General features: G+C 37.2%; 1 protein-coding gene across 3 annotated transcripts; it reads right to left on the bottom strand.

Moving 5' to 3' along the window:
* Positions 1-490: 490 nt before the first annotated feature.
* clip2 (CAP-GLY domain containing linker protein 2) lies at positions 491-55,974 on the bottom strand. 3 transcript variants are annotated; one of them, XM_022679171.2, is made up of 18 exons: positions 55,504-55,974; positions 52,806-53,003; positions 38,256-38,791; positions 23,968-24,092; positions 22,540-22,753; positions 20,614-20,811; positions 19,028-19,131; positions 18,833-18,893; positions 16,545-16,649; positions 9,919-10,392; positions 8,922-9,383; positions 8,704-8,761; positions 8,495-8,578; positions 8,207-8,363; positions 6,061-6,220; positions 4,349-4,537; positions 2,855-2,914; positions 491-1,827 (listed from the first exon to the last, which is right to left on the bottom strand). In XM_022679171.2, the coding sequence occupies exons 2-18, from the start codon at positions 52,918-52,920 to the stop codon at positions 1,816-1,818; spliced, it is 3,114 nt and encodes a 1,037-aa protein (XP_022534892.2). In that variant the 5' UTR covers positions 52,921-53,003; positions 55,504-55,974; the 3' UTR covers positions 491-1,815. The 3 variants fall into 3 exon arrangements, with proteins under 3 accessions (XP_022534892.2, XP_022534901.2, XP_022534907.2); XM_022679180.2 differs by lacking the exon at positions 16,545-16,649 and adding an exon at positions 12,703-12,753 and having other exon boundaries at positions 55,504-55,973; XM_022679186.2 differs by lacking the exon at positions 16,545-16,649 and having other exon boundaries at positions 55,504-55,972.
* Positions 55,975-59,920: the final 3,946 nt, after the last annotated feature.

Below are 59,920 nucleotides of genomic sequence, written 5' to 3'. Positions count from 1 at the left end.
GAAGAAATGAATACGCAGATTAATTTTGAAACACTTTGTGATGTCGCTACACAGCCTCAATAAGCAATTACATAAGTGTGACCAACAGGCTACTAAGGAGTCTTCATAAGACAGTCATACCAAGGACCCGTCCTAAATTGATTGCACCCTAGGTAGGATGCATTTCTCAACCTCTATGTCATACAAGGATGTCCTAAGTGAAAGATCCTTCGTATACAGTGCAGAAATTATTGTGTTGTATTGCAGAATGACGATTCCCTGGGCAATCAGTGCTTTGCGAGGTTTATGTGGCATTATGTTTTTTTCAATGGCAAGCAAGTAGTAAAAAGGTACCCAGTTTCAGTCAAGTCAGGTAGTGTAGTTACCTATTAATTCACTTACTTTTGGCCCTATGTTTATATATTTTATGCATGTGAAAATGACATGAACATCTTAATCAAGACTCAAGAAAAAGTGTAGTTGTAGAAAATAAGACAGCACAAGCAGATCGTTGTTTTATTCATGTTTAATGATTGAGTCTCAGGAACCATTACAGCTAGAGTCAAGAAAGTAAACCGCTTCCTAACGGATAAAAGACCATCTGAGTCCAACAACAACTTGAAGCTTCATTTGCAAAACTTGGGGCCAGCCCTATCTTTTTCTCGCTGATAAGAAATTCCTCAGTTTTTCTTAATTTTACATGGAAAGAAAGTCTGCTTGAAAGCCACAATTGTCCTAATTGTAATTGGGCATGTGAACAGATTTAATGTTCTTAAATCCTGAACAGAATCAAATTGAGCTGCTGACATTCGGAAGACGACAAATGTTTCAAAAAGGCCTTTAAATGTATTTTTTTTGTACGTGAAGTGATCAGAAGTGTGAATTAAGACTTTTTGGTTGGGATTTGTAGCTGTTGCTGTTGTTGTTGAATAAGATGAAATAAGTTTGAAGGCTAAATTGACATCACATCTGGGCAGTGGACAGTGGATAGTATACTGTAACTTTATGTATGAATACTCTGCAATAATATGACACTACTACTGGAGTTCAAATTTCTGACTTTGACTTTGATGTTTGTCTTCTCTACATTAACTTTACGGCATTTGTCTGGACCGCTTCAGCAGTGTGGTTTGGCATTCCTACTAACGTTATGGTGCATCTTTACTGGTTGGTTTATTGGGAATGACACTGGTAGGTGGCTGAACACTGTGGCACGTGGACAGTGCATAAAAAGGATCAATGTAAAAAGAAGCTCCAGTAGAATCCAACACCATGTCTTGACAGTCTTATGGGAAAAGCATCAAGCCCTAGGCTCTGAAGGCAAAAATCAAGGATAGGTCAGTCTATTCGCAATAGCATAAAAGGCAAATAAATTAAACAAGTACAAATCCAGGCCAATGTTTAATTGTGATCAGTTACATTCAACCGATCGTTTCACCCTTTCCTTCCCTAACATTTGCTCCAACTTGAGCATTTGGACCAACTCTCTCTTTTACTTCCCTCGGGTCAGATGTCATATTGTCTATGTGGGAGGTAGTCTACAGGATGGGTCAGTGGTCCGAGGCTACAACCATAATTGTAATGTACCGCTTCAGTCATATCTCTTTATTTGTTTTAAATAACATCTTGCATCATTGTACATATACTTTGCTAAATGGTTTTCATTCTTTTTTTTATCGAGATTGAGTCGTTTGTTTTGGTGTTAACTGTGAAAAGAAAGCAATGATGTCCAGTGAGGCGATAGTCCGATGTCTAAGCATCAGACTGGTTCCTCCTTTTTGTTGTGTACCTCCGTTTTTCCTAAATGATCAAGCACTGCCTCGGCGTCCATCATCATCAGTGCTGTTCCTGGAAAGGAGATTGAATCGGATGTTATGAGCAGGCTAGATTCATAAAACGCAACAGCAGAGAACATTTAAAAATGTTACAGATTGTTACAGATTATATACACTAACATAGCAAAAGTCTTTAAACAGCAGTCTGGAAATTGATCATGACGTTTCACCTCAGGAAATACCCACTTGTGTATGAGTTATCTTTCACAAGTCTGTATAATCTTGTGTTAATCTCATGCTCATAGCAACTCATAAATAATCATGAGTGAGTCCTAATAGTGGGTGCTAATCCAAAGTGTTACGTGTTTACCAGGAATACATCATAGAAGGCAATACCACCCACAGTGAACAGCGCAGTGGGTGGTAAGAATTGTCTATGTGACCAGACAAGCTACTCCATATTCATTGACATGCATATCCTGCACGTCAGTACAATGTTTTAGCTTCCATGGGATATGATATAACTCCTACATAGTATGTCAAAAAGAACTGAATGTAACTTACAGTAGTGCCATTTTGATCAGTTTGGATAAAACATTGTGTTAAAATGTAAGATATGTTTTGTTCAGTTGTTTGTTGGGTGTAATTTTACAAGAACTGGCCATTCTTATTCATGAGCTTATTTACATTATGTTTGAGCGCCAGTTACTGAGCTCACATGAAAAATGTGTCAGTAAATACAGAGTGGTGTCCTGAGACTACCACTGCAACTTGTAATTAGGGCTACTGTGGCATCCCTGTGCTGTAAACTTAGCATTAACCACCCAGTTTTCTGAATCTGACCCAAAGTATGCATAAATAACAAATCGCACTTGAGACATCAATATAATCTAAAGATATAAAGGCATATTCACAACTTAAAATGCAGGATTTTGATTCATTATTCATCACCATATATTATACAGTAGCTACTATGAAACTAATATGCAAGTTATGTAATTATGTCATATTTAGATTTAAGGAGTATATCATATGGTGGATGCCCACTTATCAATGAAATAAACAGACACAGGATGAATAGTTTTATTATGAGTATCAACCTCTTCTGTGAAGGTAGCATCTTGGTGGATTCCATTTGCAGAGTTTGCACCACTGTGTGCCTGTGGGCCAAAAGTAAAACGAAAGCAATTAAACATGGAATGAGTTAGATGATCAGAAGCTGTTATTTTTAATATGGGAGGTAAATTAGGTTACACTAACTGCTACTGCTGATACATACACTTACTTTACTACTAGATGTCAAAATCAGACAAAAACAACTTCTCAGTCTGAAGAAGTCTGGATAGCTCTTTGAAATTAGAATTTTTCAAAAATGCCAATTTTAAATTTCACATTAAATTATACATTTGTATTTGTACGGACATGGTGAGTCTAAAGTCACACGATACCCTTGTGGATAGCTTGTGCCGTAGTGGGTGATTATGTTTTGTGTTTGTATCAAATGTTGCTAATCGAACTGTAAATGGCCACAGCATCTAAGCTTTTAGGTGTCTGGTCATCTTGTTTTGGTTAAAATGTTGCTAATCGGATCATAAACTGCCAAAACAAGGTGTTTGGTGTTGAATCCCATTGGTTAAGCGTTTCTTATTGGATCATAAACGGCCATATAAACATAGGTGTTTGGTGTTGAATCGCATCGGTTAAGTGTCTCTGATTGGACCATAAATGGCCACATAAACATAGATGTCAGGTGTTGAATCGCATCGGTTAAGTGTCTCTGATTGGACCATAAACGGCCACATAAACATAGATGTCAGGTGTTGAATCGCATTGGTTAAGTGTCACTGATTGGATCATAAACGGCCACATAAACATAGATGTCAGGTGTTGAATCGCAACGGTTAAGTGTCACTGATTGGATCATAAACAGCCAGAGAAATGTAGGTGTTTGGTGTTGAATCGCATCGGTTAAGTGTTTCTAATTGGATAATAAATGGCACCAGGAACCTAGCTGTTAGGCATTAGATAATGGTTGGGATAAATGTTGCTGATCAAATCATAAATGGCCACAGCAGCCTAGTTGTTAGGTGGAGGAGATTACTAGTGTTGTGTAGTTAATAGTATGTGAGTGGGAGGGTAGAGAGTAACCCCAGATGATAAGTGCAGTATTTACCATCTTCCTGTACTATGTTACTTATTTCAGAAACTAAATATGGCGGCTTTCAAGATGGCAGCCATGTTCTAGACACAGCCTAACACCTCAGCCATCACTTGCTGGGGTATTCAGATGTTATTTTCTATTTCGTTTCTGAAATAAAAGGGTGTTCTGCGACTTTTAATTCACTCATTAGAAGAGGACATGTTTTATCATGATTATTATTTACATTTAGGTTCTCGCTGTTTTTGTAATTGTTGCATATGCAAAAAAGTAAAAATGTTAAAAGTACAGACCTGACAAACACATAATACAATTTTCTTGATTTAATTTGTAATGTAACTACTTAATTATGCAATTATATTATTACATTCTACTAACTGGACCCTAGAAAGAGTTATATCATGCCAAATAGCAAATGGGCTATTTGAGGCTGTACCTGGCTCTTATCAGGACGCATGCACATGGCCTGCACCAGCTGGTCCACCTCCTGGTTGTGTTCCAGCGCGGTCCTCAGGGCCTCCTCAGTGCTCAAAAGCCTGTGCCTAAGGCGTGTAACCTCTGTGTCAGTGGTGGATGGCTCCATCATGGAGTAGCGGCGGTGGTCTGGAGATGACTTCTCACGCCCCTAAAGACAAATAAAAAAAGGAAACAAAGCATTGTCTAATGAGGTAATGAATATTAATAGTGACAGCATTCTCAATCCAGATGCCCAATCCAAACAGAAGAAAAGCCTAAAAAAAGAATTAAAAATACTACACAGATATTACTACACTTTCAGCAGACTTCAGTAGCCCAATTAACATAACCAAATCCTCTCTAAACTGCCAAAAAATCCAACATTTTTAGCTTAGAATATATCTTCAATATCAATGATGATCCACTGGCATGTAACAGGGAGAATAATATCTGAAAATACACTGTCATTGTTACTACCATCTTGGCACACTTAAGCTGAAGAAGACAGGATAATACTGAGTAATATTTGTGTAAAATCCTGTAACATTACTCGTAAATGCTTTTTTTTTACTTTCAGTAATAGTATCTGTATGTTTCAGATTGTCCAGAAATACATGTGTAAAACATGTCCTTAAACAATGATTAAATCACACTTTCTAACTGTAGGGGGATTACCAAAAGCAAGAAATATCACTTTTTGTATGCAATAAAGAAACCAGATCATTATATAACATTAGCCACAAGTTGTCCTAACTCGAATTTGTGTTTCTGCTCCTTTATTTTTAAGTTTTGTCAATAATACTTTTTATTATAATAATATCAGGTTGAGTAAATAATCAGTATCTGATGTTGCTTAATAGAAGTTTAATTTTGTTTCTTTCCTGGCAATTGCTGACTGTTTAGTTCACTTAGGCTACGTTCACATTACCAGGCTGAAGTGACTTAAATCAGATTTATTTGCCCAATGTGGCTCAAATCTGATTTTTTTTCATGGCTGTGTGAACGTGCCAAATCCGTTTTTCTTTTTTTTTTTCTTTTTTTAAATCAGATACAAGCCACTTCCATCTGTGGTCTTAAATCTGGGTTTATGAATGTGAACGTTCAAATCGGAATTTATGAGTCTTTTTGTTTTTACACATGCACTACTTGCTTCTCTCTCGTACCCACACATCTCTTGGTGCAGCTGTGCAGCTATAGCTGCAAAAACAGCAAAAGCAAACCGCCTGGCCTTTTTTTCACCTCCTTGATCTGAACATGTACTTCAGACCAGCTGTTTGATCTCCACTTAAGCAAAAGATGCTCCACATATGAGCTGCTAACTCATCCATTTCCCTTTATAAAGCTCTGAGTCGTCTCTCAAATATGATGTTTTTTTGCTGTTACTGAAGAAGGTGACGTCTAAACATGTATCAATGTGCACGACAGACATTTCAGGGACAGATTTGTTCACATTACACACAGATCACTTACATTTGTGAATGTAAACCGTCAAGATAGCCAAATCTGATCTAACCAAAATTTGGATTTGAGCAATGTGGCTTGTAATGTGAATGCAGCCATAGGTTAAATATTTCTATATAACATTTGACAATGAAGTGCTAAGCATTATCGGAATTTGCACTTATGATTTCCTATGGCTGTGACTATGGCTACCTGAATCAAAATTAGAGTGCCAAAGACCATCTGGCTTACCAGCAGCAGCAGTTTCTCCCTCAGGGTCTTAATGTCATCCTGAAGCTTCTGCTCCTTCATCTTCCACTCAGCCTTGTGCACCTCGCGGCTCAGGTCCCGGTCGACGCCTGGGGAATGACGTGGTGACTCCAGCAGCAAAACTCGCAGCTCATTCAGGCTCCTAACACACACATCCATTGACATTACATTCATGTTACATAGCAAATTTCTTTGCTTTCATGATTTCATCATTAAAGGTCAATATTAGGGTTTTCCAGTGGGCCAATCAAAGATTTTTGCAGCTAGCGAGTCCCATGAATTCACCAACATGAATAATCGCGTGTGGATGGTATTCTGAGTCAGGACATGGCATTGATCTGAGAGGTTAAATAACACTTAAGGTGGAGTTTTAATCAGACTGATTGTTCTCATTATCTCAATTGGCTCTTAAGTGAATTAAATAGTGAAAGGAGGACCATTCATGGCTGTACTACGGGAAAAAGGAGGCAACGCCTCGCAGATTTCCGCTGGCTGTGATGAAGCAGAGGTTGGGCAGTCCGTTGGGACCTCTGGGAAAGTGTGTCTATGTATGTAATAGAGAAATGGGCTTTGTTTTGTTGTACTTCATAAAACAAGAGCACAAACAAGCAACTTAATTCAACCTCCAGATGGCTTGTGTTGATACCTTCACCTTAAGGGTTTAAACACATACAGGAAGTTCACACCTTAAAAAAAAAACATGCCTTTCATTTTAATTATTAACTCAGAAACTATTTAGTGTTGAGATCTGCACTAAATTGCGTTTTTACCAGAGAAAACCGGGTATATCCAGAAAACAAAATTTTCACTAGTCTATGTTCAATTTAAGAAGATAGAACAAACTTTTGAATTTTCACAGCATTAACTAGCATGTACATCCTCTTGACCAATCATAATTCAGCTCACAAATAATGCAGTTGGATGCACCACCAATGACTGAAATAAACTTTGGGATGGCTCTAATATCTCTCTCAATTACAGCCAAGGGCCAGACATTTGAAGATCATCACAGAACTGGCTAAGGGTCATTTAGCATACAGTGACATACACATTTATTACTGGCATAGCACCATGTGCACATGCAGGAATCTCATGGAGCCTATCAGTTTAATGAGATGAGATCTGCTGCTTTTTTAATATAAATAAGACCTTGGGGAAACGATTTAATGATTCTAGATACTAGATTACATTTCTTTCCTCCCCACACAATGCAGGCTTCTGATAAAGACATACATCTGGATCTACAAAATTCTGCCTGCGCTGAAAAAAATTACATATATGTGTATACACTGTTAGACCGAGGTTTAAAAAAGAGGTAGAAAAAGTCTTAGAAGGTTAAAATACCTCTAATGTTGGATGCATGATATGTTTCATGCTAGGATGCTACACCATGATGGATTAATCTGAAGGTGGTGTAAAGTTAGGATTGATAATGATGATGGGTACATACTAGGGGTGGGCAATATTATATCATATACAATATATCATGACACAGAAATATCATGATATTAAAAATCCATATCGTGATAATAGGGATGGTTTGTGTTAAAAATAGTCTATTATTTACTGTGAAGCTTTAGGTTTATTTATTGTATAACTGTTTTAGTTTACAGTTTATATGCATGAAAATATTCTGCAATATTTTTTTCTGCATTATATTATTTTATGCTATATTATTTATTTTGCCACATTATGATTATACTGTTATACTATTATACTATATTCCTGAAATTAATGAATTATTTTAGTTTTCCTATATTGCCAAGTATATCGTTATCGCAAAAATACCCTGAAATATTGTGATATTATTTTAGAGCCATATCGCCCACCCCTAGTACATACATATGCTCAATAAAGCAAAAGTGGGACATACCACTAAATAGTAATAAATTCAAAATGTAATGTTAAGAATTTCATAATTCTACTTTTTTACCCTAAATTGTTTTGTTGATATTATTTGCATAATTTAAAACAATTAAGACAATTTTAATATTAAGATATTAATCAAAGTATTGTTAAGCTAAACATGTATTTATAATTCTATTTTTTCCCACAATAACTGATTTTATGTCACAGTAAATCCTGATGAAATCAATTTGGGAGGTTAGAGATGTACTCTGGTTCATACCTCTCTTTCTTTAGGAGCTCCTGGCTAATGAGCACCAGCTGGCCTGATGCATCATGGGATTTTTTGGTCATGGTCTCCAACTCCGCCTCCAGACGTGCCTTTTCCCTGAGGAGTGCATCCGCCTTCTTCTCCCCCAAGCGCACCTTCCCCTCCAAGGCTACAGGAACACCGCCATGAGAGGATTGTGGAAGACATAAGGACTACCATTATCCTTTTGTTACCATTATGTATACGTATATAATACTGTGTAGCACTTTTATGACGATGTAACAAAGGATATTGAACTACCTGATATCTGTGTTTTGAGGTCATCTACTTGTGTTGTAAGAGTGGACACTTCTTTTTCCCTTTTTGTCAGTTTCTCCAAAGTATCTATAAAGACAGAAGAACACATCCTTATAACATTCTGTGGTCCTTTATAAAATGTTTTCCTGTTTATCATGTCATTTTCACTTCTTATTAATTATGTAAAATTGAGTGTTATTTTACTGACTGACCTTCCATAGTTTGCTTTAACGTAATCTTCTCTTCAGAGCTGTCATTATTTTCAATCATCTGCAAAAAGGCATATATTGTCGTTAGTTTAAATACAGTTTTTCATTTGTATTAAAGTATTAAAGAAATAACTGGTTCAAAATGTCTCCTTTAAACTGTAAACCTCTGATGAATGATACAATTTTGACAGCAATACTTTAAAAAATGATTTATAACTCACGTTAGCATCCTGTGTGGTGTGGCCGTCCTCCATGGCCTGCAGACGGTTCTCGCTGACCCTCAGCTTCTCCTTCAGCGTGAGGATCTCAACCCTGCTCTGAGCTTCTGCGCTCTGTAGAGCCTCATAGTCTGCCATTTTCTTCTCTGTCAGTTCCAGCTGCTCTCTGAGGCGCTGTGTGCTCCTCCCCTGCTCCACCTGAACCCGCTCCATCTCCGCCACCCTCAGCTCAGCCTTCTGCAGCTTGTCGGCAGCATCTTTGACCTCCAGTGCGTGCTGGGTGTTCCTGGTCTCGGCCTGGACCCTGGCGTTTTCCTCGCTCTCCTCAAGCTGCTCCCGAAGCTCCTGGAGCCTGGTCCGAAGATCTTCACGTTCCTTGGTCACCACCGCCACCTCAATCTCATGCTTCGCTTTCAGGTTTTCTACCTCCAGCTGCTGCTCCATCCTCAAGCTCTCCCAGGGTATCTAGGTACATTTTAAGGGTTTTAGAAACATTTGAAGATGCAAGTTATTCTCAATTTTTTTATCTAAGATTGATCATGTTTATTTGGGGGCGGTGGCTCTTGAAAAAAGTAAGAGACCACTTAAACATTATGAGTGTCTTTGATGTTATCAAATTGAAAACCTCAGGAATATATTTAAGAGAAAGCTGAAATGCTTGAATTTCTGTACCAGGAGTAGCATAAAGTTACCCAAAAAGTGTGTAAGACTGGTGGAGGAGAACAAGCCAAGATGTATGAAAACCGTGACTGCAAACCAGGGTTATTCCACCAAATATTGACTTCTGAACTCCTGACACTTAAATTTGAATATGAACGTATTTTTTTTGCATTATTTGCGGTCTAAAAGCTCTGCATCTTTTTTGTTATTTTAGCCATTTGTTAAAAAAAAAAAAAAAAATAAATATATATATATATATATATATATATATATATATATATGTGTGTGTGTGCCTGATTTTAAATACACTAAATATATTATCATAATGATGACCCCTTACCTCAGGCACATCTCCTTTTTCGCCTTCTGAGGCTCCACGGTTGCTGGTCAGCGAGGCTTTGAGCTCCTCCAGAGCACGCTGGTGGTCTCCCACCAAGGCGTCCAGCCTCGTCTTCCAGCTGTCCATCATCTCCATGTTCTCGCGCGTGGCCTGCTGGAGTCTCTGCCGCAGGTCCGATATCTCCTGGCTCTGCCGCTCCTGTGAGGTCCTGAGGCGCTCTGCTTCCTGGCGGCTGGCGCTCAGCATGGCCTCGTACCTCTCCCGCAGCTGGCTGCTCTCCTCACGGTGCTCCCGGCCGGCCGACAGGAGCTGCTCCCTCAGGGCGAGAGCTTCCGAGCTCAGAGTCTCTGCACCATCGGGCCCAGAGGACGAGGCTCTCTGCAGCCGCACCTGCAGTTCCTCCACCTCTGCCTTGCGCAGAGTCAGTTCTTCCTCCAGCTGCATCACCCTGCTCTTCTCCTCCACTGTCGTTTGCTGAAGGATGAAAAATATTTTTTTAATTTAAGATGTAAAACTGCAGGATGTGCCCAAGCCTTTGGTGATCCTGATCTTTAAGGGGCTGCACTTAAGGAACCTGAACATTTCTACATTAAAAGTAGGGGTGCACCAGAATGCCAGTGTAAATTTTGTATCGAATATGACAAATGGTAATTTACACCAAGTTATGTTTAATATTATTACTAATAAAAGACCATTTTTGTGAAAAGTAAATGTGCTATTCGTGCAGTAATCCATATATGAATGACAGTAAGTGTTTTTAGGTTAAAGGCTTAAGATGTTAGCAAAACAAAAAATATTAAAAAAAAAAAACCTCAATTACTGAATGCTAAATATTAGTGCTACCTGATTTATATTTAATATAAATTGTATAAAGGAGTTTTAAAATGACTACAGTACATGGAGCAAAATTAATGAAGTAAACAATTTTAACAAGATCCCATTCACACCTGATCACTTTATGTGACTGGAGTATCATGGTTATATCTGGATAAGACTAAGCCACATAAAATGCAAGTCTTTACGCATCGAAAATGTATTTAAAACAGATGTAAATCCAATTGCTCAAATTATTTTATTATAAACATTTGAGCATATATAGCAGTGTAAACACATCCATCTCTCCAAAGAAATGGAGGGGTCCAGCCGTCTAAAGTGCTGTCACTATGATCGGGAGATTGCTGGTTCAAATTCAGGTTATGCAGTTTGCCATCAGCTGCCAGAGCCCCAAACAAGCACAACTGGCCTTGTTCTTTCTGGGTGGGTAGATGGCTCTCTTTCCCTATATCACTCCAAAGGGTGATGTTGATCAGCACACAGTGTTTGTGAGCTGATGTATGGGAACCGAGTCGCTGCGTTTTCCTCCAAATGCGCTGTGATGCTACTCGGTAATGCTGCATCGGTGGCTGACTTCACATGTATCGGAGGACGCATGTGCTAGTCTTCACCCTTCTGGTGTTGAGGTATCACTAGTGATAAGGGGATATACAGCTGACTAGCAACTAAATGGGTGAGACAATTCGCCTAGATAAATTGGGAATAAAATGGGAAAAATTTGAATACATTTATATAAAAAACAACCTAAACTCCCAATACAGCTGAAACTCTTCTCCAATAGTATTCATAATAAAGAATCCAATTTCAGTTTAATTCAGTCCAGCTAACCAGAGATGCATCTGACTAACAACTGTAAATCTATGTGGCTAAAATCTTATCAAGATACAGTTCAGATACTAGTCACAAGAAATGACCAGGTGTAAAAGAGACTTAATATATATTGTGATGCAATGAATTATCTAAAAATGTTTTTTAAAAATCATGTACATTGTTTATCACATTATACAGTGAATAGGACATACTTTCAGACATAGCTGGGTTTTATGACATCACTTATATCACTTATAGCACCCATAATTCATAAACCTGTAATAATTAAATATAATATTTGTATTTGACAATGTAAAATGTTCAACAGAGCAGCCCACTAAAGCAGGAGAACCTCTGGCTATCTCTAATGCATTAGAGAGCAATGGGCCTCGCATGTAATAGCATGTGCAACGCTCGACTGCTGATATTTTTCAGCCAAGTTAAAGCCCATTTGGCCCTACCCGAGGGTCAAAAGCAAGAAAGGAGATGAACCCAAGCAAGCCATTCTGTGCACTGTGTTATAGATATGTGTTATAGAAGCAGCCAAGCAAATGCAAGATGAAAGAAGCCCATGGAAAATTCAAAGCACACACACACAAGCACATGGTGGTTATTAGAGGATCTACAAACTGTTAAAAAAGAAACTACTTAGATATTTATGCTCCATCCCTGAGTGCGTATTTTATAACAGATGTTGCTAGGCTGAATATTCTTTTCAGAATATTAAATAATCCATTTAAAAATGATTGAGGTGTTCTGTTAAGATTCTTCAAACTAGCAACAACAGCAATAAAAGTACAAACATGTGGACGGACCATAAATAGGTCAATTTAAGGATGCCAGTTCTGACAGAGGAAATCTTAAGTATTTGTTAGTTTTAGTCACAAAGGCAAGTCAGTCATAAATTACATTTCTTCACTATGCTTCTCAGTAAATCACTGATCTTACGTGCTGTTAATAAACAGCACAGGAGGCATTCAAATAATTCAATCCCAAGAGAAAAGAGAGAGTGAGAGAGAGATAGAGAGATCACACCACTCTTTTTTAGTGTTCACTGCTGATTTAGGAAGATGCTTTGAAAAGCTCAAGACTACTAAAGAATACACAGAGAATTAGCAGGCGACTCCGTTTTTGTTTCACCTTGATACTCTTACCCAACCTCATGGGTGTTGGCTGACGTGGCCTTCTGCCCTGTTAATAAATAGCAAAGCTTGGATTGGAAATTTAGGTCAAAGCACCTGATACTGCCCTAGCTTTACAACAGCTCAGTAAATATGTCAGTTAAACTCACTTTTACACTGGATACAAAATGTGTGAAAAAAGAAAGATTGTGACAGTTGGGGGTGGGATTAATCTGAACGTTAAGATTAACTGAAGTAATTGTATAGAACAAAACACAGGAGTAGTGTTAAATCAGTATCATTGTTAGAATTTGTCATCGACTGCCTTCTAGTATCTTTCAAATCAATATCCTTTCTGCTTTTTCACTTTTAAATCAGTATCATGTATAGTAAATTGTCACTGATTGCTTTTGCAAAAACAGAAACGTAAAAGAAAAGTAAAACAACAAAAAATGAGAGGGGAATTCTACTAACTTTCCAAAATATCTGTAGAATTTAATTAGTGAGATGTAAACAGCCATTAAGGCTAATTTGATATAAAACTCTAAGCAGTGGTAGTGACAGGAACCAGGATTGTCTACAACTCAACACAGTCTTTTAATTTGTTATGCTGACTTAATGTAATGTTGATTATGGTAAAGAAAATGGTAAATGCATTTTGCCTAGCAATAATATGCATTTAACTCTTTGCTATAAATAATAATTAAACAAGTATCAGATAATAATACTTTCAATCTAACAGCTTCAGGCCAAATCTTCACTCTATATTACTAGATTTGTAACCTCTCCTTTATTAATATTCAGTGAGGTATCTTTTAGAGGTGTTAGCTTATGTTCACATTGCAATTCTCATTAATCTCATTAAGCTATTTTCAGAAAGACTCTTAAAATCTAGTCTGATTGTTCTCATGTCACATGCTCATATATTAGATACATCTCCAATTAAGAACCACAAATCTGATGAATTGATTAGAATTAAAAAATGATCTGTGTAAAACAACTGGATTTGAGACCTAGCTTTAAACTTAAATATAAACCAGGAAAAGTGACACATTCTATTTGTTTAATCAGTTGGTCAGTTTTCAAACAACTGAACACTTGAGCTTCTGCTTGGCTGGAATGAAAATTTGCCGCCACACCAGCTCTTTACAAGATCTGACAACCCTGCAATAGGTCTTTCTAGAATTCCACATTTCATAACAAACCACTCTGAATGACTTTATATCTTAATGACTATTTTATACACACATTGAGAAAAACTGGTGTAATTTTCCTCAAGTGTAATTACACAAGAGAAAACTGTAGAAGAGAAAGTGATAATTTTTCATTGAGTTCAAATTAAAATCCATGAAGAAACCAAGAACCTGCTGTTTAATTAAAAGGTGCTTCTCACGAAGATTGCTCAAACGCTCCCCAACCTCTCATAAGAGCCTCAGCTGATACAGAAAGAAAAAAGAGTAAAGAAGAGAGAAAGACGTACAGCACAGTGAATGAGAGGGTAACAGCAAACCCTGAATGGCAGCAATGGACCTGCATGGATTGCCAAGGGTCAAAGGTCTCCAACACTCCAACACTGATGTCTTTGCTACTGATGCTATTATTGAGCACAGCTGTGCACCAATCTAATTATGCCTCCTCTCAAATGCAAAATTAGGTTACTGCAGCAGGTTGGAGACGGAGCCTGTGCTACTTTATATCTTCACACATTTAATAGACTCGTGGGGCGCGGAAAAGCTCAATAGCCTTAGGCTGAATCGCATTATACTGGCAAAGAGTCAGGCTTAAATTTAGAGACATTTATCTTAAAGGAATATTCCAGGATTTCCCAGACTAATCTCTGTCTGCTGCACGTGTTTCATCCCATCCATAACCACACACAAGCACTTTCACTGCTTTTTCCGTACTCAGGAAAATGCTGACTCAGAATACAACAAAAGCCATTGAACAGCTGCTAACTATGAATTTTGTTACCTTCACAGTTCAGGTTCCACACTATTAAAAAGGGTATTGTAATGGCTCTTAATGAAATGCGGTGGTTTTATATGAAAAACCTAAAAAATGTAGGGATTTTTCAAAGATTCACATCTTAGCTTCTTCTTACTCTCATAACTACATAGTTTACATGTTTTAAACTAATTACTTGTGCTGTCTAGCGATTAAAAACATGCTCTGGAAATAATTATTTAAAATGAGTCACATTTATCACTTTAAAATAAGAAATAATTTAACCTGTACAATTCAAATTAATTTTAGCTGAGGAGCAAATGAAAAACTGGCTTAAACTTAAAAGCTCCCTGTAACAAACATTAATCAGTAACAGATGCCGTAAATACTGTGTATCTCTTACAACCCTATATCAATTTTGTATAGTTTAATTGACTTTTATTTGTCTAAAATTGTATTCATATATTAATTATTATATAACATTACGTTTTGTTAATTAAATTATTGAAGATTCTAGAATTTGCACATGCCAGAGTTCATTTTCAGGAGATTCTAGAATCCTCAAATACATCATGTCGACATGAACGACATTTTTTCTTATATAGCTGAAATGCTTTGCTCAGGAATAAGAAAATATACCATCCCTGCATACAATTTTTTTGCAGAATTTAAATGTTTGTCGAAGGTTTGATCAAACGTATACGTAGTAAAGTCCAAATAAAATAAAATACTAGTAGTTGATTTTTTTTTTACTGTTTAATATGTAATCTGGATTATGGCTGTAGTTCACTTGAGTTTTTAGTTTTTTACCTCAGAACACTGGAATACAGCTACCAGCTCAATGCTATTTAACAGTCAAACTAAGCAGTAATGATCGGAGTGTGTTTGATCCGTCTGATTTCTGAGCTTCACTAATGTTTGATATCAGAATAGATATCGGAACTTTGGTGACAAGTCAATAAGCACCAAGGAAGGTGATTAATCAGCATTGTTTTTTCTGTGATTAATTAATAATAAAAAAAATTGTTAATTTGACAGCCCTAGTAATTACTGAAAGATGCATTTTATTATTACTTTTTATTTTAATCTTACTTATTCTTTGTTTAAACATTGACATAAGTATTAAGCTGACCGTTTAAAGAGATTAAAATGTTCTTTTGATTTTCTTATAGACTGTTCTTTTAGGAACAATTTAAAAATGATTATGTATGTATGTATAGATAGGTATACACTATGTGGCCATAAATATTGGGACATCAGTTTATTAATTGATTCTTTAGAAATCAAGAGTATTTACTTTATTACTTTCTATACTGAATTGTTGTGGATTTGATTGTATTAAATGCCAAGAACGTTAGTAAACTCAGGATGTTTGATTTCTCTGTAGGATTTCTGTACCATCAAATAGAGTCAAACATTTTATTGACTCAAATATTTTTACTGACTTTTTTATTTTTATTTTATTAAACCAATGAATAGTTGTCCAAAAGTGTTCTATAAAATGTGAATTTTTTTTATATGTATATTAGTTTTGTTTCTGTTTTCTGTTCTGTCTCTTGTCTAATTGCACACTGAAATTATGATCTGTGGCTTTCAACAAATACACAGACAGAGGTTAAAAAGGGCTAGCCTATTCCTTTCAGGTACAACTTTCTCAGCCAGAAACTGAACCTCCTACCAAATAAAGACAGAAAATAAAACCTTTAGTCAGATGTTGAATTATGGAGACCTTAACGTGCTCAGTGTGAAGAAAGCTCAAGCAAGGCTGGTGCATCGCAGCACGGGACAGCCAGTCTCTGAGAGACGCAGACAGCAAGGAAGGGAAAAAAAGCAAAGACACAGAAAAGAAGAAAAGGTGGGGGGCGGGAGTAAATATGGCTACAGGCAGAGAGATGTCTACTCTCACTACACGTTTACCATCTTCTCCTCTAACTCTTTCTGAAGCTTCTCTGCTTTGGACTTTTCCAAACGCAGATTCCGCTCGAGCTGCCGAATACGGGCATGCTCCAGCTTTGTCTGAGTCTACGGAGAAAGAGAAAGAAGGGGGAAGAAAGAAGAAAGAGGAAGAAGAGGTCAAGAGAGATTAAAGAGAGATAGGGAAAGGGAAATAAAAAAAGGGAAGACAGAAAACAGGAAAGAGAGAAAGAGACATACAAGCACAAACAGCTTTAATATTACAAAAAAGGTTGTTGTTAAATAAATGGTGTTTCTCTTAATAAAGGTCAAAGAAGAAGAAACTAAGAGGATGAAAAGAAGAAAGACGTAGTTGAGAAGATTGTCACACTTTTTTTCAAACAAGACGTAATTTGTCTGAAGATTGTTTCTATAGTTTTGCATTAGAACTCTCTGCCCGTTACCACAGCTAGGAGAGAATGGAGAATTATACTCCACTAGTTGTTGCCTTAAATATTGCCTTATATCTACATTTTGTGTGGCAAAATTTAAAAGAATGATAAAATTATTAATTACTGACCCTGGATATAGTCAGTCAGCCTAAACTTGTTCCCTTTTTTAAGTGTATAAGTAGATGCTGTGTTAATGTTGCTGAAAAGACACTGCACTCAATAACATAAATAATTTCATCTTATACCTAATACACATTCAAAATCTTTATTTATCAGCTACAAAAACTATGAAAAGCTGTGTAAACAATTTTAATTAAAAAACACTTTAGCAGACCATATTTAAATCTGCAAGCTAAAATTGGGACTAGAATATCATTCAAGAAACTCTCCACTTTTAAACTGCACAGAATGATACCACATAATGTGCTCAGGTTAAAGTGGTTCCAGTGACTTAAAATCATTTAGCTATTAGTTTATATTAGACTGAAGTAGGTCATACTACTGTGTTGTGAACCACAAAGAGATTTGTCAATGTAATACTAAAAGAAATTATGCATTTTAAGTTGACCTAGAGATATTGGTAACACTTTACTTGGATGGTCCATTTTATGGCCTTGTTGATGCTCAACTGACATTCAACTAACACTAAATTGAATGTCCATTACATTTAACTTAACCCTATGTTGAATGTTAATAATTCAAAATAGAACCTAACCGTACACCTAACCCTAACATTAACCCTTAATCAACCATAAAATCTAACCCTACACCTAACCCTTACCCTAACCTTAACCTAAGCTTAAAATCTAAACCTAAACACAATCCTACAATATTAAGATAAGCGTTTTGATTAGAGTTGAATGTAGGGTTATATTCAATAGAGAATCAATTACTTTCACCTTTTAGTTCATTTGCATTTAATAGACATGTAGTTGAATGTTAGTTGAATGTCAGTTGAGCATCAAAGAGGCCATCAAATGGACCATCCAAGTATAGTGTTACCGAGATATTTATGAGTATGTATTTGTGGAGGTGAGATTGAACCAGTATTTGTTGGCAACATTAGCCTTAAATCTTTTATTAAAAATAAAAGCAGAAGACTTTAGATTTCATATCTGTCTTTTATAACTTAGAAACAAAAATATTTCACAAGATTTACACCAGCAGTGTCTAGGTACGTGAGATCCTTGATATTTCTGATTTAACACAACTGGCTCTAATTTTTAGATGCCCATGAAACCATTAGATTAGAGTCTGGGCTACACTCTGTTAGATGTTATATCTCCAGTACTGGATATTACTAGAATATTTCTAGAATTTCCCCTCGGGGATCAATAAAGTATCTATCTATCTATCTCTATCTACTGTTTTAGGGAACAAGCATCTATCATACACTTGCATTATATCAAAATTATGGTGTTAAGTAACCAAAGTTTGAGTCAGGTATTATGTTTAATGGTGGCAATAAGCTTCCGTTACTTGTTAAGTACATTAGCCCTGTAGCTCCAATGCAAAACTAATAGAAACAAATTTCAGACAACAAAAATGTCTTATTTGATGGACTAAATTTGTGGTAAAGGGAAACTAAAATGTCTAAATCTGATATTTCCTCTTGTTCCCTGTTTGCTATCCTGGTCCTCTCTCCGCAGACACAGCATTCATGTGGAAAAAACAAACGAACAAACAAACCAACAAATTTACAGGACATTTATGTTCACCTTCTATTTAAAACAGACATGGTGTATTAGTACTGTAGTACATTTAGTACAATTTAGTACAGTGTAAGGTGTTCCTAAAGCATCCTTCAGTGAACAGTGACCTGTAAGCATGTCTCATTAGTTCTGCAGTTAAATATGGTACCTCCAGGTCTCCTTTGGTGATGGACTCCTCCTCCACTCTGAACTGAAGGTCCTCCACTTTTCTGTCATAACACAAAACAACCACTAGGAGTCAGGAAAACCATCTCAATCTGAGAACAAAGCACTGCTCAAAAACACAATCAACCCAATACCAGCAATAGAAACTGTCAATGCAGCAGATTTGGTTTAGATTTACCTTTTCTCTTCTTCAAGCTGATTGGCCAGTTCCATTTTGTCTCTTTGTGCTGTAGCCAATAGGGTTCGAACTTGTTGCAGGTTGCTGTCTGCCTCTGTTGCATACTAAACAAGATATAAATGAGGGCATTTGTAAATGTCTGAGCGAAAAGCTTCTGTTAGTCCAAATATTGCATTTACTGTAGCAGTCTGGACACATCAAGTGGTTTAGTTTTTTTTATGTCTTCACGTTTTTAATAGCTCATAATTTAGCTTATAATAGCTGTTGATACCTTTATTTTTCCTAAATGATGCAATTTTAGTGGGTTTGTCATCCTGACTGACTGATTTTGAGAGTTTCAGGAACGTTTACCATCAACACATTACTTGTTATTTAAGTATTTATGCCACTTATCATACCATATACGTCCCCCTCCCCCTTACCCAAGGTGTAAAAATACAGATAACTCTTTAAACTAAACTAAACTAAACTAAACTCTCGCGACCGGCATCAAATAAATTGTGTGAGATACACAAAAGTCTAAACATGGAGAGGTTTTCTTTTTTCATCATAGTAAAAATATTTAAACTGTACATAAAATTAAAACTATACGTAACATTTAGAATCTCTTCTAACAGATTTTTACAGCCTTTACCAGACTGAATACTTAAATCTAATTCCTGTGATTTTTGGCCCATTTTGAGCTTATTTTTCACCTGTGTAACAATTTTTGGAATTTGTAATCATCTGTTGTGCATCATGTAGTATATATGAGATAACTCGAAGCGACCTTTTGTTTTTACCTTTCGGTACTCTGTAGTACAGAGACATTTCGGATAGAGCCTTTTTGATATCGAATTTCGATACCTTGCCCTATTCGTCGTACATTTTGAGCTGGAGCTGAGATTTACCTGCTTTATTATATACCGAGGTGCTAAAAAATTTGAGTGGCATAATATTTGCAAAAAGCAGGCTATATATTTCAAATAAGTTCTACATGAAGGCTAGAAATTTTAATTATTAAATGTATCAACTCTGGCATGAAAGCCCTGCATTTAGCTGTCTGTTGCTGTACAGAGATAAACAAATCTGTAATAAAAAAAAATTATAAATATATTCTGGAATGTACAAGTTAAGCAAAATCATGATTACACACAGAACTGATATGTCAAAACATTATGTGATGACAGATCTATTGCATTCCATAGGAATGTTTAAGCTATATTAGCCTACTGCACAAAACATTGAGCTGTATTACATTTCTTGTATTTGTAAATCCAGTGTATTTAGTCTCAAGTTCTCTTTTTTCTATAAATCTATACATTTAAACACCAGCATTCACTTATAAGACTGTAAAACACATTGAGTACAAGTATAGCTCCAAAGTACTAATAATTCAGCTTTAATCTAAAGGCTAATCATTTAGCTGCTAGTAGGTTACTGTGTAGGATCACTCAGTACCATTACTCAAAAGCCCCATGTGCTATGACATAGCAAGCTATGATGTAATGCTGCAATAGATAGTGCTGGTATGCAGGACAGAGACTTCTCTGTGTGTGTGTGTGTGTGTGTGTGTGTGTGTGTGTGTATGTGTGTGTGAGACAGACCTGCAGGTGCTCGGCCTTCAGTGCATTCAGCTCTTTTTCCACCTCGCAGATGTGGCTGGTTGCCTTGGCAACCTCAGCACGCTCCAGGTCTCTTTCTGCCAAGAGCTGCTCGATATGCTGCTGTTTCTCCTTTAGTGCCTCCTGCAGGGCTGTGGTGCCCGAAATCTTCCGTGCGTACCGTGACGATGTCTCGGTCAACTACACAAAACAAAATTCATGTTACAACAGACCTGGGGCCTCATGTACTAAAGGTACGTACGCACAAAAACATTGTGAACGCCATATTTCACGCTCACGGTCAAATGTACTAAATTTGACTTGAACGTGAGAAAGTGCGTTCCCCCCTGGCACTTTCGTTTCGGGCGTAGCATGTTTTTTTGTACGTATGTATTGTGTTTTGTCATTTGGCGATACTTAGAGGAGATGCATTGAAGTTACAACTATTAAGATATCCTTTATGCACACATTGTAGTAAGCCATTATTGGGTAAAATAAAGTAAATTAATCAGACAATTTCATTGGCTTACTGAAATAATCGTTCAACGTGTTTCCACTTAGCCTACATCATATAAACATGCATAAAAGTTTGCGCTGGAGTTGTTGGAGATGGCAGCGTTGGCATTATTGGAAAATATTGCTAATGGCCGAATTTACTGAGAACGCATTTTCTGTGACCATTATGTTTTTTTGGCCCATGATGATGACTGACTTATAAGTCATTTTAGATTTCCAAGAGCATAAGAGGATACGATTACAAGCTGAGTGCGTGACGGGTGGCTTCTTGGTAAGCAACTCATTTAAAGCATTTAAATGAAAGCATTTGTTATCCATCTTAGAATAATACATTTAAAACATGGGTAATTATTAGTTATTACGCTGCGCGTCTTGCGACACTTTTCTTTCTTGACTTGCATATTATACTCTAGCATATTATTATTGTTATTATTACCATTATTAGTATTATTATTATAACGTTATACTCTGCGTAATTGAGCGAGGAGTCGTGGCAGGTGTGTTGTTTTCGTGCACTTGCGCTTGATTTCAATTTGATTGCGATGTACTAAGAGAAAGTACGTGGGATTCTGCCTACGCACGGTTTGATAAATTCAGATTTTTTTGTGCGTACAAAACTCTTCAGGTCTGAGCGTACGGAACATTTTAGTAGGAAGTCCACGCAAGTCTTAGTACATGAGGCCCCTGATTACATCCTGAAATAATTTACATATCACTTATCATATCAAATTTTCCATATAAACTGATGTATGATGGTTACTGCCTACCAATACTGTTCTCTCATGTTTGTCAGACTAAATCTGCACTTCTGCCCCTCACACAATTAAGTGTGGCAAAGAGTCGACTAAGTCAATCAATCGTGAATGACATCACAAAAAAACTGTCACATAAAGCTGGCATAATGTTTCTCTTGAGAAGAGGCTCTCAACACAAAGTTCTACAGAAAATACTCATTTAACGTAAAACTTTGTTTTGGGAATTTAGAGACCTCTTTAATGAGAAAGTGTAATTGCAACAAGCATGCAGAAATACCTGTGTATTGGTTTTCTTTCAGAGCAGAGCACTTAGCTAGTTTTTGTAAGTCGAGCTTTCCTTTAGTTTGTCAGCTCTCTAATTAATGCATTTCTTGTGTAAATGAGTAAATGACTATTCTACAGTATTCTGATATCCGTAAACAATCAGTGAACAATGTATATAAGCAGTAGTGCCCTCATCTGATTCAAATATACAATTAAATATAAATATTAAATTATTAAATAATTATATAAATAATTATATAAGAAACTGATACTGAAGAATTGCATCCTTAATGTGTATTTTCTAGAAACAACTAAAGTTAAAATGAGTGTCATTTTTATCTATAAAAAAAAAAACGCATGATCAGCATCATCATCTCTTTCCCTCTTTTCTCACCAGACCAGTACGGCTGGGTCTGCCCCCGACGCTGGAGGCCACGGAGCTGACTGAACTAATGGACGAGCTGCTGGGGCTGTGGGCCAGTGAAGATACACCCATGGCCATGCGCTTGCTCTTCTTGGCCTTGGCCGGGCTGGTGGAGGGGAAGCCGATGCGGATCACTTTGTGGATGGGGGCAAACAGGCCGAACTTAGGTGGACACTGGAAATATCTGAAATGAGACAGAAGCCAAAACACATGTAAGAAGTGTAATACTAGCTACTGATGAGGGACATACATTATATGAACAGGTAATTCACTGTTTATAATCATGATATTTGTTTATGAGCCTTTAGAGGGTTTTTAGTATGGGAAAAAGATGCAGAGCTTTTAGACCTCAAGACCTCTAGTTTTATTCTTAATACTTATTTTATTTAATTGATATAAATCACAATGAACAAACTGTGCATCAGTTTAGTCAGGGTTAGACTCAATCATTTGTCAGGCTTTTATAACGAGACTATAACGACATCGCAGTCATCTTATATCAATTTTTCCTTTCTAATGATGAAGAAACAGACCTTGGCCAAGGACGAAAGTTAATGTAAAGTAAATAGAAAGAACAAAGGATGAAAAATTACATACAGTACTGTGCAAAAGTTTTAGGCACCTGGGGAAATTTTAGTGAAGAATAAGTGACTTATCTGTGAAGTAAGTTTTTATTATCTCAGTAAAACACTAGCATTACAAAAAATACAAACAGCAAATTTACAAAAAGCAGAACTTTTACAGCCCTGTTTTCCTTAAAACATCTCCTAATCTCTCCTCATCTAAGTTTAATAGAGTTATTTCTAGTTCTCATCATATCAACAACTGGTTTGGTAAATTGGTAAACGTGGTAAATCAGGTGAGCTGCTGACAGAACTGAACATATACACATGATGGCTGGGGGCATCCAGGAGAAATCTGGAACTACACTTTGTTCTTCAGCTTGGCTCACAGGATGTAATATACTTAGTTAAAAATGAGGATTCCTTCTTACGTTTTACTGTATGTATGTTTATTTGCATCTGGTCAAATCATATGTGGTACTTTTTTCAGGTTAAAACACTCATATTGCTGAGATAAATGGATTAGTGTCATTTGCTTTGGTGCCTAAAACTTTTGCACAGTACTGTATATACACATCCAAATATCACACATCCTAGGGCTCTCTCTCATAATGGCAGTTTCTAAGTGTATTTTCTGCTACATGCTCTTTTCTAGTGTAGATTTTTAAAAGAAATGGCAACTATTTTTTTTTTCTCAAAAAGAATCTACATGGCGTTTGGTTAGTGTCTAGTTGTAAAGTGGATATCATTGTGACAGTTCTAAAGCAGACCCCTCCCTTCTGGAGGCAGCAGTGATGCAGTGTATGACGTAAAAAGAAAGCATTTATTGAAAGACCTGGTTCCAGCCACAGCTCCATCGTTTTTCCCCAGCGGCTCGTCCAGCTCCACACCGCACCACTCGCCTTTGGCAAAGTCAGTCTCGCCTACATAGCGCACCACACCTGTCTTAGTGCCGCCCACCTGAGAAGAGAACAAAGCAGGATGGGAGGTCAGGGACTGTATGAGGCAAACCAGTAAAGACAGGTACAAGAAAAGATGCAATATAAAAGTCTAGACTTTACAACAGGAAGCAGAATAAGAAACAGAGCAAATATCAGGAATAGGTCAAAAGTTGAATAATACTGCTATGTCTGCATGTATCTGCTGTACTGAACTGTAAGTCAGGATGATTTAACAAAAAAGGCTTATGCATTACAAACACATCATTTAAGAACAAATAATTATAAATGAACACTGACATTTTAAAAGACTATTGGCTCTTTAGTTCTTAATATTTTTGCAACACATGCAATTGTTCAGTGCTTGATAGTCAATATATGCTCAAGAATAAAGCAACACAATGTAGTAATGCTGCAATAACATCTTCTTGATATTATATCATATTTTATTAAGCTACAAAATAAGTATAGAGTACACACCCTGGGAGTGGGCGATATGGCCCTAAAATATAAAAACATTGAATTAAACCTTTTTTTCCAAGAATACACTACTGCAACAAAATGAAAAATAATGATATGATATGATATGATATGATATGATATGTTATGATATGATATGATATGATATATGATATGATATGATATGATATGATATGTTATGGCACAACCTAACTAAGATATTTAAAAATACAAGAATTTTATGAGATTTGTAACAAAAATCAATGATCCAGAATGTCATGATACTAATAAGGCACTCTAAATACTATAAATTCACTGAGCCATCATAATAATGTGATAAAATAATTTAAACACAGCACTTGACTTAAATATATCTTGATTATTAGCTTTTCTTTAATAGCTGTTCTTTTAGTATAAACTACTGTATATTTACAGTGAAATTTACAACAATCTGGATAATACAGGCCTATTTTGCAGATACTAAACATAAGCAATGTACAGCTCTGGAAAAAATTAAAAGACCACTTCAGTTTCTGAACCAAATAAAAATATTGTAATTTAAAGCATTTATTTGCAGAAAATGAGAAATGGCTAAAACAACAAAAAAGATGCAGAGCTATCAGACCTCAAATAATGCAAAGAAAACAAGTTCATATTCATAAAGTTTTAAGATTTCAGAAATCAATATTTGGTGGAATAACCCTGGTTTTAATCACAGTTCCCAGTCTTAAACACTGCTTTTGGGCAAATTTATGCCACTACTGGTGCAAAAATTCAAGCAGGTTAGCTTGGTTTGATGGCTTGTGATCATCCATCTTACTTATCCTTCCTATATTTTAGAGGTTTTTTTAATTTGGTAAAATTCTCTTATTTTTTTTTTTTCCAGAGCTGTATTTGTGTGGTTATGATGGACACTGTTAACCTACAATGCAATGTGAAACAGAAAGGGAGAAGTTAATTATGTTTGGAACAATATTAGAAAAAATGGCAGATATTGATACAAGTGCACGGGAGAAAGTGGCTTGAGAACTTGCTTGTGCTCAGTCATCAATTTCTGTTGATAATAAACAGGTAAGTATGTTGATATTTTGTGTGTACTAACTTGCAAATCTTCAATATAAAGATTACTATACAGTGCGGCATTATTGTAGTGTACAATATGGAATTGGGATGCAGCCATAAACTAATAAAACAAAGAGTGACATTTTACTTGACTCTGTTCACAAACTCAAGGACATTAAAGCAAGTAAAGCAAAGTTCACCGTGATTAATGGTGCTCGGACGGGCTAGCAGCAGCCCTTCTCCTGAGAGAGAACGTAAGCACGCGTCAAACTCCGAGAGGGAATTCAGACTGGCATCAGTGTGTCTGAGGAAAGCCTGCGAGTTGGCACAGACTCACAGCTGAGACCTAATTGGGCATGACTAGAGTGTCCGATCTGTCCTATATCCATCCGCCATTCACTGAGCAAAAAACAGGTCACACACTACTGCCACATCCCACACACTCAGTTCAGCCTAGGATATGCTCTCTCCATCACACACATACACAAAGGCACACACAAAGGCCACCTTGAAGCAGTTCTACGGCTCTGGTTCCAAGCAGATCACATGAATGGCTTCACTGCTAAATTATGCATCACATCAAACCCAGGAATGTGCACCGGATAACAATTCCAATCTCAGTAAACGTGGAGTAAAGAGCCGCAGTCTGAGAGCCACAGTGACCTCCCCTAAAGCAAGCTGTGTATATAAGCTTACTTTCAAAATCAAATCAATAAACACTTGCATTACAAGCCCTGGATTTTTTTGCGATTACATCATACTACTAAAACAGTGGCAATAGACCCATGTTTTATCATACTGTAATTTAATTTAAATAACAATCATTGTATTCAGTGGGAAAGTAGTTTTGGGGAATCTGTGGCTACTGATGCATTTTGACAGCGATCATATGTATCGAGATAAATATTGTTTTTTTTAAATTACATAATAGTTGTGCCATATTTTTGATGTTTTCCTCTTGACGCCTTAAATCCATTTTTCATCCATCTAATTTAATAAATTCCGTTTAATTTATTCTGTAGCTACATGAAAACCAATTTAAGCTTGTCATTCTTTTTGGATTATACACTTGACTTGGCTATGTTCACACTGCAGTAAAAAAGCCCAAATTGTGACCCAAATCCAATGTTTTCATCCAATCTGATGTATTATTATTATTGCTCTTCTCTTTGCGTTTATTACGTTACTTTCCTTAATGTAACATAAATTTGGCATGAAAACTGTTCAGACTGAGTTACATTGCCAAAAAAATAAATTAAATTTATAATATCACATATTAAATCTGTGTAATATAGAAGATCGGCTGTGGGTCACTTTTACCTGTTGTGTGAATGTAGCCTTAGTTTGATAATTTTCAGATTTTCTAGATACTTTAAAAAATAGATACTTTTTTAAATCTAGATACTTTTAAAATTTTCTTCCCTCTTTTTTTATATTTTCATCCACAAAGAGATTAAATGATTGCATGAACAAGCTAGCCCTGCGTGATGTGATAGTACCTCATAAAGAGAGACATCAACACACCACAAAGAAGGAAGCGAACAACTAATTCCACTTTACTACCTATGTAGTGCACCATAAAAGTCACAAATTACAGTTATAAATCTGTTTTAGAACATTATTTACAGTATTTATTCATATGTTAAAATTTAAAATATAGTGTTATCTACATTAGATGTTGTACTTTTATGTTGTTCACTATTAATGGAATCAGGAGTATATGGAATGTCAGGAAGTATGCATGCGTGTTCATAAATCTTTTTTCCCTGCTTACACAACAACACTGAAAACTTCAAATAATCCACTTTCCGTGACCAAAAATGGCCAAAACCTCAAAAAATAAAAAATAAAAAATAAAGCATCTAAAGTCAGGAAACAGTCAATTACAAGCCCTGCTGTATGTGTCTGCCCTTATGCTCTTCATGCTTGTTGTACAAACTCCCCTCTTGATCTACCCATGGGAGGTATAAACTAAACTGAGAATGATCAAAATAAGAAACAGCACCAGGCCAAGGTGGGAATCCTCAGAGAAAGCTTAGAAACCGTGCTTTTGGACTCAGCATGTCTCTTTGTGATATCTTAAATGCATTCTTTTAAGAGCAGCAAGATGGAACACATGTTATTGCTCTTACAAAATCTCTGTCTCCTACAGTTGATCACGACCTGCTGATAGCACAGGAGATTAAAGCTAATTTATAAATACATGACATTCCACATGTCACAGGGCAGGAGCTAGTATCATGTCCCGGGACTTTTGCCCTGCCCCAGCAACTTTATGTTGCTGCTACTTTCCTACTGCCCTTTATATTTTGTGTATTCATCTTAAAATCTGTTTTATTCTATTTTATTTTATTTGATTTTATTTCATATTTATATTATTTTAACAATTGCCTAGATTCTGAGTGGTCCAGCGGTCTAAAGCGCTGCCACTGTGATCAGGAGATCGCTGGTTCAAATCTCATTCATGTAGCTTGCCATCAGCTGCAGGAGCCCTGAGAGAGCACAATTGGCCTTGCTCTTTCTGAGTGGGTAGATGGCGCTCTCTCCCCACATCACTCCAAAGGGAGATTTTGCTCAGCACTAGGTGTCTGAGAGCTGATTTATCGGAACAGATACTAGCCAGACACCACCAAAAACGATCATTACCACCCAATATGTTGTCCACTATGGGTAGCAATGCATTCTATGACGTATTCCCTGTATATAAATAATAATATGAATAGAAGAATGTTAATTGCCCACAAAATGTCAAAAATGTAATGTACCATTCATCTGGCACCTACTATTGCCATGGGCAAACCACAGCTCAGTATCAGAACAGTTTCTCTAACTGGCTGAGCTAACTGGAAGGATTGCCTGAGGTATAATACTGGGATCTCTTAATGTTTTCTTGTCCTCATAAATGCTGCGCCCACTGCTAATGAAGGTGACCTAAATCTCATCCCTGTGTGAAATACAACACTAAATAGTGCTTATTAATGCACACTGCAGGGGGTCAACTTTTTATTTAACTGGTATTAAATGCATCCAAATGCACCTTCTTCTATGTTTCTTTATCTGTCCAGTCAACACTATTGGGGTGCATGGAATTTGTATACAATTGGAACACCACACAACCACAGCTGCTACAAAAGCCAAAAACAGCCAAATTACAATTAATTTAGGCTGAACTGACTACCTTTTCCAGTACAACAAGATATTAACTGTATTTACAATCTCAAATCAGAAAAGGCCAGGACAGTACAGAAATTGGAAAAAATATATATATAAAATAAATATAATTCTCTTTTGACTTTATTTAATTGCATACAGTATGAACCCAATACATTTAATGTTGCACCCGTTCAACTTTATTTCATTTATCGATATACAGCTCTGGAAAAAAATAAGACTACTTAAACATGATGAGTTTCTTTGATTTTACCAAATTGAAAACCTCTGGAATATAATCAAGAGGAAGATGGATGATCACAAGCCACCAAACCAAGCTGAACCGCTTGAATTTTTGCACCAGGGGTGGCTTAAAGTTATCCAAAAGCAGTGTGTAAGACTGGTGGAGGAGAACAAGCCAAGATGCAAGAAGACTGTGATTAAAAACCAGGGTTATTCCACCAAATATTGATTTTCTTAAAACTTGTTTTCTTTGCATTATTTGAGGTCTGAAAGCTCTGAAAGATCTTTTTTGTTATTTCAGCTATTTCTCATTTTATGCAAATAAATGCTCTAAATGACAATATTTTTATTTGCAATTTGGGAGAAATGTTGTTCGTAGTTTATAGAATAAACACCACCATACCATGATCCAGACTCTTTTTTGGACTTTTTTCATCTTTGACCCAGCGCACTTTTAGTATGACTTTCAGTATTTATTTATTAATTGTGCAAAAGAGCAATGAGAGTGTGCAACAAAAATCAGAAAATCTTTTCAGCAACAATTTACCACACCTTGGAAGCACTGCTCTAAAATAAACCTAATTTTTCCCATACAACGCTCGCACGCCAGTAGATAATGTGTTACTTTTTAAAAGTGGTGAATCAGTGCCACGGCCTTGCCCAGGAAACAAAGGCATTTTGTCTGGTCTGCACTGAGCGGGAGCTCAGGCCACAGTTCTGCAGCTTTCAGTGTCATATCCCCCAGCCAAAGGCTCAGACAGAAGAGCTTTTGTATGAATCTTACAGCAAACCTTCACACAGTATCTGACACTCAAGTGCTCTGAACACTACTTATATACCTTTATCTAAAGATAAACGAGCACATCTTTTCTCCTGTTTCTACACCCACTTTGCTTCTACTGAAGCAGTGGAAAAAGGATTATCGTTGTGCGAAAAAAAGGGAATTTGTGCGACTCCTCATTTTTCTGTGAGACAGGAAGCAGATGAGACAGCTTTATTCCACATGTGGCAGTAGTGTTTCGCAGTTTAAACGAAAAGATAGATAAAGAGTCTTTTTCCATTTCAGATGCAGACAAAGCTGAGCGATACAGAAGAAAATCTCTAACATCACAAATCAAGGCCTTTTTTTTACAACACATGGTATTTAATGAAAAACAAGGTTGGATGCTATGTGTTCATTAAAAATATATATTAATAAATTATACATTATAATATCTAGAAAACTATTCTTTTAGATAGCCCATTTGTTTCTTACTGCAGTAATTGTGTTTTTAATGGTAAAAAGACAATGCAACATTTCCTCTAGATCATCTCATCCTACTCTAAAAGCACTTAATGTTCTTAATGGTCAGATAAATAGCTTTACATTTTTGTTTAACTTCTTTAGCACCAGTGATGTGTTTTCTCTGTGGAACCAGTAAGATTTTAGTTAAGAACTTAGAGACCAGCCTCCCTGACCCAGCTGCTGAAAAACTCCCCCACAGCATGATGATGCCACCCCCATGCTTTACTGTAGTAACTGTATTTGGAAGGTAATTCCTGCAGACATGATGCTTAGAAGGGAGGCCAAAAGTTTAAATATGGTTTCATCAGATAGAGACTCTTGTTTCTCACAGTCTAAGAGTCCCTTTGATGTTTCCAGGTGTGCTTTTATGTGTCTTTTACTAAGGAGAGTGGTCAAAGATTAAGCTTATTTTTTTAGGATTTTGGCTGCATGTGGATAAGCAGTCCTTCTTTAGTTTCTCAAATTTCCTAGATGACATACATTGTAAATTACTTCAACTTAGTGCTGGGAGGTATACCGTTTCATGCGGTATACCAGAGGGGAAATGCATAAAACCGTTCCTCTCGTCCCCCAGACAAGCCTAGAATCAGTCCTGAGTGCAGAATTATTTATTCAGCATAGGAGATAAAACTCCTAAAACTCTAGATACGAGGAAGTAACTGTAGCACTTTTAAAAATATTTTAATACTGTATCCTAACTGATAATATTAATGTATATTGAACTGAATTAGAGCTTAGATTCTCTGCCGTTTAAAGCGCTCTTGCTAGCAGCAAAATACGACAGAAAACACTGAGGAAGCTGCAGAATTATGTATGGGACTAGAATATGAGCACGAGGAGAGAAACAGGAGATACAGTGTGTGAGAACCTTTACCTGTGATTAGCTCATAGACCAGAACAGGCAAATCACTCTCTCTCTCTCTCTCTCTCTCTCGCACGTGAACTCCTCCGCGTTTGACTTGCAGCACTGTGTGTAGCTGTTCTTAAAAATCATTTTAATTAAATAATAGTTCTATGCTTCTATGTTTTAGTGTTAATTAACATAATTCTGATCATATTTCGCTCATTCAAACAGCCCGAAAACAGCCAGTTTATGGTTCGGGTTGGGTCGGCTCATAATGACAGTTTATGGTTCGGGTTGGGTCGGGCTTGGGCAGAACGAGCACGGGCTCGGATTTTTTGGGCCCGATCTAACCTCTAAACTGAATATATTTGCTAACTGGCGAAAGAAAGAAATTGTGGCTGATTTTAACACTTTAATGCCTCTTATGGCTTCAAGAATAACATTGTAAATTGATATTAAAGTTGTGTCTAATTTGTGTAATAGAGATTTTGAGAAATATCTAATTTGAATACTTAAACATTGAGTATTTAAGGTCCAGTCATAGTGTTTATGGAACTATTTAAAATATATTTAGTTTTGAAAAGAAAGCCATGTTAAAGTTGTTGGCAGTTTTTCTGCTAATAAAGTGTGATTTCTTCATATATTGTGTAATTTTGTGGAAAAAAGTACACCAAATAGCAATCAAAGCCTTAATTTAAAGCCTTAGTGTTTTATATTATATGTACTCCTAACAGTACAGTAACTCAAAAACGTATATTAAAGCCTAGTCATACAATACAATTAAAATAAATAAAATAAAATAAAAATACTGTGATAAACCGTGAAACCGTCAAATTCTTGAAAAATACTGTGATATTCCTTTTTGGTCATACCACCCAGCACTACTTTAATTAATTCCAAAGGTACAGGACAGATCTCCATCTCTACAGAAAATGCTGATCTGCTGCTTCACACTATAAAGCTTAGTGGACCTTTTACCCCTCTATCTGGCTCCTGGTATCATGGTGACCCCAGGCTCTTGTGCAGCTGCTTCAGAGCATCCAAATCAATTGGCAGTGTTTTTGTATGATTATACAGGCGGTAAGTGCAACTGAACCCTCAGTGCATCTCTGCTCCCGTTAGACAGCGCTTCTGTCTGGCAGTCTGGAAGAAGGAGACAGAAGACTGGCAAAGAAAAAACCCAGACTGACACATCAGATCCTGTAAGCACATTCTGAGTGTGTGTCTGTATGAGTGAGTGTGGCCCATGTGCCGCAGTGACGTGGCGGTTCAGACATGAACAGCTTCAGCACAGATAAGGCCATTTCCTTCAGTCCTGCTCCTTCCATCCTACGTCCTCTGGCGATGTTTACTTTAACTTTCCGTCTTAACTGGTCATTATCTCACAACAACTGCTGAGTCAGCCCCAAGTCAAAGCATGAATGACTCACTGATGAGAAAAAAACGAATGTAACACAACATCTGACACAACCGTGAGACCCAAAAATGTGGGAAAAGCAGCATTCCTTTGTCTCCGAGTGGGAGTACTGTTTAAACTAAAGGTCCAAACTGAGCAGAGCAATGACTTACACACATTTAACACACAATTAACACAAGAATAAAAAAGTGACTTCCTTAGAATTATTTAGCATAAAATCAAACCATCTGCTAAATGATTAAAACCAGGACACAACTGGAGCAGGACTATGGGCCCTATGTACACCCTATGCGAGGAGTGTTGAAATGATCATTTGGAAGTGAGGTGTATTGAGGTAAATGTCTGGCGTATTGCTATCTTGGCAACAGAAAACGCAAGTGCTCCACTGACTGTTTTGAACTCTAACAACATCTGTCAGATGTTCATTGCTAACTTAGTTACGCATGTACTCATTACATACACAAGGACACGACACAGCTTTTACATCAACAATAAACAAAATTCACAATAAAATAGCATTGCTGTTCTTGTAAATGACGTGCAGGTCAGTTTCCTCTGCTTAGAGGCGCAGATGCGCTGTGCCGTTAAAATAGCAATCCGCCAAAGTTAAATTGTTGATTTATTTCTCGCTACACCCAAAACACACCCATGGTTAATTAAGAGAATTAGTTCATGCTTTTTGCATGTTTTGAGCTGCACAAGACATAATTTTTCCTCACAATACCAAAGACACACTGACATACCCTAAATCAATCTGTGTGATTCACATTTCGCATAATGATAGCTAAAATAGGGCCCTATGAGTGCATTCACATGCACTTCATAATCTGATTATAAAAGGATTTCATGTACTTCAGATTAAGGTCTACAAATCTGAATATAAAACTGATGAAGCAAAAAAAAAATTGTATTTCTTAGTCCACTCTTACCAAGAGGATTCTTGGATTACAGCGTCCTGAAATAAATAAGCAATGTTTAACATAACACCCATGATATTTAACTTTCTTTGAAAGTCAACAAGCACTTTCAAAGAATCTGAAATATTGAAATAACCTCCATTGTTTATCTGATGTATGTTCATAATGCCTAACATGGCATGGATTTTTACATGATGTTTATGTTGCATCTTATTCTGTGAGATGCATTAACCTACTAGCACCATGCCTAACGCCAGGCAGAGAGGTATAAAGCCCCTCAGAACTGAATTGTAAAGCAGTAGAACTGTTTTCTTTGTGTTCTTTGGATGGGATTAGTTGAGGATTTGGGAAAAAGGTGGTGTGGTGATGATTATCCTGACCTTACTAACAATGCTCTTGTCTCTGAATGCAATCAGATCCTCACTGCAATGCTCTAAAATCTAGAAAAAAGCCTTTCCTGGACAATGTAGACAGTTACCCTAGCTTTTGTTTACATTTCTCAGCTGTCTCTCTGTCACTCTCGGCGTGACTTTAGTTTTTGCCTGTTCTTGTTTTTCCGACCATTCTTGGGCTCCCTATCTCTTATAAGAGCGTTTTTTCCAGCCGTGTCCTGATTCACTAGCTAGGGCAGCGATAAGTGTATTGGACCGTGACCCTGACGACACGGGGTTTGATCCCGTGTGAGGAGCGGTGTGTTTATTTATTTATTTTTTCCTTTCTTCTTGGGTTTACCTGTTGTGAATTCAACTGTTCTGAAATTTGGTTCAACAACCCTCTGGGCTGAAGAGCTACTAGTCTGTAGCACTCCATCCCATCACACTTCATTTTACAAAACAGATCAAAACAAATCAGCTGATGGTGTGACAAGATGACTGATTATTGTTAGCAGCCCCAAAAATACAGACTGGGCCTTCTGCAGTGGTAACTTTTACATTGTACTGACTCTGTATTGACATTGTACTGTACTGAGTGCCTCAGGAAGAACTATACAAAACCAGCTGTAACTTGCAAAGGAAAATCATTACATTTTCATTCTGTATTAGGATTTTGTTGTTTTTAACTATTGGACCAATCTAAATTATACAATTTTTAATTTGTATACCATTACACCTCTATGAGACATACAAGACATATCGTCACCGTCCAAAAAACATGTATCTTAAAAATTATATGAATATTGACTAAAATAAATGTTCTTTAAATGACTGCTGATTGCAATCATTTATGTTAATAGTGTTTTTAGCTGCTTACAAGTAGTTTTTTTTTTGAGCATTGATGATATATTAATGACATAATATATTCTAGAAAAAATAGCCTAACATTACATAACACTGCATGTATTTTTTGAGACTAATAGCCATATTAGATGTCAACACCCTAATAATTCACCACTATGTATTACACACATGCCTGGAGTGAAATGAGAGAATTAGTCATGAACTGAGCCAACACAGCAATGAATCAGCCTGCGGCAGAGCACAGATCTGTACACAGATCTAAACAAAGAATATGAATGAATGGCTTTCCTCAACAGTGGATCAAATTTCAGTTACAGCACCTGACCACACAGTGCCTGAACACCTAGTAACAAGAGAATAAAAACACAGAAGAACATTACAGTTATGGTCTATCACCATATCAGCATTCATCTTACATTTCATAGGGTTTCTGTGTGGGGGGTTTCGTAGAATAAACCAAATTTATATGACAGAATATATAGTCATATATAAGTCATATATAAAACAAAGCAAGTGGGTATATTCATGACTAAATGTAAGAAAATAATTATATATTTCTTATATAGTTTATCAGAAAATATTGCAATCTTATAAGTGTCGATAAGAATTATTTACAATGGATTAATTCAGGTAAACTGACAGAAACGCTACGAAAATTCCAAAAATGCCAATTGATGTCACTTTTGGAAACCAGTGAATAGCGCCACTGTCAAACACCATCAGCTTTGGCAGACTTGCACTGCAAATTTTCCAGTGCTGGTGTTTTCACCAATTCAGTAACCCCGCCCGGAACAGCAACCCCTCTCAGTAGTGTGTACTATGTCATTTGAATTGAAAGCTGAGACAATCCACTAACATTAGTTTGTTTATTTTAAGCAAATAAACTTAAAAATCTCTCATTTCACTAATCGATAACTTGAGAGGGGGTGCTTTTCCAGACGGGGGTGCTGAATTCAGCACATCACCAGCTTTTAGGCTGTACTCCTTGAATTTGGGGGAAAAATGTTACAGCTCAGGCTGTATTGATGCGTTTGACATGTTTATATTAACTAGTGCTGAGCTTTGAAGTTTCTTCACTGTTTGAAATCCATAATTCTCTTTTTGAGCCCCTTCTCAAGAGAAATGCCAATGACTAGTAATTTAGCACAAGGTTGCCAGAACAATCTAAAGCCTGGCTGTATTCCCTTGGACATTTATGATATTTTGCAATTTGAGCTTTACATTAGGGGTGGGCAATTTTATATCGTATACAACATATCGTGACACAGAAATATCGTGATATTAAAAATCCATATTGTGATAATAGAGATGTTCTGTCTTAAAGGTAGTCTATTATTTACTGTGAAGCTTTAAGTGTATTTATTGTATAACTGTTTTAGTTTGCAGTTTATATGAATGCACTAAATATTCTACAATATTTATTTCTGCATTATATTATTGTATGCTATATTATTTATTTTGCCACATTATGATTATACTGTTATACTCTTATACTATATTCCTGAAATTAATTAATTATTTTTCTGTTTTCCTATATCGACAAGTATATCGTTATCACAAAAATACCCTGAAATATCATGAGATTATTTTAGAGCCATATGGCCCACCCCTACTTTACATAATTCCTTAAAAGCACAAACCAGTTAAAATATGAGGGCATTCATTTTGCTACTGTTTACTAAACTGATCACACCAATGAACTGTCTGTAGTCACCTTTTGTTGAGCACACCAGCAAAGAATTTACCAAAGCAAAAATCCATCTTAGGAGATCATGCTAGTAGCATGATGAACCACGAAATTACTCAAAATGCCAAACACTAATGCAAGCCATTCATCACTATCAATCACAGTGCTTTCATACACAGAAATCCCCAGCATTAAACTGACACCTAATCCTAAACTAGTCACCGATATACACTGTGTACTTACACATTTCAGACAGGCATGCTATTGTGTAATTCTATCCCGACAGACAGTGGACTGGTGCTGACTGGTGTGTGTGTGTGCGTGTGTGCGTGTGAAGCTATTATTGATGGAAAAAAGAAATGAAGCCAGTGTCAGTCAGGGCAAAAACACGCAGTCTGGCAGCTAGAGCTGCAGATCAATGGCTGATCATTGGTGGGGCCCTTAGTAATCCCATTTGATTAACGCTATTGACTGCTTAGAAAGCTTTTAGCCAGTGCTATGCTAAATGGACGGCAATTTGACCCAAAGCCAATCAGGAGAAGGCAAGGCAAGGCAAGGCAAGGCAAGTTTACACACAGTCCAACAGGCAGCTACTGCATGCTGTCTATTACCTAACAGGGGGAGCTGACATGTAGAACTTTCCATCTAGACAGAGATTAGGCAGATCGATAGCAAGCACTGTATGAAGTCAGCCACGATATAGACAGATAGGTACCATAATCTAGGGGCCAATCTCAGGTCATATACACCAACCAGCCAATTCATTGAAACCATCTCCGTGTTTTTATACTTACTACCTATTCTACCAGCTGTTTGTTTATTATATGAAGCTGGAAAAAATGAGAGACCACCTAAAAATAAGTCGCTTTGGACAAAAGCGTCTGCCAAATGTAATGTAAGAAGGATGAGTTTCTTAGATTTTTTCAAATCGAAACCTCTGGAATATAATCAAGAGGAATATAGATGATCACAAGCCATCAAACCAAGCTGAACTGCTTGAATGTTTGCACCAGGAGTAGCATAAAGTTATCCAAAAGCAGTGTGAAAGACTGGTGAAGGAAAACATGCCAAAATGCGTGAAACTGTGATTAAAAAACAGTATTATTCCACCAAATATTGATTTCTTTGCATTATTTGAGGTCTAAAAGCTCTGCATCTTTTTTGTTTCAGCCATTTCTCATTTTTTTCAAATAAATGCTCTAAATGACAATATTTCTATTTGGACTTTGGGAGAAATGTTGTTCGTAGTTTATAAAATAAAACAACAATGTTCATTTTACTCAAACATATACCTATAAAAAGCAAAATCAGAGAAACAGATCAGAAACTGAAGTTGTCTCTTAATTTTTTCCAGAGCTGTACTTGTATATTTGCAAACTGTAGTCCTGTATGTATTTCTCTGCATACTTTATATTATACACCTTCCAACCCAATTCTTCAATCGTCAGGACCCCACATGACCAATACAGAGCAGGAATCATTGGGGTGGTGTGTCATTTGCGACTCTGCAGTGAGTAACACTGACACGGTGGTAGTATATTAGTGAGTGTTGTGCTGGTACCAGTGGATAAAACACAGTAGTGCTGATGGAGTTCATAAATCACAACTGTGCTGATCATCCTCTAATTCATCAGTGGTCACAGGAAACTGCTGGCTGGAATTTTCTGGTTGGTGGTCTATTCTCAGTCCAGCAGTGTCAGCACTGCTGTGTCTGACCCACTCCATTCATGTTCTGTATATAAACGTTGAGGAAAGGGGGGTGGAGGTGGTTATAGCCATTCTGAGGCTTTGACAGTCGTGTTGTGTCCAATAACTCTGTGCCTGAAGGTCAAAACTGATTAGCAGTAAAACACTCCCCAGATAAACAAAACACTTCCACTCACCAGCACTCGATCGCCCACTCTCAGGTCCTTCTCTCCTCCCTTCTTGACTGAGCCACTGTCAGACATGTTGGAGCCAGACTCGTTGCCAGTCTTCACAGCGCTGTTAAGCATACCCTCTCTCAGGGGCATGACCACGCGCTGGCCAGTCGCCCCCGTCCCTGTGCCTGCCTGCGAGTTCTGAGTAGCAGACGAGTCACCCGACTGGCCGTCCGTTCCGTCGCCCACAGGCTGGCGGGTGAGCTTGGAAGGCCGGGTGAAGATGCCCTGCAGAGGCTGGCACTCAAAGTAGCGTACGCCGCCCACTGAGCCATCGTTCTTGCCCACCAGCTCGTTGAGGACGACGCCGGCCCACTGACCCGGAGCAAACTGGGTCTCTCCCAGGTAGGCTATGCTGCCGGGCTTCACGCCATTCACCCACACGCGCTCGCCCACCACAAAGTCACCCACAACCTCGTCGCCCACCTCCGATGCCTTAGAACTGGATTTGTCCGAGGCATTGCTGCTGGGGGTTGGGGTTGTCTGCTTGTGCTGGGCATCTGTAAAGGAATTCATATTGAGAAAGTGTAAGTGTAACTGTGACAGCAGTTATACAACATCAAAAAAGCATTTACATCACTTCATTTAGGGTGTTTTCACCCCTGTAGTTCGTTTCTGTGGTCCGAATCAGTTGCTGAGTTTGTTTACTTGGATCTCGTTTACTCGTTTTCTCCCTCTGTTTGGTTTGGTTTCACACAGGCATAAACCTAAACGCATCAAAATATGCACCAATAAACCATGCGAGGACATTGTCTCCTCTGATTGGTCAGAGCTGTCTGACGCTGGAGCAAGAATAAAAATATAGCGAGAAGATTCTTTGTTCCAGCACATATATCTGTGCCGTTTAAAGCTGCTTTAACACTTAACGTGTATACTGAGTTAAGAAATCAATATTTGGCAAAATAACCCTGGTTTTTAATCACAGTTTTCATGCATCTTGGCATGTTATCCTCCACCAGTCTTACACACTGCTTTTGGATAACTTTATGCCACTCCTGGTGGAAAAATTCAAGCAGTTCAGCTTGGTTTGATGGCTTGTGATCATTAATCTTCTTCTTGATTACCGTATTTTTCGGACTATAAGGCGCACTTAAAAACTTTTAATTTTCACAAAAATTGACAGTGCGTCTTATAATACGGTGCGCCTTTTGTATGGATTTTACCCGTCAGGTTGTAAGGAGCAGTAAACACACTCCGTGCAGCGTTATACAGAGTTTCAGTGCTATACAGAGTCCAGAGCCGTGCAGCTCCGAGGCTGGAGCAGCAATAGCATTAGCTAGCTTATTCACTGTTCAGAGATCAGTATTATCTAAATTATCTAAAGTAAACACACACTCCGTGCAGAGCCGTGCAGCTCCGTGGCTGGAGCAGCAATAGCATTAGCTAGATGCTAACCGCTAAGCTAGCTAGCTTTTTCACTGTTCAGAGATCAGTATTATCTAAATTTAGTACTTTTAATACTGCTGGAGCAGTATTATTAGAGTTAGATGCTAATCGCTAAGCGTTCACCGTTCAGAGGTGAGTTATGAGCCTGTAAGTCTGTGCTGCTTTGCCTGGCTAGCATTAGCTAGATGCTAAGCGCTAACTCTCTCAGAGGTGAGTTTTATCAGCCTGTAATCTGCTTGTTTACCGTGTAAAAACAAGCTACGGGGGACGAATCGCTAGCTAATATCTCACTGTCTTACCAGAACACGCAGGATTACTCAGTGTAACGCTGTCGTTTAAGTTTGGGTTAACTTTACTAGTTTAGGGGACTAGCTAGCGTGCTAGCGGATAGCTATGCTAACGCTGGTGCAGCAAGCCTTAGTGGACATCTGGAAATCTAAGCTTACTGTAAATAAACTGAAGCACGTTACTCACCCAAATAAACAGTTTTCAGGAGAGGAATCTGTGTAGATTAATATCCAGCACTCGTTTGACTTTGAAAGAGGTAGACTTGTATATTGAGACGCTCCACCGGCAAGACACCCCCCAGCCCCCCCCGTGAGGGAAGGGAAACATGGCGCCACCCCTGTTCACTTTGATATAGGCACCCTTTCTAGTGTCACTTAACGCGCCTTATAATGCGATGCGCCCTATGTATGGAAAAATACCAGAAAATAGGCGTTCTTTGATAGTGCGTCTTATAATACGGTGCGCCTTATAGTCCGAAAAATACGGTATATTCCAGAAGTTTTCAATTTGGTGAAATATAAGAAACTCTTCATTTTTAAGTGGTTCCTTTATTTTTTTCAGAGCGGAATATATGAGTTTAAATAAAACATTGTGTGCAAACTATGTATGTGGAACATTGAGAATCTAATAAGCACAAGGTTTCTATTTCAGATCAATCAATGTTAATCAATGCTGGTGTGGGGTGAGTGTATGGTACAGAGGTACACAACACACACACAGATGGAGGATTACAGTAACTATTTATGATTTAATTTTAGAAATATTTCAGCAGAAAGTCACACAGATACTCCTGCCAAATCCTGTCTTAAACAGCTCATTCACTGCACTGCATCAAAGTGTTGGCTGGCACCATTTACACCATATCATGGTAGCCTTCGTGCCAGGCTGAGCAACACCCTCATTTTTTCAGAATCTGGGTCAGGGGGATTTTGCCGTAAAACAGAGATTATCAACCTCAGTGCCTCCGCACTGCAGCTTTTGACGCGTGCAGCTGTGTACTACAGCTTATTCTGTACCGCTGGATGTAACCGTGATACGGGAGCAAGACAGACTAATTAGCATGTGGTCTGCTGAGCCACGGAGATGTGTGTATGTGTGTTGCGGTGTGGGTGCCAGGATGTTCCTTGGTTGGGGGGAGGGGAATAATCACTGCTTTTGTGTCCCAATTGCTCCCATATGTTCCTCGACTGACAGACACAGTTGTTGTTGGAATTGGATATAAGCAAATATAATGGGTTCTAAATCCAGCCTTTCTCTCTCTCCCAAAAAATGATCAAGAATCATGATTAAGGATGTGCACAACTAATCAAACACTTGATTCCATGTGCCATAATCTTAATATTGATATGGCACATGCTAATCTGGTTTGTTGCCATTATTGAGACCAATAATAAGATACTTGTAGAACCCTTAACAATTATATAGACTGAATCTATAGAGGCTGTGAACAACCAGTAAACAACAATGGGTCAAATATTATAGGATGAAGTGAACACTGCTGATTATTGTACTGTAACAACAGCAGATATCGTGGTCTGTGATTTATTAGTTGCTAACTAAACATTCGAATCTTGCAGACAATGTTGGAGACAGGCAAGTAAACCTGAGCAATTCTGAAAAGACCAGATCATTATGGCCAGATAAATGGGTTGGAGAATCTCCAAAATAGAACGGCTTGCAGGGTGCTCCTGGTCAGCTGTGATGAGTTCCTACCTACATACAGCAGGGACAAACTACTAATCTGCATCAGGCACCCCAAGCTCTTCAATGCATAACGGCAACTAAGTATATGCCGTAGGAACTGAACTGACAGCAGCGTTACTGCAGTTCAAGTCACAGAAATGGTGATAAATGATACTGAAGGAAAGTGTCAAAACACACTGCTGCATATTGGGATATGCAGGCACTGGAACTGGACCTAGAAGCTTTTGGACAATGCCACCTTGTTCTATAGGTACTGTGTTGCCCTCAAACATCACACATGATGACACAGAAATCACTGTAGGATCCCTAAAGTCAAAGTCCTTATACGACTTGGCACTTATTTCAATTCAAGCAAGACCAGCCTTCCATCTACTTGAATGGGAGAGACCACGTGATTACATTAAGGTGCGGAATTTGTGAAATTTGAGTTTAACTCTGTAAAACCCTTCACAGAAATAATTTATAAATAATTGTAAAACACTGAAAAATAATTCTGCACTAGTCTTTGTTTCCCATCATTTTTGCCCAAGTGCTTTTTTTCTCCACTTATGTTTGAAGTAAGCAGTGAATTGTGGGTTTTGGGTGCTTGTTTAATTTCCTTTGTTTTACCTTTTGCTAGTTCTATGTAATGAATATGGATTCGCCTATGCTGCAAATGCCTGCCTGATTCCTGGCCTCTGCCTGTCCTGACTACAAGTTTGAAAAAAACATCCAAAAAAGTAACTGATGAGGCTTGAAATATGAATGTAGTCTAATTACCATATTTTTCTCACGATATTTTAATATATCAATAAACATCTATTTTCTGGTCTATTCTCATACACAAGGCACATTATGTGACACTAGTAAGGAACAGGGGTGCTAAGCTAAGCAAACAAAACTGTAATTTTTTTATTAACATTTTATTTTATTTTAATGTCAAACGACTTTAATGTTACTGCGGCTAATGTTAATACTGCTCCAGTTTCAGTGCTGGAGAACTAAACTGAAACTCCTGTATAACGCTGTACTTCAGCAGAGTGACTTTACCACTCCTTACAACCTGACTGGTAAAATTCATACATAAGGTGCACCGGGTTAAAAGGCGCACTGACGATTTTTGGGAAAATTAAAGGATTTTAAGTTCGCCTTACAGAAAAATACTTCAAAATACGGTACCTGTTTGCCCACAAACTTTTTGATCTTTCTTAATTAGCTTATCTTCATACATGCTAAATCGGTACACAGATGTACACATATGCTATTTCCATTACTCACAACTGTGTTGCAGATGCTTTTTGTCCACAACAACATTATAAAACATAGTGTGTCAAGAAAGTATCATCATGTCATACCTTCATAATTCTATTCATCCATAATTCTATTTATCCTTCTATTTCTTTTTTTTCCCACGTAATGATACTCTCAACATTCAACATTTTGCCTACATAAGTGTTGAAAGCTAAGTGAGCTGGCAGTCCACTGGCCTGCTTTTCAACCATTAGCCGACAGACGGGTCATGCTGCGAGCTTTGGACTGCGTTCATACTGTTATTGAGGTCAATAGTTTACAGTGCGGTGCGGCAGATGTGAAAATCTGAGCCTCCACAGAGAAATTACTAGGAGAAAAGGACACAGCGAAACTAGCAGGTAGGGAAGGGGCACAAAAGTAGCAGATGTCATCGAAACACGACTCCTACAGTGAGAGAACCACAGCTAGTGGCTTTGTGGAAGATAACAATTGCTTATACAGCAAATGTCACACAGGACGACTCGAATGCTGACTCTCTGCCAAAGAGAAAGGTGCTCTACGAAGGGGTCTGCACCACTCATTTCTCACTTTTTTACTGCCCAGTGAATAACACGGGAATTTAATTATAGAGTTATACACTGTAAAAAACAGATTCCATGTTTCATATCTACTACTAAACCATAGCAAAATCTCTATAAAAATATAACTGTCTGGCATTATTGTTATCAAGTTCTAAAATATGCTAAATATCCATCTTGACTGTCTAAAAACAGTTTTGACTCTCAGAAGGTAAAAATACAAAATATAGAAAATAAAAATCCAACTTCTGAAATGAACTCTTGTGTTAGACCATCAGGCCACAGATACTTGCTTTAATGTGAACTAAAGTTCACATAGTGTGTAATATTTACAGTGGGTGAAAACAGATCATGCAAGCCAACTACCTTATTTTGGCAGCATGTTTAAAAAAACAGGCATAGTTATAAACTTGTTCATGGTCCCCACATAAAGGCATGCAAATGCTTCATAACTGACCTGTAAAATAGTTCTTTTCATAGCTGTTGCCAAATGGAACAAGCTTTGTTGAAGGTTTGTTCAAAGCTTTTCACTTTCCCTAATAAATCACAATTTAAACTAATTCTCAAAAAAAAAAAAAATGAGTCACTAAACATAACAGTTTTTATCTCTTCTCTATGAATCCAGACAAAACTAATTCCATCTTTCTGTCCACCTATCCAGCCCAATATCGATGGATGTTGGAACTTCAGGTCCTCCTGCCCCCTTTCTGGCCTGACTGATGGAAGTTTCTGAAGTACTGCCTTTTCCATCCCCCACCACAGATCAGCTGCCCAGCATCCACTTTTTGCAACATGTCTTGAACTATTTGTTCACTCTCTACTACTAAGAACATCCAAGTTCATATGAACTCTAACTAGGAACTGCTTCCACTGCTGGTGTGGCTATTAAGCTATTTGGACATATACTAACTTTTTAACATTAATTTTTGTTTATTCATTAATTCATTCAAAAGTTGTAAAACATATTCCTGTTTCATATCTTGTACCAAATCTGTCTTGTACAAAATCTCAATATAAACATAACTGGCTGTCATTATTATCAATTACTGAAATAAGTCAACTATAGAAATACATTTTGATTTGATTTGAGTTTCTTATTTAAACTCGCTACACTACAACAATAATTAATTTACCACTAGGGATGTCCCAATCACTTTTTTTGCCCCCACGTCCCAGTCTTAGTCATTTGAATTTGAGCATCTGCTAATAACAAGTCACAAGGAACAGCCTAAAGTTCTTAAATATATTAATGGAAATAATACATTTAAGGCATTTTTTTACTTGAAACCACCACTTGTGTTGCCTGAATGGTACGCCCACACGCAGAAATATGATACATCAGTGATCCAGTTCTTTTCTACCTGATTCCGATCCTTCGGAAATGACGTAATCAGTGATCGGATCGGGGACATCCCTATTTCCCACCATGGCAAAAAACAGATTCAATTAATGGTGTAATGGGTAATGTATTTGTGATAAAACATCATGCTTACAGAAGTCATCAATAGACAACACACTTAGCTTATCGATAGGTGCCAAGGCTAAGGAATGTAGAGTGTAAAACCAAATTTCACATCTAAGAATTTTAACTGGTAACCAGTTTGCCACACTTCCAAGATGCTACAATTAAGTCTAAATATGACTGTAACAAATGTGTTCATTTTGCAGAATATTACTAAATGGATCACATGTAAAAATAGAATAAAATGAGTTATTATTTAATTGATTTGTCATATCCTTGCCCTGTTCCCTGTCGTTTCCCTTCTGTGCCCATGTTGCTCTCTGTCGTTGTTCACCCTTCCCCATGCCTGTGTTATTCCCCAGGTTGTCCTGTGTTTACCTCTGTGTCTCTGCCCCAGTCCTGTGTTCCCCACGTGATTCATCTGTAGCCCTGCCCACTCGTTACTTTTCCCCAGGTGTTCCCTGTTTCCTTTCCTGCATTGTTTGTGTATTTATAGCCCTGTGTTTCCTGTTTTTAGTTTTAGTTTTGGTGTATTGTCTGTTTATTTGTTTTTTTATAATATAGTTTCTTTAATATCATAAAATATCATCAGTGTTTAAAAACACTGACAAACTGCACATTTCATTAAAGAATGTGTAATTATCCTTGTTTAACTTATAAAAGAAGATAAGTAGAAAAGAAAGTACATTTAAAATCAAAATATTGTTATTAATAATTTGTAATGTGAAAATTGCACCCAGCCCCATCTCACACACATTTAGATATGTCTGAGTGCATCTCTAGATGTTGGGGTTCATGTGTGACCTACATTGGTCAGTGTATCACTGGCAGTGGGCCACTGGAACGGGCTCAGGAAGTCCCGGGCCTGTGTTGGGAGGGAGCTGCAGGCCTGCCGCATTGCTTGCCGAAGTGGCCGAGTTGCCAGGGTAACGATGGATTGGGGAGGAGACTCAAACACACACAGACACACACACACTAGCAAGAGATAGAGGGAGAGGCAGGAGGAAGAGAAGAAAACTATTGTCTCTTGCTTTCCTCCTCCCACCAGCTGAATCCTACCATTCAGCAGCACAGGCCGGCACAATGACCCCAAAACAGCCTCTCAACACCCCCTTCCCCCTAACACCCAACACACACAAACTGTTTTATACCTTATCACACATATGTTCCATCTGTAATAGCTATGTGTACATTATCCTAAATTTCTCTTTAAATTCAACTCTGTATTTTGCTTTCTCTATGATCATCCATAGTCAGAACTGTATCATATTCATTTAGACCATCATTTAATCTGGAGATACGATGAACCAGTGGAGGCAATAAATAACTATAGGCTAATACTAATTTTCTTGATCTTTTAAATCTTTCCAATCTCTCAGTAGGTTTAATTTAAGTTACTAAAAAAGCTGTTTTGGCCCTATTTTAGTTTTACCTTTTAAATCTGTGTGAACTGAAAGTTGTGCAGGTTAGTAGTTATGAGAGCAAAGAACTGATGTTTTAAACCACAAACACGTGGCCTTAAAAATATTATAAGCAGTAAATATAAGCAGTCTTGTCATCACCACTGTTTCTCACATGTATAATTTAGTTGGATATAAGCAGTTTCTCTCTGTAACTGTTTCCTCCACAAGGGACTCAAAATTATGTTATCGATGTCTAAATGTCGTTCTAGGTGTACATTTTAAAGCCTCATATAATTTACCTCACAATCACACAGTGTCACTTCGAGCAACTAAATAGTAATCAGAATCATTAAGATCCCACTTCCAGTCCAGCGTGATAAAAGCTCCCACTATGATCAGGAGATCGACAGTTTGAATCCTGTTCATGTAGCTTGCCATTAACCACCGGAGCCCTGAGAGAGCACAATTGGCTTTGCTCTCTCTGGGTTTGTAGATGTCTCTTTCTCCCCACATCTCAATAGGGTGATGTCCGCAGCACCAGGTGTCTGTAAGCTGATGTATCGGAACCGAGTAGAAAAAAAACAGATCCCATTTCCACTAGGACACTTCATGTGACTAGTTTCTGGATTGTATTCAGATTGTATAGATTTTACACTTGGTAGACAAATGCGTCTCCTGTTATTCAAAATTAATTCAGATTGTTTGCTCTAAGGGGGTCTTCACACCAGCACTATTTGGTGCAGTTAAAACATACCATGGTTTGTTTGTACCCTAGTGTCGTTCGATTGAGCAGGTGTGAAAACAGTAAAACAACCAGACTAAAACCACCTCCTCTAGCAGGTCTCAGTCCAGTTGTTTTACTGTTTTCACACCTGCTCAATTGAACCTGCTCACAAACAAACTCTGGAGCGGTTCACTTGTGGTGAGAATGTGATCCGGTCTCGATCCTACCCAGCAATCAAATGTACTCCTCCTATTTGAGCTAAACTGCACATAAAGCGCAGTTTTATCTGATATATTAGGCAAATAACGCTAAATACCACAGTTATGAACAAACACTGTCTGCTGCTTCATGCTGTTTACACACGCGGTCTGTGCTGCGTTCACTACTCATCTGCGCAACTCTGTTTACTACGTGTACATCTGCGCTGCAAGTCCCATTGAAAACACTGTTTAAAAGCACACCATTTCAGAATTCAGTGTTAAAGCAGCTATACGCTGCACAAATATACACGCTGAAACACATAATCTTCTCTCTATATTTATTTTCTTGCTCCCGTGCCAGAGAGCTTTGACCAATCAGATGACACAGCATGCTCGCGTTGTTTATTTGTGCGGATTTTTGTACATTTAGGTCTGTTTAGATCTGTGTGAAACCAAACCAAACAGAGGGAGAAAACTCTGCAAATAAAGAAAGTCATAGAAACAAACTACACACACGAAAATGCGCTAAAACAGAATACACTAACTCGCTTGTGGTTCAGTGCAACTTCATCGAATAGATATGTTTACAGCGCTATAATTAACATGTTGCTTCTTATGTGCATAAACTGGCACTTATGTGCATAAACTTACTGAAAATCCATTTCTTCTAATCTACTTCTTCCTCATCAGAGTCAAGGTGGGCCAGACGGCTACTTTGAAACTATGGATGCAGTGCAGAATACGTCTGGACTAGGCACCAGTCCAAAACAGAGTACTATGTAGCATGTTAAGTCTAGTGTTTACTTTGGTATAAATGAGTGTTCTGGCTGGTGAAACATCACAACAGGTAGAGTAGACGTACACCACTTGTATTAAGCGCAAATAGTTCTACCCATCTAACAATGAATGTGTTTTAAGTTATTTGGTTCCATAAATAACCATATAAATATATATGTAAGGAACATTTTACAAGTTTATAGATGTCAGTGTAAATATATCTCAAAAACCCTTCATAGCATCTTTATATTTAAAAGCATATTGGCAGCAACCTCTTGATGATAAACCTGTAAATTCATCATTTTTATGAGGACTGTCCAAACACACCACAACAAGAAATATCTAAAGATGAGTGGGTGAAGCTAGAGGAGAGCTAAAAGGTCTCTAAACAAAATCTCAGGATAGATTTTCTGGGACACCCTCTTAAAAAGCATGACTCAACTAATCTCCTTTGAACAAAAAAAGTGTAGGAGTCAAGTCACTGAAGCATCTGTGGGAAAGCCTGGTACAGCTAGGAAAGCCTCTTGGACAGGAATTTAGGCCCTTTATCTTCAGAGTACGATGTATGATGGTGAACTGTGAAGAATGACACTGCACAGAGATAATACATATCTCAAATCAAGATTTATTTGAAATATTCTGACTGCCTGTCTGAAACACACTGGCCATTAAGATGCAGCCGAAAAAATATGAAGGTACTCTTCAAAAGCATCCATTATTCATGGCCTGAATGTGTGTATTCTGGCCTCTACTTAAAATATGTGTTAGAGCTGTGGGCTCTGTCTCAAAATAAACTGTGCAGTTTTCTGTATTCATCTTTTGTAAAGTTAAACCACAAAATATTTGTTTGCATATACTTTCCTGGTTTAATTTCCCAGCCTAATCAACAAAACCAATCTACAGATTTACTGTAAAAAAGAGCATGAAGACTAGAACTGTAACTAGTTCAATTTTACCTTACTTTTATTGTCATTATAAATAGCAGCAGTCAATGTCACACTGATAAAAATGCATTAGTAACATCCAACCAATCTACACCAACCACTTATACAACCACCTGAGACATCATAGGAACCATATATACCAAGATATCTAGACTTGTCACAATTACAACTGTTAATAAAGATGTATGTTTCCTGGTCATCTGTCCTTCCTGTAAAAAGGTTTGTAGCCAGATTTTAATGTCTTTGTTTGTTTATTTTAAAAAAACTCTTATTTGTTACTTATTAGTCATAAGTAACATCTTCACCTTTCATTAACTGCTCTGTGTGTATGTAGGCACCGCTTTTGATGCCCTGATCATGACTAGAAACTGGCTAAAATACGCAATTTTATGTTAACAAAGACACAAGAAAAAACACTGTACAATATGAAGGTCTGCAAAACATACTGATGGTGTGGCCATATAATTATATTATATTATATACACTATAAGTACATTATTGCCACCAGGGTTACCATAACAGCCAGCTAGCAACATTATAGCAACTACCAATCAACACCACATCAACCACCTAAGATAGTATCATCACGCATATCAACCACTTATACAACTTCATAGCAAACAGAGCAACCAGTTAGCAACCCAATGAAAACCAGCTGGGAACACCATAGTAAATATAGCTGCACATTTTGTGCAACCACTCTGCATTTCCTCTAGCAAGACTCCTATCTCTTACAATTGTCTACATTTAAAATTCACTGAAGATCATCAACCAAAAGCTCTACATAAATGTAAGTAAATTAAAATGTAAATTGTCTATGAATAAGCAGAGAGCATCTTGAAATCTTTTGATTTTGACAAATACTTTTTACAATATTTTCTAATAAGGAATATTTAATAAATTATCTTTAGTAAAGTCTCTAAAAGATCACGATATAATGTAAATATGATATAATTTCTTGTTTTATTTAACAAAAGGCTGAGTTCTCAATTAAAATCCCAATTCAAATCTTCCAAATAATAATATATTCATAGTGGTGACTTCAATATCTCAAAATAAAACAAGGAACATATTTTGTAGAGTTAACAGAAACAGAAGTTTTCCAAACTTGCAGAGACTTAAATATCATCCACTGTTTTAAACCCACACTGGGCATGAGCCACACTGTCTCCCAGAACAGCCAGAAGTGATATGAATAATAACACAACACATTTTCTGTTTAATAGATCTGATAATGGAGGTCTGTTAAGGGTGGAGCATGACACACTGAGAGAGAAACTGCTAAAAGAGCCAAGAGACAACTACAACTACAAAATGTTTGTACAAAACTCTGTCACTGTCTATAACATCCCACCTGTAAGTCCTGTGAGAATTCAGCAACCTGAATTACATAACTGGCAAAAATAGATAGATAGATAGATAAAGATACAAAGATAAAAATATAAAGATACATATAAATACTGTACTTCTCCTTAGCAGCTGGAGACCCAGCCATGCTGCCTGATTTTCACTCAGTGAGACTTCCTGTGTTCCTGCATTTTCCTGCTCAAAGCATTCCACAGTCCAGCTGAACCCTGACAGCCTTCTGGGTGACATACAGACTAATGCAAATAACAAGCCTGTTCCTCGCAGTAGCTGCTCTGGATGCTGGATAACGTCAGACAAGGTTAGCTTACCAATCCTTATGTAAGACACCCCTGCACTGCTGAGGTCTATTTATTCTGAGACCTGTTAATAAATCACATTTTCTCAATTCTGACCTTTTCTATGTAGTACATTAATGGAAGTAAAGCTGCAAAACACCTTGTTATAAGTTTACTGTTTTTGTGATGTCATGATGGAACATGCGCGATGACCAGTGCACATATATTAAGCCACCTATTCAGCCAACAGCAGTTTAACCCTACTCTAAATAGTGTAATCAGTCCCAACAAGATGTCATTTGCCTATCACTGTTGTAATGCGATAAAAATTGTTGTTTTTCATTTTCTGACCAACATCTGGCAGACAGTGGCATAATAATAAAATCATTTGCATTGAGTTCTATTAAAAGTCCCTTTTTTCCTTTATTTAAAACATTTTGATTAACATTTACAATATATAGATATAATATATAATATATATATAATATATATAATATAGCTGTAAAAACAGCAACAGTGATTTGACTCCAGATGTTAACCAGAAGATAAAACATGTGGGCTCTGTTATTGTGTTATTCGGTTTACATTTGAGATGTACTTCCCCTAAAACCAACATTGTCTTAATCTACATTATTTAACTTGCAACCAATCAAATGACAATCCTGGAAAGATGTAGATAAGCGTTATGTCCCCAAACATTTGACAGCCAGTATAGATAGTTGTATAAGAAACTATCAGTTGGAGTTATTATACAAGTTGGAGAGTTTATATGGAAAGACAGAAGAAACTAAAAAAGAGCAGGAAGGGAAGGAAACACAGGATGGTTGCACAGCTAAAATATTTTCACCTGGTTGTCATGGTATCCCTGTTGGCTACAATGGTGTTCCTAAGTGGCTGCTTGGTGACTGCTAACGTATTACAAGCAGTTACAATAATGTTGTTTAGTGGCTACTAGGCTGCTAGGCAGATGCCATGGTATCCCTGGTGGCTGCCGAAATGTCTTATGTGGTTCTTATAGTGTCGCCAAATGGCTGTGAAGAATGAATAAATTAGCCTAAATTGGGGACTGCAGAAAAGAAATAATGTAAAAAATGTGGGAAAAACATGAGGACTAAAAGTTGATATTATGTAAACATCCCTTCTTGGTTTAATGATTAATATATGTACCTGCCTATGAACGAACAGAAATAAAGTAAAGTATTTAAAAGGGTGTGAATATTTGGGATCTTATAAACTGCAGGACGAGATACACAGCAAAAATCAAGCAAAAAAAAAAACAAAAAAACAGAAGCATACAAATCAGCTAACAATTGCTTTTCAATGTGTGACTTAGGGGTGGGCGATATGGCTCTAAAATAATATCACAATATTTCATGGTATTTTCACGATAACGATACTTTTGGCGATATGACAAAACACTTAATTAGAAAAAATTTTAGAATTTTATTTTTGCATGCAATATGATATGGCTAACTGAGATATTAAAAAATAATTATTTTATCAGATTTGTAACAGAAGTCAATAATCCAGATTGTCATGATACTAGAAATGCACTTCAAATATCTCTATATATTTAGGATTAAAATAAAATAAATTATACTGGACAGATATAATCTAGTCTCTAGTAGATATATAATCGGAAATGAGAACAGTGTAATTTTTTTTTGCTAAAAATAGCACAAAAAGGAGCACCCTAATGTGATAATTAGGGGTGGGTGATATGTCACGAAATTTCAGGGTATAATACAGTTCACGATATTAAATTTGTTTGGCGATATTATCGCGTATGATACGATATGATGATGTGACTATAAGTATAATGTATTTACAGTGACAGCAATCATCGTCAAGTACAAAATTTTGCCCTAAACATCCATTAACAACTAATACTGCCTTTTGAAGTGAGTGTGTGATGATTTAGGCATGCACTGTGCACAATGCTAATTGGTGCGTTTTAAATCCATTGCTTATTAAGTACATTAGTCTCGCAGTCAGAGTGCAAAACAATAGAAGCAAACACTAACAAAAAAATTGTATGAATAAGATTTTTTGCTGCTCTAGTCTCTTCCTCTGCTAAATTTGCTAAATCATGGCTGATAGTAGAGAGAAAGGATTCCATTACATTCTGGTGAGGTCTGAGAGTGGAGTTAGAGATGGAAAAAGAAGCTGACGTACTGTCTTTCGTGGCTGCTGGGGAGGAAGACTGCCCAGTGGTGGTTCGTCCTGCCGGGCTGGAGTGCTTTGGACCCCTACCAGGGATCTTCAGGCCACTCGATTTTAACATGTTCATGGTGTCCACTTGGTGGGGGGGGTTATTCCACGAGGCACTAGAGCTCAAAACGGTGGGTCTCCCACTCCATTTCACCTGTGGGACTGAGGAGGAACATGGTAAATGCATGAGACAACATGCTGAGAAAATAATCATAATCAGATCAGATGTATAGTAAAGAAAAGTACAATGGTTCAATCACAAGTATTAGCTTATCAAATGGCCAGTTTTTAATTGATGCTAAAGATGCTTACTCCCATAGCAATCTCATAACAGCAAACTCAAACTAAATATGCGTACGCTTGGGTTCAACCTCATTTACAAGATAACACCTCACAACATATATATGAATTGGCATTCCCAAGACATCTCCTGAGTTAACACTTCATGATCACTTTAAAAACCCATGACTTCTGGCATGTCAGTGTGTGTATTGATTTTACGCTACATACTTAACATTTAAATGAAGTTATTGTTACTAGTAATAACTCCATAATAAGCACTGATTAACGGAATTATGGAGAAAGGTTTAAGGGTTTATTGTTGCTAAATTAATACATTAATACAATTCACATTTAACATATGAGTTTACATTTTGTTTGGTCTCTTCATTTAGCACTTTTTTAAGAGCAAAATCTCTGCTAATCGAATTTAAGAGAAATTAGAGAAAGAAAAGAAAAATGTAAAATCTAACTGCTCTACTACTTGAATGAACTAAGTTATTGTAACTTAAATAAACACAAATTTGGAAACAGTTAACCTGATTAGGCCAAAGTAACTGAGGAGGTACAGCCTTGCCTCAGTGTTTAAGGCTGTAAGAGCAAGTTACCCTTTTTCTCTGCTGCAGACACTGGCCTTATGGTCACTCATGCAAAATTATGATATCAATACCTGTTACATGTTAGATTTAAGTCTTATGTCAGTAAGCTGTGTTCCCAGTTCTGGTCACGTTTTAAAATCAGAATTTTTAATGCAGATTCCAGTCCTGGATTTTGGTCTTGCTGAAATTCAAAGAAACAGTTCATGTATTTGATGGTCTATTTAGAACACCTTCCAAATATTACATAATCCAGGAGTTCTTTGAGTATTGTCAACATAAATGAAGTACAGTTAACTTAATTCCCTTGAGTAGTGTATTAAGTCAAGTGTTTTATTTAGGCTCAGATCATTTAAGTTACTAACACTTAAATCATTTAAGTTGTCTTGCTTTACATTTAAGTTGCATTAATGCAAACTGTTCATTTAAAAATCAGATTATTAGGTCGAGTTGACTTAGGGTAACTGTGTCCATTCAACTTGTCAACTTGATTAAGGAAAACTTAATTCAATTAGGTTACCAATTTAAGCAATGGTTCAACTATTCTTCTTTTACAGTGTATATTAGACATCTGATGTAGACTTAAAACTGTACTGCAACCGTATTACAGATAAAAAGTACAATTTAAGCCAGTGAATTGGTTTAAGGTGAATTTGTTTTATAATAGAACTCCTTTCAGCTGCTCATTTTACTCGTCTACTGCATCTTGAAAACAAAGAGTGAGGGCCACACTGAAGTCACTTGAGGGCCTCCATCCTTCATCCAGCATACCATAGCTTCATACTGGCCTACATCTGCAGCTCTAAAATCCACTAGTTTGCCTTTAAAACGATCTACTAAAAGGTAAGGAATATTTATATAAAGTATATCAGTGACTATTTTAGTAGTTTTGTGTTTGCTGGTGTTCCTGAAATACACTAAGGGCCAACAGCTGGCCATTTTGCTAGGTTAGGTTGGCTAGCATTCTGCTGTTCCCCTGTAAAACTCTACCTGGTTAACTAGCTATATATTCTCCAATTTGTCGGTAAAAATACAGAGACCATGGCTTTATAAAAAGGAAAGACAAAAAAGAAGAATATCACTGAAAAATACAAACATTGTTAGTTTCTCTGAATGGCCTGACTAAGCTAACAGCAGAAGGCAGCAGGCTAAAACCTCAGCATACAGCATACAGGTTTTGTAGGTGGTTTTAGCTTTAAAAGCTCGTGTTACTTAACATATTTTTATTTAAAAACGTGTAAACAATAAGCTATACACAACACTAAATGGTCAGAGGGGGGTGAGAGAACTGGCAGAGTGCAACAATAAGAAGGAAGGGCCAGTCTTAGCTAGGTTATCTCACAGAATAGCCTGGATATGTCTTTAACTGTTGGATAATGTTGGTGGTTTATTTAATAAAAAAGACTCTAATTCTGCATTTGTAAGGTGTTTTTACAGTTTCCTGAGGTAGAGACTGTGTGTATTTAGGGTTAAAAGAGGTCGCCAGACACACTAAGCATGCTGTCAACTATCGTTATCGTTAGCGGATGATTTAGGTAGTTAGGTTAGCTAAACTGAACGTTTTTAAATATATACAGGAGACGAAATTTGAAAAATAAAACCGTTGAAATGTCCGTTAGTCAGTTAAGCTAGTGTTTAGACTCTGAGCACTGGTACAGATGAGCGTTTTCAGCACCGTGGTCTTGCTCTATTGTTTTGGCTCTTGGCTCGGGCGTTTCGTGGTTAACTCTGGCCCTGTCAGATACTACAAATACACAGTCTGATCAATCAGAAAACACCGCCATTACCTTATAAAGTCCGGCTTGTGTTAAAAATTCCTCACCGCGCGCCGGGGACACAGCTCCGCGCTTTCTTTTGAGAGCAGCTCTCCGTCGGGCTCTACCGGCACGCAGCTTTAGCTCCTCTCAGCCGCTGCCACTCCCTGCACACACACTCATACACTCCCTCTCTCTCTCACACACACACACGGATGCGAAAAACATGGATGCTGAGCTGGAGCTGAGAGAGGGGGAGTGGGACAGGATGCTAGCTGCAGCAAGCCGGCCGCTCTCTCTCTCACACACACACAGACCGGAGCTTTTCTGGGGGAAAACTGTGATCATTAAAAGGAAATTCTGGTCGTTTCGGCTGTTCAGCTTCAGTTCTGTATGCTGTGAAAGTGCAGAGATACAGCGAGTTAAAATGTTTTTTTTTCTCTCAGTCAGAGTCAGAAACCGCTATTATCTCCAGGCCAGGCCACGTTTTTAGGAGCAGCAGCAGTCTGCAGCTTCAGAGCTAGGTTAGCTTAGAGCTAGAGCTGTTCTGAATTGTGAAAGTGGGGTGTGGAGAAAGCGTGTTCCAGTGATTATAAAAAAAATATATATAGCAACAGTAATTATTAATTAAGTAATCCTTTTTATATACTAAGTTATAAATATGAGATGTTTAGTCATAATTGTAAGATAGTTAATTATTATGAGATACTTAGTCATAATTATGAGATACAAAGTAATAAATATGAGATATTTAGTCATAATTATGAGATAGTAAGTCAATTATGAGATGCAATTTTGAGATACTAAGTTATAAATATGATATAGTAAGTAATTATTACGAGATACCAAGTCATAAAATATTTAGTCACAATTATGATATGCTATGAGATAGTAGTTATTATGAGATACTAAGTCATTATGAGATACTTAGTCATAATTATGAGATATTAAGTCATGATTGTGGTATGCTAAGTCATAATTATGAGATACTAAGTTATAAATATAAGATAGTAAGTAATTATTATGAGATACTAAGTCATAATTATGAGATACTACGTTATAATCATAAGATATTTAGTCATAATTATGAGATAGTAATTATTATGAGATACTAAGTCATTATGAGATATTTAGTCATATTTATGAGATAAGTCAATTACGAGATGCAATTATGAGACACTAAGTTATAAATATAATATAGTAAGTAATTATTACGAGATACCAAGTCACAAAATATTTAGTCATAATTATGATATGCTTAGTCATAATTATAAGATAGTAAGTCATAATTATGAAATTCTAAGCCATAAATGTGCTAACTCATAATTATGAGATGCGAGGTCATGGTTACAAGATGTAAAGTAATAATTAAGAAATGCTTAGTCATAATTATGAGATTATACCACCAGACTTACTATCTCACAATTATGACTTAGTGGAGGACGTTTAATTTACCAAGTGGCAGAAATTAACTTTTTTTTTTTTTTTTTACAAAAAGGAAAATAAAATGGACAGTTTTTTTTCTAGTTGACTAGGTGAGGCCTAGTTGAGGCCAGCTGTCAGCCTTGCAGCTAACCCACTCCAAACATTCTGAGCTTGTCTGCTGTGTCTGATAGCTTCTTGACTTCAACCCTGCTAACCCTGCGTTCACACTGGCAGGTGACAAATCTCTCGCGTTGCCCCAAGTTTGTCTCTTGTGTGTCTATGACTGTAGCATTGTGGCTCTAACCCTGCCGAGGTTGGCTACTAGCATCACAACTGGCCGACTCCTTCTAGGTTCCAGGGAATGGGACATACATGCAGTGTGCATGTACATCATGTAAAAACAGTATGTTTACAGCAATCTTTAAATTGCTCCTTTGTTTTTTTTTAAGTTACTAGCAAACTGATAAAAAGCAGTCAAATATTATATTTGGCATGTAATATAGGAATAAGTGTGATTTTAAGTACACAAAAAAGGTTTGTGTTGTATGTTGTGTTGTATTGCTTATGACACTTTCAGATAAAGCACTAGCTGTTTTAACCCCCAACACTTACGATGACTATTTTCCTGTGTAGTGATAAACCATTACTCACTACTCTCTACACGGTTTTAAGTTTCTTTTAAACTAAAAATATTCACTCCATATAGTTTGGCCTCTCACTTAAAAATGTATGAATTTCCTGTGTGTTGCTTAGTGTTTTATAATGAAGTTGCAGAGTGTTCTGTATTAAAGGAGTTTGATAAACTGCTGTTCCGTTCACCCACACTCTGCGCTCAGTGTGCAGGGAATATGAGCATACTGCACAGAGACCTAGAGAATGGAATGCAGCTCTAGATTCTTCCCAAAACAACCCTAATGTGCACACTAATGATGCTGTGCTACTTTTGACAGATACTGTTACTTATGCTAATATGTTTTGTTTCAATGTTACTATAACCTATCATAATCCTTTTTATTGTTAAGCTTAATTGTAGTTGGAGTGACAAATAAGGAATAAGGAATTATCATATAAAAAAAAAAGAAGAGTAAAAAAGCATGGCCTAAAGAAGCAGAAGCAGGGGACATTTTTACCCAACTGTCCAGTGAGTGTAATATATCCCCAGTTTAAAGCAACTCCTCTACTCTTTGTAATAAAAAGAAAGTTTCAAATGCAGGCGCTGTAGATGGTCTATTCCAGACAAGGCTGCCAATCACATAATTCCCGTCTTCTTATCATTTAGCGAAAAAGCGTTTAAAAAAATCTAAATAAAAAATGTGCCACAATTATTACAGCTAGGAGAAGCCAGAAGAATGGAATTGAACGTTACTCAATATACCTGTCACCTGTGTACTGAAATTAAATCATAGAAGGCATTACAACCCTAAGTGGAGAGTGTAATGGGTTGTAATAATAGTTATAATAATGGTGACTGCCGGTATTTAGGAAGAATTGTCCATGTGAAAGGACACATTCACCGACCAGGAGGGGAAAAAACACTGCCCGCTCAACCTAAAAAATATTGGCTAACTCACAGACTCTTTGCAGAGAACAGGCCAATCAGAACCCTCTCTGTTTTGCATGCGCTTAATGAATATGCACACGAGGGGAGCGACGTCTTTCCCTCCCCCTCTCTTTTACACACGCGATTGGGGAAAAATTCTGGGTCTGCGTGTGCGTTGTGTTCACTCTCGAGCCACTCGTTCTAGATTCCGGGAGATTTTATCTGACTTGTGGACATCAGGGAGCTGTTATTGTTATGAGGTAGATTCCCACAACTTCTGGGAGACTTGGGAAGTCTGTAGACTGCACACACATATCCCACTCGTCAAGAACATGCAGTTTTTCAAACTTGCAACTTTTTGTCCTTTATTTCCCACTTGTTTAAATATATTTTTTATTGTATACAATTTTATAAATGTCATATTATTTATTTGTTAATTTAAATTGTTTTCAATAACCTTGGGTTGGGTAGGATCTTAAAGATCTAGAATAGCCCACCTCCATTCTCCCGCAGCTTTCCGAGATCCAGTAATTTTTTACAGTTTGTCCGCCATCTTGCACTTGGAGATTAGATTACACTACGATTTGTAAACAGTGTTGTTTAATAAACTTCTTGTGCACAAGTTATTAATGCCAAGTTTTAAATGTCAGGGCTCTCCTGATTCTACCAATGAGGTGTGAAGCTACTTTGAGCCTGAATAATGGTGTAAAAAGTGATTTATCTGCGGGGGCAAAATATGCCACTTATTATCCATTCTAAATCATGTTTCGACAATGAAAAATTACTGGATCTGGGTAAGCTGCAAAAGAACGGAGGTAGGCTATTTAACAAAGGTAAATACTCTTTATCATGTTTTACTACCAAAAGTCAACAATTTACACCGGAGTTCTCCTTTAATAAAACATTTACAGGTCTAGTACAAGTGTAGCACAGACAGCACAGAAGCATGATTTTTACACCTTTGCTTGGCATTGGTAAGCGTGGAGTGAGTTGACGTCTCATCCACAGAGTGAGTGAGAAGGAGTGTGTGGGAAAGAGGGGGGGAGATGAGTGAAACATATGGACTGCTCAAGTTTCAGAGGAGAAAAGAGGCGTAAACAGGAAACACATTCCTGCTTCAGCCTGTAAATACAATGCTTTATTTGAACAGCTTCTTTGGGTAAAAAGAAAAAGACTCATTTAGTCAAACCAAAGTTTATTATCCCACCACTAAAGCAGTTAAACAGTATTCATTTAGCTTTCTTCTTTGTGGTGACCGTGCTCTTCAGGCGTGTACCAATACACAAATTTCATGATAAAATATGGGCAAAGATTTTTACATTTTCTTAAATGTACAGACTCACAAAGCTTAAATTGTTTCAGTTTGAACAAAAAAAGAACAGTATTTTCTTTAGAAAATAGGTTTTAGAAATATGTTCTAAAAATTGCTGTTTCTAAAAAGAAAAGTTTAAAGAGTTTTAAATGGTTCAAGCTTGTGTCATTTTG

This window comes from Astyanax mexicanus, chromosome 1, assembly GCF_023375975.1.
Source record: "Astyanax mexicanus isolate ESR-SI-001 chromosome 1, AstMex3_surface, whole genome shotgun sequence".
NCBI lineage: Eukaryota > Metazoa > Chordata > Actinopteri > Characiformes > Acestrorhamphidae > Astyanax > Astyanax mexicanus.
Note: the sequence above shows the minus strand (reverse complement) of the source record. Positions and strands in the feature narration are given on the sequence as shown.

Bases quoted from the DNA above. Each gene is read 5' to 3' on its own strand.
- clip2 (XM_022679171.2), bottom strand. From the start codon at position 52,920: ATGAACATGTTAAAATCGAGTGGCCTGAAGATCCCTGGTAGGGGTCCA. The intron at 38,792-52,805 runs GTACGTCAGCTT...ATTCCTTTACAG, and splicing joins CCCAGCAGCCACGAAAGACA to ATGCCCAGCACAAGCAGACA. The intron at 24,093-38,255 runs GTGAGTGGAAGT...TTCTCTTCTCAG, and splicing joins GAGTGGGCGATCGAGTGCTG to GTGGGCGGCACTAAGACAGG.